At 53.1% G+C, this 69,217-nt stretch overlaps 3 protein-coding genes and 2 non-coding genes across 6 annotated transcripts in view; 2 read left to right on the forward strand and 3 right to left on the reverse strand.

Moving 5' to 3' along the window:
• Positions 1 to 5,921: 5,921 nt before the first annotated feature.
• On the reverse strand, positions 5,922 to 8,807 carry CHAC1 (ChaC glutathione specific gamma-glutamylcyclotransferase 1). The gene is made up of 4 exons (XM_049781713.1): positions 8,746 to 8,807; positions 8,377 to 8,713; positions 7,911 to 7,946; positions 5,922 to 6,986 (listed from the first exon to the last, which is right to left on the reverse strand). Exons 1-4 carry the CDS (start codon positions 8,805 to 8,807, stop codon positions 6,585 to 6,587), a joined length of 837 nt encoding a protein of 278 aa, XP_049637670.1. The 3' UTR covers positions 5,922 to 6,584.
• Positions 8,808 to 15,777: 6,970 nt separating this feature from the next.
• LOC126021706 (U6 spliceosomal RNA) lies at positions 15,778 to 15,879 on the forward strand. Its single transcript, XR_007500196.1, has one exon. It is a non-coding gene; the product is annotated as a U6 spliceosomal RNA (small nuclear RNA).
• A 7,256-nt stretch (positions 15,880 to 23,135) lies between these two features.
• LOC126021546 (U6 spliceosomal RNA) lies at positions 23,136 to 23,242 on the forward strand. The gene has a single exon (XR_007500053.1). It is a non-coding gene; the product is annotated as a U6 spliceosomal RNA (small nuclear RNA).
• A 7,656-nt stretch (positions 23,243 to 30,898) lies between these two features.
• On the reverse strand, positions 30,899 to 41,341 carry DLL4 (delta like canonical Notch ligand 4). The gene is made up of 12 exons (XM_049781714.1): positions 41,287 to 41,341; positions 40,457 to 40,683; positions 40,102 to 40,371; positions 39,071 to 39,128; positions 38,061 to 38,327; positions 37,447 to 37,507; positions 37,233 to 37,363; positions 35,344 to 35,513; positions 35,001 to 35,220; positions 32,895 to 33,606; positions 32,190 to 32,298; positions 30,899 to 31,706 (listed from the first exon to the last, which is right to left on the reverse strand). Exons 1-12 carry the CDS (start codon positions 41,339 to 41,341, stop codon positions 31,701 to 31,703), a joined length of 2,286 nt encoding a protein of 761 aa, XP_049637671.1. The 3' UTR covers positions 30,899 to 31,700.
• Positions 41,342 to 68,907: 27,566 nt separating this feature from the next.
• The window catches only part of VPS18 (VPS18 core subunit of CORVET and HOPS complexes), a 17,081-nt gene continuing 16,771 nt past the window's right edge, over positions 68,908 to 69,217 (reverse strand). For both annotated transcript variants that reach the window (XM_049781435.1, XM_049781436.1), the window contains one exon: positions 68,908 to 69,217. This exon is cut by the window's right edge and continues 742 nt beyond it. The gene's annotated coding sequence lies outside the window, so the exon portion shown is untranslated.

The following is a 69,217-nucleotide window of genomic DNA, read 5'->3' on the forward strand; positions in this document are numbered from 1 at the left end:
GCACAGCAGTGTTTGCCTTGCAAGCAGCCGATCCAGGACCAAAGGTGGTTGGTTTGAATCCTGGTGTCCCATATGGTCCCCCATGCCTGCCAGGAGCTATTTCTGAGCAGATAGCCAGGAGTAACCCCTGAGCACCACCAGGTGTAACCCAAAAACCAAAAAAAAAAAAAAAAAAAGTCCTCAAACGTCATTATTAACAGTTTTAATTATTTCTTCTGAACATGAATAGAACATTGAGTGAAGATCATGAACAGTTCTTCTGAACATGGCATCTTTTGCCTATTCCTTGCTGCCAGAGACTTGACAGTGCTTCTTCTCACAAATCTGAACCACATTTGACTTTCTTTTTTTTTTTTTTTTTTTTTTTTTGGTTTTTGGGCCACACCCTGTGACGCTCAGGGGTTACTCCTGGCTATGCACTCAGAAGTTGCTCCTGGCTTCCTGGGGGACCATATGGGACGCCGGGGGATCGAACCGAGGTCCGTCCTAGGATAGCGCAGGCAAGGCAGGCACCTTACCTCCAGCGCCACCGCCCGGCCCCCACATTTGACTTTCTAGAAAAAGCAGTTGAGACCCTCAGTATGGCTTGAAGATGATCATCATTAAGTCTAGACCTGTACTTTGACTTATTGAAGTTCAATGTGGGGAATAACTTTTCACACAAATATGTGCTCCCAAAAAGGCACATAGTGCACTTGAACATTCCAGATAGCTCAGGGAAGCTGGGGGGCGATTCTCTCAAAAATTGCCCATGCATGTCTGCTTTTCCACTAATCTCCATGAACTTGGCTTTGAGATCAGAGTTGCATTGCAGGTCAATGAGCTCCATTTGAAGCACAGGAGGGGCATCTTGCACATCAAAGGAAAAGGGATCCACAAAAAATTGGAAAGTGGCTTTGTGCTTTTTGAAGTCTGCAAATCTGTGATCAAATTCCTTCTCTAGCTTAAAAATATCATCAACATATTTCTCACCACTGAATGGTATGTCTGCATCCACAAGTTCCTAGCATGTTGGTAATGGCAAAGGTTTGAGAGATCTGGGATTTCCATAACACAAGTTTTGTGGAGAATGCTCTCACGCTGGCATAGGCAGCACTGATAAGCTGCCCTGGGCCTTGTAACATCTTGTTTAGTACATTCAGCTATGTGTGATGTCAACAAGAAAAGCTAAGTCCATGAGCCATTTGTGATCACTCAACTCAGAAACAGCATTCCCATCCTTCTCCATGAAGGCTTTCACTTCTTTCAACTTAAAAAAATCTTTTCAGGACATTTCCCCTGCTGAGCCAACCTACCTTGGTGAAATAGAGCACATCTCCATATTCTTACTCCATTTCCTCTAAAAAAGCACGGAACCTCCAGTGTTTTAAGCCCCTGGACCTGATTTGGTTGATGCATTTCACAACATCAGACATCACATTGTCACGCGGCAGGCATTTACTGCAAAGGGCCTGCTGATGGATAATGCAGTGAAGAGCAATGGCCTTCTCTACACCCTCCTCTTCAAGGTTTTTTTTTGAACAAGTGCCACCAGTCCATTTTCCTCCCTGTCATCGATGGCATTCCATCAGTTATTATTCCAACAAACCTCTTCCATGGCAAACCTGCATTCTCAATGGCATCACACAAATGCCGAAACATCTCATTAGCGGTGGTCTTGCCATGCATTGGAATTATTGTGAGCAGCTCCTCTGTCAATTCAAAATTGCAGTCAACACCACGGACATAAATTGTGAGCTGTGCAGTGTCTGTTATATCTGTGCCCTCGTCAAAAGCAACTGAGTATGCATCAAAACATTTGGCTTTCTCACACAGTTGATGATAAATGTCACTTGACATGTCAGAAATGCACTCTGCCACAGTGTTGGCAGAAAGGCTGATTTTGCTAAACTGACCTTTCTTATCCAGACAGATAATACTTGCAGCCTGTAACATGCATTTTTTTTTAACAAATTCTCCTTCTGTGAATGGTTTCCCTGCTTTAGCAATCATCTCACTAACTAGCTTCGACTGATGCAACATTCTCTTTGATTGCTTTCTTGAAGAAATCTTGTTGCCTCATTAGACATGCTTTAAGACTGGCAACCCGCTTGGCTCTCTCATTTCCTTGATATTTTGCACATTCCTCAGCATGTTTAGTTTAATAATGGCGTTTCAAGTTGTATTCCTTGTGCACTGCAACTTTTTCTGAGCATAAGACATGTGGGGATGCCCCTGTGCTCAACAAAGAAATACTGCGTCTCCCACTTTTTCTGAAATTGTCTGTGCTCGTCATCAATCTTTCTCTTTACTGCAGGCTTTGATGAAGTCATGATGAAGGCATGACAAAATATAATTCTGTAATAAATTTCTCTCCCTTAGGCCTCTGATAATGCAAGGGACAGCGGGCAGGAGCAGCGGAAATGACGTCTGCGCTAGGCGCAAAGTATTCGCGGTTATTCGCTTACCAAATATTCGCAATAAAAAATCGCATTAGTAAGAAAAAAATCGCATTAAACATTTGCACACCCCGAAAGGAACTGCGATATTTGAAGGCCGGCCGAGGGCCACAAAATGTTGTACTGAGGGCTGCAAACGGCCCGCAGGCCACGAGTTTGAGACCCCGATCTAGAGGATAGAGTACTATGCATAAAGTTCTAGGATCTCAGTGGTTCGAATCCCAGTATCCCATATGGTCCCCCGAGCCTGCCAGGAGCGATTTCTGAGTGTAGAGCCACGAGTAACCCCTGAGTGCTGCCAGGTGTGACCCAAAGACCAAAAAAAAAAAAAGTCTTAGGTTCAGTCTTCAACTGTACACAATCTCCTGAGCATCACAGATGTAGTCCCGGTTGCTACCAGTACCTCTGGGTAGGTTCCACCACCTAAAATACCCCCATAATATTAAGAGGTTCTTTGCCTTTTTATTCTCAACTCCTCAAAGTCTGCAATGGAGTTTTCCATGGGATGCCTGGAAGAAATTCAGAATTTCTGAATCTAGACTGAAATCAGAAGCAGATAAAATTCCAGATACCCTGTTTCAAATCTCTAGTGCTGAACATATGGTCCCTGATTGTCACTGGTGTGCCCCACCCCAAAACAACAAAAATATTAAGATGGGGTAAGGGAGGGGCCGGTGAGGTGGCGCTAGAGGTAAGGTGTCTGCCTTGCAAGCGCTAGCCAAGGAAGGACCGCGGTTCGATCCCCTGGCGTCCCATATGGTCCCAAGCCAGGGCCAATTTCTGAGTGTTTAGCCAGGAGTAACCCCTGAGCATCAAACGGGTGTGGCCCAAAATAACCAAAAAAAAAAAAAAAAAGATGGGGTAAGGAATAGTACCAGGCTTAAGCACTTGCCTGGAATACCAATAACTCCATTTTGAAGCCAGGAATAGTCCCTGAGCATCACTGGATGTGTTGGCCCATCCCTTGGCCCCCCACACACACAATGTTTAGTTTACTGTTTCACTTATCATGACTTTATGTTTAGTATTGTTTTGTTTTTGGGGGTTGATTGTTTTGGGGGCCATAGCTGGCAGTGATCAGAAGTTACTCCTGGCTTTGCACTCAGAAATTACTCCTGGCAGACTAGGGGGACCATATGGGATGCCAGAAATCAAACCCAGACTGGCTGCATTTAATGCCAACACTCTACCAGCTGTATTATCACTCTAGCCCATGAACTTAGTTTTGTTTTTGGAACCACAACCAGTGGTGCTCAAGAATTACTCCTGGATCTATACTTGGGGGTGACAATCAGGGGGACCTTGTGGTGTTGGAGACTGAACCTCACACAGGCTAAGCATGTGTTGTCCAGCTCATGACTTTATTTTCCCTATTTTAAACCTCTCCATTTTAAATGAGAACAAAGCAAGATAGTGTCAATAAGTATAAGCCAGGGGCCGGAGAGATAGCATGAAGGTAAGGCGTTTGCCTTTCATGCAGGAGGTCATCGGTTCGAATCCCGGCATCCCGTATGGTCCCCGTGCCTGTCAGAAGCAATTTCTGAGCCTGGAGCCAGGAATAACCCCTGAGCACTGCCGGGTGTGACCCAAAAACCACAAAAAATAAGGGGCTCGGAGAGATAGCACAGTGGCGTTTGCCTTGCAAGCAGCCGATCCAGGACCTAAGGTGGTTGGTTTGAATCCCAGTGTCCCATAAGGTCCCCTGTGCCTGCCAGGAGCTATTTCTGAGCAGACAGCCAGGAATATCCCCTGAGCACCACCAGGTGTGGCCCAAAAAAAACAAAACAAAAAAATAAGTATAAGCCAGATCTTGAGATCTTCAATAAATGTACAGATATAAAAGGGTCCAGAAGGGACTGGAGAGATAGTACAGGGTAGGGCGTTTGCCTTGCATGCAGTCTATCCAGGACAGATTCGAATCCCAGCATCCATATAGTCCCCCATGCCTGCCAGGAGCGATTTCCTAGCGCAGAGCAGGAGTAACCCCTGAGCACTGCTGGGTGTGGCCCAAAAAACAAAAATAAATGAAAGGGTCCAGAGACCCAAGGATGGGAGGTATCTGCTCCACATACTGTCTCCCCAGCTCTGCTGGTGGCTTCCTGCCTCTCCCATTGGCCAAAAAACCTGTGACCTCACACCCAACTCTCTCACACCTGCTCTGACATCTCCTCAGTGCTGGGCACACCACCCTCTCTGGTCATCCTCCCACATATCCAGCTATACCTTCTTAGTTCTTTGGGGGGGTTGGAACCACACCCATTGGTACTCTATTATCACTTCTGCTGATGCTTGAAGGACCATATGGGGTGCCAGGATTGACCCAAGATCAGTGGGAGGCAAGGCAAATGCCCTACCCACTGTACTATCTCCCCGGCCCTCCAGATACACCTTCCAGAGTTGCTAGATCTGGACACAAAGGGTCTCAGGAAATGGCCTAAGCACTGTTCTTTTCTCATTCCATACCCACGACTTCAAGGAGAGTCCAGAGATGAATGAATCCAAGACTGCCCTGCCCTGAGTGCCAGAACAGTAGAGTTTGCTGCCCCCGACATTGGCAGGGCCCCAGCATCACAGAGCTCCCCAGGCCAGCAAGCTACAATCCTGCCACCAGCCCTGTACCCTCCCCCATGTTGTCCCTGCCAGTCTGACTGGGCTCCCGGCCTGCTTGGGCACAAGCTGTTCCAGCCTCTGGTCACCAGACAGTCTGTGCCGCTCTGCACTGGGCCACAACCTTTCTTCCCAGAGGCCCTCCCTGAGAGCCCTGTGGCTAGGAGCATTTCTCTGTGCTGAGGGCCCTATTTGTCCACTATCTATGACTCCCGTGAGGACTCTCCCCTGCAGAGTATGGTGGTGATGCCTTGCATTGAGCAGCTTGATGAGGGCCATTAAATGGCTAGAGGACTCCTATTCCCCTGCAGCGGGGGGAGCTGTCCTGCTTCCCCCAGACTGTTTAACTGCCCTGCCACCCACTACCTCTTCCTGCGGTGTTGTCCTGACTGAGTTCCCAGAAGGGCCTGGCTAGATGCCCTAGTTCTCCCATCAGAGGCCAAGGCTCAAGGCTGCCAACATCCAGACACCTCAGAACTTATTTGGAGTTGACCCTGCTGGGGACATCAGAATAGTCCAGGGTACCAGCCTTAACTGCAGTAACGTGGACCACAGAGCAATCTATGAGTTTTGCCACTTTGGAATAAAGAAAAGATGGACTCCCCAGGGAGTCTTCCCAGCACCACTCTGGGTAATGTGTGCATGTGTAAGACATGAGTGGAGGGACATAAAAAACTCAATGAGCTGAACACAGGCCCCCATACTGTATGGCCCCAGAGCAAAGATTGAGGGAAGTAACTTCCTACCAACAAAAGACATGAGCTGTACCCACGGGGCTGAAGTCCCGCTTGTTCAGCCGCTCTTGCCCCAGGAGGAGGTTTCCAGGGTTTCATACCTCACCCCAACTCCAACTGAAGAAAGAACCACATTCCAGAATACAGATAATAAGGTGAGTTTATGAAGGATGATAGAGACATATTGGGAAGGAGCCAGGGCCAATAGTGACGAGCTTCCCAGAAACAGATCAACAGACAAGAGGGCACAGACAGAGGGGCTGACAAGATGGACAGAGAGACAAGAATAAAACAGAAAGGCTAAGAGGCCCAGAACCAGCTACAGAGACTGCAGATCCAGCTGGGCCCTGGAAACCTATGGAGAGAGAGAGAGGCCCTTTGCAGGTATATTCCAGAATTGGGGAGTGTTGGAGGCAGGAAGCCAAGAGGCAAAGGCTCTTGGAGGCTCCTGGGGGTGGTGAGAGCCTGGAGAGTGAAATTAGCAGCAGCATGGGGGGGGGGGGGGGAAATCCAGTCAAGCACCAGGCACCGAGGTGGGGTACTGCTTAGCAGGGCTCCTGTGTCCAGGGCAGGCCCCCCATCCTGCCCACCACACCAACATGGTGCAATAAATAGTTTCAAGTAGTCAGTGTGAGGCGAGAGACCAGAGGCTACAGACAGGCAGGCAGGGCCTTAGTGAGAGGAGTCGCTGCTGCCTGCCAGAGTCCACTACTGGACTCTGGCTAAGAGTCTGAAGTCGGTGTGCACTGAAGAAAGAATTGGGTCCCTATATCTGTGTGGGCACTTCCCACAGAAGTGCGGCCGCTTAGACCAATGCCAGAGCCTGCTCAGTGGGACAGAAACAAGGCAGCATGGTGCCCACAGCATCCACAATGGCCGCCAAGTGCTCGTCCTGGGCTTGAGGCCCACAAAGCTGCATGAAGTCTGCCAGGCGCAGCAAATACTCAAGATTGTGACCCGCGAAGCCGCGGCAAGCCAGGATTTGCGTAGCAATGGCCTCTTCAGGCGCGGGGCCAAGGTAACCAGGATTCTGTGGTGTGGCCACATAGGCCAAGGCCTTGAGAGGCTGCTCAGGGGTCTCTTGAGGGTAGAAGGTCACCTCCTTGGTATCGTAGCCTCCGAGCACTGCTTCTCGCACATTCAGGTACTTCAACGCCTCGTTCACCTGCTCCCCTCGGACCTGGTATGCCACACCCCAGGTGCAGCCCTAAGAGCAAACATAGTTTAGGGTTAGTGACAAAAGCTCTTGCTGACGTGTCCCAGGACTGTAATCTTTGAGGGGAAGGGACAGGGTTGATCAGCCCATCTAACATATATTAAAACAGACTAAGCCTTCTGGCCTAGAGCAGTGGTTGGCAAGCCGCGGCTCTTTATACTTTTTAATGCGGCTCTTCTATGTGCTGGGTGGCCGCTCCAGGAGTCAGGACTCTGCTCCTAGCCTCTGTCAGTGCGTGCCCTGTGTGGCTCTCAAAATAAATTTCAATCATGGTTTTGGCAAGATTTGGCTCAGTTGGAAAAAAGGTTGTCCACCACTGGCCTAGAGAGATAGTACAGAGGGTAGGGTGCTTGCATTGCATGCAGCAGACCTGGGTTCTTCTTTTGGGGGGGAAGAGGGGAGGGTCACACCCGGCTGTGCTCCGGGGTTACTCCTGGCTCTGTGCTCAGATGTCACTCCATATGGGATGCCCGGATTTGAATCACTGTCTGTCCTGGGTTGACAAACACCCTACCGCCGCTGTGCTATCTGTCTGGCCCAGACCCAGGTTCTGAGCCCCACCAGAAATGACCCCTGAACTCAGAGCCAGGGTAAGCTTTGAGTACTGCCAGGTGTGACCCATAAACAACAACAAAAAATCTAGACTGCATTAAGCCATTCACCTCCCATGCTCAGCTGGCTTGACTGAGCGGCCTAGCCTAGGGGAAGAACTGGGTACTCCCTGATGATAGTGGGGGGTCTTGAGAACCTACGACATCCCCCATAGGAGGCTAAGGCCTCCAACCTGATTCTAGAAATTCAAATTCAGCCAAGATTCCCCCAATATCTTGAGCCTGCTGGCTCAGTCAGTTGACACCCTCCTCCTCCTCCGCCTCCTCCTCTTCCAGGGGCTCCTCTCTGGCTGAATCCACTTACCTCATGATCTTCCAGGAGGGTCACCACTCGGCCAGGCTGGAAAAGAGAAAGAGAGAGAGGATTTGGAGAAAGGAAAGTCAAAAACAGCTCTCTGCCAGCCAGCCTCCCAGAAGAAATAAATGGTTTATCAACCGTGCTGGGCAAGGCTTCCCTCCCTCTCCATCAGGAGAAGGTCGGGGTATGGGGTTGGGGAAAACAAAAAACAAGTAGCAGGGGGTCCACCCGGGTTGCTAAGAGACCCGCGGATCATGCGACCCACTGGATCAACAGTGACCACACGGCGACCCAGTGGGTCACCCCGCGATCCCGGGGGCACAAGCCTGCGTTGAAGCCGCAAAGTACCAGCCGGGTGTACATCTGCACCCCGTGATCAGGAGGACGGGGACCCCCCAGTCTCCAGCCCTCTGTGCCGGGGATCCCCGGGCCCGGGATCCGGTGGTCCGGCGACCCGAGGCTGGCCGCTCACCATCTTGTCGCTGCCCCGATGGAACGTGTCTCCTTGCCAGAAGCGGCGGCTGTAGCCGCGCACGAAGCCCACGCGGCTGTCGCTGTAGGCGAAGTCGGGCCTCCACACCAGGGAGCCGTACCCGAAGATCCACAGCGCCTGGGGGTCCTGGGGCGACGGCGGCCCCGAGGGCGAGAGGGGCGGCGAGGCGGCCGCGGGGGCGGGCGGCGCGTCCTGGGACTCCCGCTTCATGGTGCCGGCCGGCCGGGCGGGCGGGCGACGGGCCGGGCAGCCGCCTCCGAGGCTGGGACCTACGCGGGGCCGGGCACCACCCACCTGACACACTCGGTCGCGCCAGCTGAGCGGCCTCCGCGCCGGCGCCCTTTATACCCTCCGGCCGCCAGGCCCCGCCCACGGCCGCCAGCTGCCGTGGGGAGAGGGCGGGGCGACATGCCTCCGGACCAATCGCCTGCTGGCTCTGCTACCGGTTTCCCCGGCGCCGCCCGCTCAGTGGCTGACGCCGGCCCCGCCCCTGCCCGCTGATTGGCTCGCTTCCCCGGCAGCCGAGCGACCTGCCTGACGCAATGTCTGCGGGGGAAAAGCTTCCTCAGCTGTAGCCTGCAGCAAGTGCGCCCCAGATTGCGTCAGGCGCTGAGCACGGGCGCTGGGCACTGGCGTGCGGGGTGCTGTCGGCAGCTCCACCTCGGTAACCCCGGACTGTGTGAACCGGGTAGTTGGGGCCCCAGCAGGTGCCTTTGCTGCATGCAGTCTTTTTCTTTTTAGCACAATTTTATTTATTTTGGTTTTTTGGGGGGTCACACCGACAGCGCTCAGGGGTTCCTCCTGGCAGGCCCCCAGCAGGTGCCTTTACTGCATGCAGTCTTTTTTCTTTTAAGCACAATTTTACTTATTTATTTATTTAGGCTAATTTTTTGGTATTTATTTTTTGGGGTTTTTTGGGGGGCTCACACCCGACAGCGCTCAGGGGTTCCTCCTGGCTCTACGCTCAGAAATCGCTGCTGGCAGGCTCGGGGGACCCTATGGGATGCCGGGATTCAAACCACCGTCCTTCCGCATGCAAGGCAAACGCCCTATTCCGTGCTATCTCTCCAGCCCTGCATGCAGTCTTGTCAGCCTGGCACCGACTCTAGGCCCGGGCAGGCCCCGTCTAAGCTTCAAGCTCTGGGAGGCCAGAAGAGGCCACAAGCTCCTCTGGAGCCACGGGCCTGGCCGAGCGCCCTCCGCCTTCCATTCCGCACCAGGGCTGGGCCTTGTCAACGCTTTTGTGGCCCGCCCACGTGAGCAAATGGAGAAACTGAGTCAGGGCTCAGTTCAGGCATGCTGCAGTGGCCATAGGGCTTGCAGGCCTCACGCGAGGGCCTGCGTGGAACCCCCCTCGGCCCCCAGCCTAGGTGCCCCAGAGGAGCAGGAGCAGAGCAGATCAGAGCGCTTGGAATGGCTGGGGGTCACTTTGGCCACTGCCTGAGGCAATGGTTTTAGTTTGGAGACATTTTTTTTGTTTTTTGGTCTTGGGGTCACACCCGATGGCCCTCAGGGGTTACTCCTGGCTCTGCGCTCAGAAATCGCCCCTGGCAGGCTCAGGGGACCATATGGGATTCGAGCCACGTCTGTCCTGGGTTGACTGCGTGCAAGGCAAACGCCCTCCCGCTGTGCTCTCTCTCTGGACCCCTAATTCGGAGACTTTTGCAGCTTTTGGTTGGGTTCATCCTAAGGCTCTGTGGTTGCAGACCGCTGCCCAGTGCAAAGAGGACCCCAGTGACGCCCCGAGAGCAAGGAGCAGCTACTAGACAACCGTTGCCTTTTCTTTTCACCTTTCTTCCCAGCCAGGGTTGCCCTCCTAGGCAGTAGTGAGTTGCCACTTAAAGGAAAACAGACTGGGAGAAAGGGGAGGGGCGCAAGAGGAAGGGAGTGCTGACCAGGACTTCCTGGTGAGTCCTATGGCAGTTTTGGAAAAGAGCAATATTGCTTTGTTCCTATTTTAAGAGATGTATTCATTTGTTTATTTTTGTAACCACGTTTGATTGTGCTCAGGGATCACTCCCGATAGTGCTTGGGGTCAGGAATCAAACCAGGCCAGCTTCTTGCAAGGCAAGCACCTACTAAACCATCTCCCCTTCCCTTTAATGTGTGTGTGTGTGTGTGTGTGTATTTGGGGGTGGCTAGGGGACGGGGGTGGGGGTTGGGCAACCCCACATATGCTCATGGCTTACTCCCCGGCTTTGCACTCAGGAATTATTCCTAGTGAGACCTGAGGTACCAGACACATATCTGCTACATGCAAGGTAAGTGCCCTACCTGCTGAACTATCCCTCTAGTCTAGCCCATCTAATTAAATATTGAAGCCAAAAATTAGCTGCACATTAAAGTAGCTTTCAGGGCTAGGAGGTAGTACAGTGGATAGGGCACTTGCCTTGTAAGAGGCCAACTCAGGTTCAATCCCCAGCATCCCATATGATCCTCTGAGCACCTAACCCTGCCAGGAGAAATTCCTGAGCATAGATTCAGAAGTAACCCCAGAACACCACTGAGAATGGCCCAAACAACAACAACATTTCTTTTTTTTTTTTTTTTTTTTTTGGTTTTTGGGTCACACCCGGCAGTGCTCAGGGGTTATTCCTGGCTCCAGGCTCAGAAATTGCTCCTGGCAGGCACAGGGGACCATATGGGGCGCCGGGATTCGAACCGATGACCTCCTGCATGAAAGGCAAACGCCTTACCTCCATGCTATCTCTCCGGCCCCAACAACAACATTTTTTAAAATTTTTTTAAACTTTATTTATTGATTGGTTGTTGGGCCACACCCAGTGGTGCTCAGGTATTATTCCTGGCTCTGCACTCAGAAATCACCCCTGGCTGGCTGGGGGACCATATGGGTGTCAGGACACAAACCAAGTCCCTCCCAGGTCAGCCGCATGCAAGGCAAACACCCTACTGCTGTGCTATCTCTCTGGCCCCATTTTTTTTGGGGGGGGGGTCACACCTGGAGATGCTCAGGGGTTACTCCTGACTCTGTGTTCAGAAATCGTTTCTGGCAGGCACGGGGGATCATATGGGATGCCAGGATTCAAACCACCATCTGTCCTGGATCGGCTGTGAGCAAGGCAAACATACTGCCTGTACTATCTCTACAGGCCCTACAACAAAAAAAATTTTGGGGGGGTTTTGGATCACACCCACTCAGGGGTTACTCCTAGCTCTATGCTCAGAAATCGCTCCTGGCAGGCTTGGGGGACCATATGGGATGCTGGGATTCGAACCACCGACCTTCTGGATGCAAGGCAAATGCCTTACCTCCATACTATCTCTCTGACCCCCTTACAACAATTTTTTTTAAAAAAGTAACCATTCCACAAGTACATATGTTCTAATATATATATATATATATATATATATATATATATATATATATATATATATTTGGTTTTTGGGCCACACCTGGCGGTACTCAGGGGTTACTCCTGGCTGTCTGCTCAGAAATAGGCTTGGGGGACCATATGGGACACTGGGATTCGAACCAACCACCTTTGGTCCTGGATTGGCTGCTTGCAAGGCAAATGCCACTGTGCTATCTCTCCAGTCCCTTAATATTATATTCTTCAGTAGGAATATTGCTCTATAGAGAGTGCACATGTATGTATAACTAGTTCTTAAAAAGTTATACATGAATATGTAAGAAAGAAAATCTGAGAAAATATACCTATATAGTATATATTGTAGAGTTGCTAGAACTTTCCATTTTATTTTTTTTTTTTTTTGGGGTTACACCCGGCAGTGCTCAGGGGTTACTCCTGGCTTCATGCTCAGAAATTGCTCCTGGCAGGCACGGGGGACCATATGGGACGCTGGGATTCGAACCGATGACCTCCTGCATGAAAGGCAAACGCCTTACCTCCATGCTATCTCTCCAGCCCCAGAACTTTCCATTTTAAATTTAAGGAATGGGAGGGCTGGAACAAAACAACAGGTAGGGTACTTGTTTTGCATGCAGCAGACCTATTTTTTGATCCTTGGCATCCCATATGGTCCCTTGAGCACTGCTAGAGGTATGGGCCAAAAGAAACAAAAGTAGAGGCTAGAGAAAGAGTACAGTAGAAGGACGTTTGTCTTACACACAGATTTTTGTTTTGTTTTGTTTTTTTGTTTGTTTGTTTGGTTGGTTTTTGGGCCACACCCGGTGACGCTCAGGGGTTACTCCTGGCTACGTGCTCAGAAGTCGCTCCTGGCTTGGGGGACCATATGGGATGCCGGGGGATCGAACCGCGGTCCATCCAAGGCTAGCGCAGGTAAGGCAGGCACCTTACCTCTAGCGCCACCACCCGGCCCCTTGTTTTGTTTTTTTGGGTCACCAACGACCTTCTGCTTGAAAGGCAAACACCTTACCTCCAAGCTATCTCTTCGGTCCCTTGCACACAGATTTTTGAGCGAAGAGCCAGGAATAACCACTGAGCGCTGACAGGTGTGGCCCAAAAAGCAAAGTAATAATAATAATAAAAATAAAATAAAAGAGAGGCCAGAGAGATAGCATGGAGGTAAGACATTTTTGCATACAGAAGGTCGGTGGTTCAAATCCTGGCATCCCATATGGTCCCCTGAGCCTGCCAGGAACAATTTCTAAGCATAGAGCCCAGAGTAACTCCTGAGTGTTGCTGGGTGTGACCCAAAAAAAAAAACAAAATAAGGGGCCGGGCAGTGGCGCTAGAGGTAAGGTGCCTGCCTTGCCTGCGCTAGCCTTGGATGGACTACGGTTCGATCCCCCAGCGTCCCATATGGTCCCCCAAGCCAGGAGCAACTTCTGAGCGCATAGCCAGGAGTAACCCCTGAGCATCAACGGGTGTGGCCCAAAAAAAAAAAAAAAAAAAAAGAGAGACTTAGGCATAGGTAGGCTATAAAGGATTTGCCTTATAAAAAAAAAAAGTAGGTCCAAAGCAATAGCACAGTGGATAGGGTGTTTGCCTTGCACTCGGCCAACATGAGTTCAATCCCTGGCATCACATATGCCATGTCTCCCGAGCACTGCCAGGAATGACTCATGAACACCACCAGGTGTGCTCCCAAAAACATGGTAAATAATAGCTCAAAAAAGCTGGCCCCTATGCTCTCTGTGCAAGAATTCTTTGGGGACCGGAGAGATAGCATGGAGGTAAGGTGTTTGCCTTGTATGCAGAAGGACGGTGGTTCAAATCCCGGCATCTCATATGGTTCCCTGAGCCTTCCAGGAGCGATTTCTGAGCATAGAGCCAGGAGTAAACCCTGAGCACCGCCTGGTGTGACCCAAAATAAGCAAAAAACAAAAACAAAAAAAGATTCTAAGTTTGATCAAAGCATCACATCCCCCCCGACCCCCAGGAAGCCACTCTGAGCACACTCTGAGCAGCCTCTGAGAATTTTGTGATCTGACCAAAATGTTTTTAGTGTAGGTTTTTTTTGTTTTGTTTTGTTTTGTTTTTTTGTTACTCCTGGCTATCTGCTCAGAAGTAGCTCCTGGCAGGCACGGGGGACCATATGGGACGCCGGGATTCGAACCAACCACCTTAGGTCCTGGGTCAGCTGCTTGCAAGGCAAGTGTAGATTTTAACTAGAAGCACAAGTTGCTTTTCCAATAGGACAAAATGATTGTTCCTGGACATTCCTTTCTCTTTCCCCACTCCTCATCTCCTTTCCCTTCCTGTCTCCCCTCCAATCACCTGGAATCATATGGCCCTCAAGAGCTGTGAGCTAGTAGGGTGGTTATCTGACCTTCACTTACATGTAGTAGGACGGGAGCCTGAAGACAGGTATGAACATTTTATTGGAAGAATCTGAGTTGGCACAAACAAACCTTTGAATAAGTTGCTTGGTGATATGAATCAAGAATTATAAAATGTCCCTGCCCTTTGACTCAGTACTTCCACTCCAGGAAACTATTCAATACAAGAGAGATCCATCTGCCATCAGAGTTTTCAAGGCGTTGTTATTACAGTTGAAACAAAAGAAAAACTATTCACATATCTCAAAATAGCCCAATATTTAAGTAAATTATGGCTAGTTCACTATATATAGGTATATATACATTTACATATATAAACATATTAAAAAGCACAACTGGGGATCAGAGCGATAGCACTGCAGTTAGGGTATTTGCCTTGCATATGACTGACCTGGGTTCAATCCCCAGCATCTCATATGGTCCTCAGAGCCTGCCAAGATGATTTCTAAGTGCAGAGCCAAGAGTAATGCCTGAGCACTGGTGGATGGATGTGTCCCAAAAATGAAACAAACAAAACAAACAAAAATCCCACATTTATCCAGCAATAAATTATTTGCTACATATATTTGAAATAGATTTAAAATTACATCTCTGCAGTCAATAGAAATAAACAAATACCTGCCTATACTTCACATGGAAACCTGTCTATGATATATAATTAAGTGAAAAAGCAGATTAACAGAGCTGGAGAGATGGTACAGGGGTTAAAGTGCTTGCCTTGCACTCAGTTGACCTGTTTGATCCCCAGGACCATATTTGGCCCCAAAGCACCTTCAGAATAAAGCCCTGAGAACTGCCAGGTGTGGCACAAAAACATATATAGTGATTTTTAAAGGTAGATTATAAAATTAACTGCTTTTGGGTGGGGTCTGCATTCCTAGCTCTGTACTCAGGAATCACTCCTGGCTTACACCCGGGACCATATGGGATGCTGGAAATTGAAACCAGGTCAGGCATGTGCAAGACAAAGGCCATACCCACTGTACTATTGCTCCGGCTCCTAAACTGTTTTCTTTGAAGCCAGAGTATCATATATAAAAAATATGTACTTTACCACTAAGTCACATGCTTAGCAACTTTTAAACTTAAAGATTGTGCTTTACATTTAAAAAAAAAAAAAAAAGATCTGAGGGCCGGGAAGGTGGCGCTAGAGGTAAGGTGCCTGCCTTGCAAGCGCTAGCCAAGGAAGGACCACGGTTAGATCCCCCGGCATCCCATATGGTCTCCCCAAGCCAGGGGCGATTTCTGAGCGCATAGCCAGGAGTAATCCCTGAGCATCAAATGGGTGTGGCCCCAAAACAAACAAACAAACAAAAAAAGATCTGGAAGTACAGTATTTAAATTTACTCAGCATGATAACTTCTGAATAGCAGGACTACACGAGATAACTTTCTTATTTATTCCTATTTAGATCATCTAAGATTTTTTAAGAATCTAAGCCATTTATACTGAGAAAGAAAGTTAAAAATTATAACCCATTTATGAAAACAATGTAGTAAAAATACCTGTGATTGCATAGTAAGACCTAAAAAATGCAAGATATGAGCAATCACATGAACTATGATTAAGACTATTAAAACAAGAAGATGCATGAGGAAACAGTCGGGGGTACCATATACTAATGACACATGTGTTGACCTTTAGAAATTATGACTGTGCTCACTTCGGCAGCACATATACTAAAATTGGAACAATACAGATATTAGCATGGCCCTTGCGCAAGGATGATGCAAATTCGTGAAGCCTTTCATATTTTTTATTTTTATTTATTTATTTTTTTTGGTTTTTGGGTCACATCCAGCAGCGCTCAGGGGTTACTCCTGGCTCCACGCTCAGAAATCGCTCCTGGGGGCCGGGAAGGTGGCGCTAGAGGTAAGGTGTCTGCCTTGCAAGCACTACCGTAGGACGGACCCGGTTCGATCCCTGGGTGTCCCATATGGACCTCCCAAGCCAGGGGCAATTTCTGAGCACATAGCCAGGAGTAACCCCTGAGCGTCCAATGGGTGTGGCCCAAAAAAAAAAAAAAAAAAGAAATCGCTCCTGGCAGCCTCGGGGGACCATATGGGATGCCAGGATTCGAACCAATGACTTTCTGCATGAAAGGCAAATGCCTTACCTCCATGCTATCTCTCTGGCCCATGTTCCATATTTAAAAAAAAATTATAATTGATTCTTCTATTTTCCAAGGCTAATGGAATATAATTTTAATTTATTTTATTTTGTTTTTGCTACTCAGGGATTGCTCCTTGCTAAGTGCTAGGGGGTCACTTCCAGTAGTGTTCAGGGAACCATGTGATGCTGGAAATAGAACCTGGACCTTCTGTATGTAAAGCAAAGACTCAACCCATCGATATCTCTCTCTGGCTCCAGAATGTAATTATTATAATTGTTGTTACTATATATTAATTAATACACCATAGAAAAATGCAAGTTTTAGCCAGAGTAATATTAGTGCATCAGGTAGAGTACTTGCTTGTATGCAGCCGACCTGAGTTGATCCTCGGTACCCCATATAATCCCAGCCAGGAGTGATCCCTTAGTGCAGAACTAGAAGTAAGCCCTGAGAACTGCTAAGTGTAGCCTTAAAGAAATTTTTTTTTAATTCTTCAAGAATGAAGGAGATAGGGGCCTGAGAGATAGGAGAGATAGCCTTGCAAGCAGGTTTTGCCTTGCAAGCAGCCAATCCAGGACCTAAGGTGATTGGTTTGAATCCCGGAGTCCCATATGGCCCTCCATGCCTGCCAGGAGCTATTTCTGAGCTGATAGACAGGAGTAATCCCTGAGCACCACCGGGTGTGGCCCAAAAACAACAATAACAACAAAAGAAAGAATGAAGGCGATAAATATGTCTTAATAACCAAATTGGAGGGGCCTGAATGATAGCACAGTGGGCAGGGTGTTTGCTGACCTGGGTTCAATCCTCAGCATCCCATGTGGTCCCTGAGTGCAAAGTCAGGAGTAACCCTGAGCACCACTGGGCGTGGACCAAAAACCAAAACCAAAACAAACAAACAAAAAGGACCAAATTGGGAGACAGTGTAGCTGGCAGGATGAGATAGTACAATTTTAATAATCAAATATGCCAAAGCCACGCCTGCTAACTCTATCACTCACAATCACTGTTTCCCTGATGCCCCTGCCTCATCATTGACCCTCTATGATTCCCTTTGGAGACAACAATCTGACCAAACTTTAAACTTCAGACTTTAGGACTATTAAAACAAGAAGATGCATGAGGAAACAGTTGGGGCACCTTATACTAGTGACACATGTGTTGGCTTATAGAAATTATGACTTGATTCTTATACTTTCCAAGGCCAATGAAATGTAATTTTGTGTGTATATGTTTTGGGGCCCCACCCAATGGCACTCAGGGGTTACTCCTGGCTCTGTGCTCAGAAATCACTCCTGGAAGGCTCAGGGGACCATATGAGATGCTGGGGATCAAACCCAGACCTGTCCTGGGTCGGCCACGTGCAAGGCAAACACCCTACCACTGTGCTATCACTCTGGGCCCTAATGAAATGTAATTTTAATTATTTTTAAAAACCCATCTGGTTTTTGGGCTGATATCACTAGGGCTTTTTGGAGTGAGTACAGGAACCCTCCCCCTGTATCATCCAGTAGGTCTGGCAGCTGAATTCATGCCCCTAAAATTCATAGTATCAGTAATAGTGCTAGGAATTTCTGGATAACTTTATTTTATTTTGTTTGTTTGTTTTTGGGTTTTGGGTCACACCCAGCAGTGCTCAGAGGTTACTCCTGGCTCTATACTCAGAAATCGCTTCTGGCAGGCTTGGGGGACCACATGGGATGCTGGGATTCGAACCACTGTCCTTCTGCATGCAAGGCAAATGCCCTACCTCCATGTTATCTCTCCTCCATGCTATTTCTCCGGCCCCTTATTTATTTATTTTTGTTTGGTTGGTTTTGGATCATACCCAGCAGCACCCAGGGATTACTCCTGACTCTGGACTCAGAAGTCGCTTCTTTTTTTTTTTTTTTTTTTTGGTTTTTAGGCCACACCCGGCGGTGCTCAGGGGTCACTCCTGGCTGTCTGCTCAGAAATAGCGCCTGGCAGTCATGGGGGACCATATGGGACACCGGGATTCGAAACAACCACCTTTGGTCCTGGATCGGCTGCTTGCAAGGCAAACGCCGCTGTGCTATCTCTCCGGGCCCTCAGAAGTCGCTTCTGGCAGGCACGGGGGACCTTATGGGATGCCGGGATTCAAATCACCATCCATCTTGGATCGGCTGCCTGCAGAGCAAATGCCCTACTTCTTTTTTTTTTTTTTTTTTTTTTTTTTTTTTGGTTTTTGGGCCACACCCTGTGATGCTCAGGGGTTACTCCTGGCTATGCGCTCAGAAGTTGCTCCTGGCAACATATGGGGACCATATGGGACGCCGGGGGATCGAACCGCGGTCCGTCCTAGGCTAGCGCAGGCAAGGCAGGCACCTTACCTCCAGCGCCACCGCCCGGCCCCAAATGCCCTACTTCTATGCTATCTCTCCGGCCCCACAACTTCATTTTATTGATGTTGTCATTCCTATAGGAACATGCCAGTAACAGAATGGACAGCAAACGAGCTTACTTTTCACAAATGCGCTTGCAACAGTAGTTTATTTATTTTTTTACTTCCTTCTCTTCCATTTTATTTATTTATTTATTTTTGGGTTTTGGGTCACACCCAGCAGCGCTCCAGGGGCCATTCCTGGCTCTAAGCTGAGAAATTGCTCCTGGCAGGCTCAGGGGATCACATGGGATGCTGGGATTCAAACCATCATCCTTCTGCATGCAAGGCAAATACCCCACCTCCATCTATCTCTCCGGCCTCTATTATTATTATTATTATTATTTTTTTTTTTTTTTTGGTTTTTGGGTCAAACCTGGCAGCGCTCGGGAGTTACTCCTGGCTCTATGTTCAAAAATCGCCCCTGGCAGGCTCGGGGGACCATATGGGATGCTGGAATTCGAACCACCATCCTTCTCATGCAAGGCAAACACCTTACCTCCATGCTATTTCTCTGGCCCCATGTTTTATTTTTAAATAACTTTGCTTTTATTTATTGGAAACAAATGAATTATGATCAACTATGTGATGTATTTTCTCTAAATACATTTTTAAATGAATCAGACATGACTTTTTTTGTTATGTTGTTTTTTTGGGCCATCCCATATTGTACGATCATTCCTGTGACCCCAATACTAAGCAGGCCAAAGAGATAGTACTACTGGTAAGGTGCTTGCCTTGTATGCAACCAAACCAGGTACAATCCCTGTCACTTCACAGGGGCCCCTGAGCCTGCCAAGAGTGATTCTTTGAGTACAGAGCCAAGAGTAAACTCTGAACATTACTGGGTGTGACTCAATAAAAAATAAAGTAATTAATGGGAGGGGGCAGAGAAATAGTACAGTAGGTAAGTCACTTGCCTTCCATGTGGCTGACTCAAGTTTGATTCCAGGCACCACATAGAGTTCTTGAGCCATAGGAGTAAACTGGAGTGAGTGATCCTTGAGCAGAGAGCCAAAAGTAAGTCCTGAGCACAATAACTGTAGCTCCAAACCAAAAGAAAAAAAAAATTAAAACAGTAAATGGGAGTCATGGAGTAGTTCAGCCATAGAACACTTGTAATGCATGCCTGAGGCCCTTGGTTGGATCCCCAGTACCACAATACAATGGTAATCAGTGGGTTTCTGGTGGCTAAAATAGCATTGTCACCTGGGGAACACTTGAATTTTTTGTTTGGGGCCACACCCAGCAAGACACAGGGCTTGCTCCTGGCTGTGTATTCAGGGTGTCACTCTTGGGGTGCTCAGGGAAATTTATGTAACGCTGAGGATCAAACTTAGGTCTGCTGTATGCAAGGCAAGTGCCTTAATCTCTGTGCTGTTTCTCTAGTTCCAGCTGGACAGCATCCCGGGGGGAGGAGGGGAGAGATGTAGGATGGAAGACTGGGGAAAAAGTGAGATTTAGCATTTTTGTTTGTTTGGGCCACACCTGGTGATGCTCAGGGGTTACTCCTGGTTATGCGTTCAGAAATCACTCCTGCCTCAGGGGACCATATGGGACGCCGGGGATCGAACTGAGGTCTGTTCACATGCTAGGCAAACGCCATACCACTGCACTATTGCTCCAGCCCCAGAGCTTTAGCATTTCTATCACTGAGTGGTGTGAGGAGTCAGGTGACTAGAAGTAGGTAGGAGAAGGACTCACACCTCATCATGCCTCTCTTTCCTCTTTCTAGGAACATATTCAAAGTGTCCATCCTTAGATCTCCAGTTGGACAGACTGAAGCTGAACAGACTTCCTATTCCCCCAATGAACGGCTCCCCAGTAGCCTGCTTTTGTTCCAGGAATAAGACCCTGGAACCCTTTTAGGAGCCTCCATTCAGTGCAGCTCCCCTGCCCCTGCTCTTACACCCTTCTGTGTATGAAACTGGGCTTCACACCACCACCACCACCACTTCAGATTTATCACAGAAACAATCACTGACCACCCCAACTTAGGAAGAGCTGGGCAGGTGATTAGACACACCTCTATCTATCTCAATTACCATCTTCGCCACTTTTTGAGGAAATATAACAGATGTTCTACAGACAAGGAGACTGGGCACAGAAAGATTAGTCACACACTTCCATGATACTCCTGTGAGGTGCAGATTTCACTTTGTCCACTAGACCAGAAGTAGTACAGTGGGTGAAGTGCTTGTTCTTCATGCTGCTGGTCCTGGTACCTCCAGAAGTGATCCCTGAGATCAACCTAGTGTTGCCCTTCTCCCCTCCATTTTGGAAGAGGAATCTCCACAAAAATTGGTTTAGGGTCTGAGCTGTCTTCCTGGGAATGTGTCTCACCTGTTTCTATTTACTGTTTTGTGATATTCCCAGCCTTCCCATTCCTTACTTAGCCTTCTGTAACTTAACTTCATCTCTCTCTCTTTTTTTCTCTCTCCACTCAAGCCCATTAAGTGCTCTCTCTCTCTTTCTCTCTCTCTCTCTCCCTCCCTCTCATATTTTAGGGGATACAACTAGCAGTTTTTAGGAACTATTTTTTTTTTTTTGGATTTTTGGGTCACACCTGGCAGCGCTCAGGGGTCCCTCCTGGCTCCATGCTCAGAAATTGCTCCTGGCAGGCTCGGGGGACCATATGGGATGCCAGGATTCGAACCACCATCCTTCTGCACGCAAGGCAAACGCCTTACCTCCATGACTATCTCTCCGGCCCCAATTTAGGAACTATTTTATTCTATTCTTTTTTTTAAGTTAGTATTTTAATTTAATTTAATTTTTGGGTTTTGGGCCACACCCAGCGACACTCTGGGGTTACTCCTGGCTCTGTGCTCAGAAATCACTCCTGGCAGGCATGGGGGACCATAAGGGATGCTGGGAATTGGACCTGGGTCTATCCTGGGTTGGCTGTGTGCAAGGCAAATGCCCTACTGATGTGCTTCTGCCTCTATTCTATTCTATTCTATTCTATTCTATTCTATTCTATTCTATTCTATTCTATTCTATTCTCAGGTTACTCCTGGTGGTTCTGAGGGGACCTTGTGGAGCTGAGAATGGATATACTTATCCAGTTGAGTTCTCTCACCCATCCTACTTCTATCTACTTCCCTCATGCTTGGACACTCCCAACAGTAAACCACTCCACTAGACTAGCTCTCTCTAACACTTGTAGTGACTGTGCCATCATTCTCCTAAAATGCCCCCTGGGTGGCATTATCTGATACCAGGTCCACAGATGTACCAGCTCATGAGTGATGGGGATGTATCACCTCCACCTGTGGAGAAGCATGTGATTCACACCTGATGCCCAGGGGCTGCTTCCTTTTCTGTACCTTTCCCAAATTAACTGTTCCTGATTGTTCCCTCCCATGGTCACCGCTCATTTCCTTGTCATCTGTCCTGCTCACTTCTCATTCCTGTCACTGCAATCAATTTCTAAGACTGGATGAGTTTCCTTGAAACTAGGGAAGGAAGGGTGTGATTTAAAAGCTATGGGCTCAAGCTCATTTATGAGCAATGTTGTGTGAAACCTTCAGATTATTGTAAATGAGAGAAATGACTCCCTCTAAAAGGAAGTGCATCCCAAGGTGAGTGACTTAAAATAATGTTGTAGATCACCTGACATCTGGCTATATGTGTTGGCCAAGTGTAAGGCAAATACCTTAGCCCTTGATTCTCTCTGACCCTATTTTTTGTGGTGTTTTCACTTTGTTTTGTTTCAGTACTAGGGTCTTATGCCTGGGAAGTTTGAACCCTCCCATTGAGCAACAACCTAGCCCACTCATTATTTTCACTTTAGACTTTTTATTTTACTCAAAATGGTACCACTGTTTTATCTGATTTATAAGAAACAAGTATTTGGTTTCAATAAAGTGGATTCTATTAAGGATGAAATCTGGGTAACTTGAATCTATTTTATAAGTAAACATTTTTGTTTAGTAAATTCTACTTTATAATGTATTGTTTAAGCTTATTATCTGGACTTTTTTGTACTCAAACATTGAATGTTTATTATTTTATTTTATTTTCCTTTTTCTTTTTTTTGATTTTTGTTTGTTTTGTTTGTTTGTTTGTTTGTCTGTTTTTGGGCCACACTCAGTGACGCTCAGGGGTTACTCCTGGCTCTGTGCTCAGAAATCACTCCGGCATCCCCATAGGTCTCCCAAGCCTGCCAGGAGTGATTTCTGAGCACAGAGCAGAAATAACCCATGAGCACCACCGGGTGTGGCCCAAAAAACCAAACAAACAAGCAAAAAAAAAACCAAATTGGGAGTCAGAGAAGAAGCTAACATCCATGTAATTCTGCACCCATAATGCCATGTCAAGACTGCATACTTGAATTGCTTTTTCCCTTTTTGCCTTTGCTTAGGAATTGCCCTAAAAAGTCTGTGCATGGCCTCATTCATATCCCATAGGCCAATGCTAAAAGCAGGAGATGACCTCAGATGGTGACATTTGCCTTTGTGCTGATCCTATATTTCAGCCCATCAAAACTCCTTCCTGTGCTCACTTAGGCAGCACATATACTAAAATTGGAACGATACAGAGAAGATTAGCATGGTCCCTGCGCAAGGATGACATGCAAATTCCTGAAGCGTTCCATATTAAAAAAAAAAAAAAAAAAAAAAAAAACAACCTCCTTTCTGATTCATAATGCCTCTGATTTTCTGGAGCAGAAAAAACCTCCTCTATTTCTTTGTCCATACCCAATAGTGTTCAGATATTATTTCTGCCTCAGTGGTCAGAAGTCGCTCCTGGCACTACCATGCAATGCCCAGGATTGAACTCAAGCTTCTCTCACTAAAAGCTATGCTCCAGCCCTGCCCCTGCCCCTTTATTTTTATTTTGGTTTTGGTTTTCAGGGTCACACCTGGCAGCGTTCATGGGTTACTCCTGGCTCTACGTTCAGAAATCGCTCCTGGCAGGCTCACGAGGCCATATGGGATGCCAGGATTCAAACCACTGTCCTTCTACATGCAAGGCAAATGCCCTACCTCCATGCTATCTTTCTGCCCCTATACCCCTTTATTTTTTTCAGGCTTCCTAACCTGGCTAACCTCAAATGCAGTGCAATTTGCAATCTAGTTCTGTACAGAGACTATAAGGAGGGTCTATAGAGAGTTCAAAGATTTGAACACATACTTTGCTAGTAGAAAGCCTGGGTTCTATTCCTGATCCACAATTCCCTGACGCACTTCCAAGAGCGCCAGAAATGACCCCAAGTACAAAACCAAGTATATCCCCTGAACAACACTGTTTGAGGCCCAAATACAAAAACAGAGGGGCCAAAGAGATAGTACAGTGGGTGGAGTGTTTACTTTACATGTGACCTACCCAGGTTCAATCCTCAGAAACCCATATATCTCCCAAGCCTCACCAGAATAATCCTCTGAGTGCAGAGCCAGGAGTAACCCCTGAGCATGGCCAGGTGCAGCCCCAAAACAAGCAAACAACAACAAAAAAAAACTCAGAAAAGTATAAAAGAATATAATCGGGGCTGGAGAGATAGCATGGAGGTAGGGCATTTGCCTTGCATGCAGAGGGAAGGTGGTTCGAATCCCAGCATCCCATATGGTCCCCCGGGAGCGATTTCTGAGCATAGAGCCAGGAGGAAGCCCTGAGCGCTGCAGAGTGTGACCCAAAAACCAAAATATATATATATATATAAAACCAAAACACAAACTATAACTAGAATAAAACTGCCTGCGTGGTGACAGAACATTGGGTTTTATTGGTCTCCAGAGTGGCTTCCTCTTCCCAACACTCACTCTGGCAGATACTAAATCTGTAGCCCCAAAATATCTTCAGGCCAAAGATGCTGTAAGCATTGACTGACTTTTACTTTTTGTTTTAGATCTCAATGAGAAGACTTGGGGGTGAGGGGACTACTCAGGCCCCAGATCCAAACTCGGGATTCCTGGATGCAAAGCCTGAATCTGAGCTATTTCTCCAATCCCTTGATGGTCTTTTTTGGGGGGAGGGAAGGGGAGAGTTGGGCCACAACCCGGCAGCACTCAGATTTATCCTGGCTCTGTGCTTAAAAATCATTCCTGGCAGGCTCAGGATAACATATGGAATGTCAGGGATAGAACTCGGGTCAGTTCCAGGTTGGCCACTTGCAAGGCAAATGTCCTACCTGCTGTGTTATGTCAGACCCCCAAAACTTTTTTTGTTTGTATTTTGGGCCACACGCAGCAGTGCTCAGGGGTTACTCCTGGTTCTGCACTCAGAAATCACTCCTGGCAGGCTTAGGAGGCCATATAGGATGCCGGGGTCAAACACAGATCGGTTGCATGCCAGGTAAATGCCCTACCCACTGCACTATCGCTCTGGTCTGCTATACCACCTGTCACACCTGAGTAACACTGATGGAGAGGAGTAGAAACTCAGTTGCATAAGATAACTGAGTAAGGGCCAGAGAGATAGCACAGCAGCAGGGCATTTGCTTTGCATGCAGCCGAACCAGGACAGACAGTGATTTGATTCTCAGCATCCCATATGGTTCCTCGAGTCTGTCAGGAGTGATTTCTGAGCACAGAGTCAGGAGTGGCCCCTGAGTGCCATCGGGTGTGACCCAAAAACCAAATAAAGAGGGCCAGGCGGTGGCGCTAAAGGTAAGGTGCCTGCCTTGCCTGCGCTAGCCTTGGATGGACCGCGGTTCGATCCCCCGGTGTCCCATATGGTCCCCCAAGCCAGGAGCAACTTCTGAACCCATAGCCAGGAGTAACCCCTGAGCGTTACCGGGTGTGGCCCAAAAACCAAAAAAAAAAAAAAAAAAAAAAAAAAACAAATAAAATAAACTAAATAAGTAAGTAAGCTATTTGGCTTCAAAGGGTGAGTCCTGAGGATAAAGCAATAATAAGCAGGTAGGGCACTTTCCTTGTACACAGTAGACCCAGGTTCTATACCTGGCACCCTATGTGGCCCCCTGACCAGGATTGATCTCTGAGCTCAAAATCAGGAGTAAATGCTAAACATTGCTGACCATGGCCCAAAACAATCCAAAAAGAAGGTAAGTACTGGGTTGGAGAGCTAGCTCAATAAGCTGAGTGCATGCTTTTTATATAAGAGCCTGGGTTTGATCCCCTGAGCACCATCAGAAGCAATCCCCGAGTGGTCAATACCTCCAGACCCCAAGGCCTTGAATTTTGTTTTGCGATTTGGGGCCATACCTGGCTGTCCTAAGAGCCCATCTGTGGTGCTGGAATTCAACCCAGTCCTGCCATGTACACAGCAAACACTATCTGCTATTCTGTTTTTTGGACCCCTTAAATTTTCATCAAAATTCCCAGGTCAAAGGATTTGACTAAGGGCCAAATACTAAAAGCAGGAAACAAAATGGCCCAAAGGGACAGCTCAATGTGTGGGAGCACATGCTTTGTATAGGAGGTATAACTAGGAGTGACCCCCACACCAAGCATTGAGCAGAGTGTAGCCCTTCAGATTACCCAAGAAAAGAACAAAAGAGGGGCCAGAATGATAGCACAGCGGGTAGGGTGTTTGCTTTGCAAGCAGCTGACCCCGGTTCCATCTCTAGCATCCCATATGGGCCTGCCCTGAGCCTGCTGGGACTAATTTATGAGTGCTGAACCAGGAATAACTCCTGGATGCTGCTGCCTGTGCCCCACCCCCAGAAAAGAAAAAAAGAAAAAAAAGAAAGGAAGGAAGGAAAGAAGGAAGAAAGGAGGAGGAGAAAGAAGAAAGAAAGAAAGAAAGAAAGAAAGAAAGAAAGAAAGAAAGAAAGAAAGAAAGAAAGAGAAGAAAGAAAGAAAGAAAGAAAAAGAAAGAAAGAAAAAGAAAAAAAAGAAAGAAAGAAAAGAAAGAAAGAAAGAGAGAAAGAAAGAAAGAAAGAAAGAAAAGAAAGAAAAAAAAACTATTAAAATCATTCATGCTAGGCACCACCTAGACTTAATATGTAACTTAATGGCAGTCTCAGTGTCTCCAAGGGAGGAATGTTATCATAAATGAATCAATATGGAATTCCCAGATCAGCAGAGTGAGGTGATTACACGAGATCCTGCACCCACCCTCTTTTGGGGCAGAAAAGTGGTCTTATCTGAGTCAATCTCTTTTGCACTAGCAAAAACTTTCCGAACCCTTTTACTGACCATAGAACCCTTCACTGTGTCCATCCTTCCTACCAGCTGGGAGGGACACTGTCCAACCTTGAAATCATTTGAAACGTTGAACGAGATGTCTACCCCTGCTGAAAGGGGAAGGGTCAGTGGGCCAAAAGAAGGCTTGGAGGCTGGTGGCTTTGCCATTTCCTAGGAAGCAAGCCACTGAGACCATGTGGAGACCAGAGTGAGATTACTGTCAGCGGAGGTGGAAAGGTGCAAAGGAGGGTAAGGGATTGTCTGGCTGAGCCTTCTCTGCCAAATGTTAAGAGGTATTGGGCTCGGATAAAGGCGCTGAGTCTTGAAAGCTTGGGGGGGGGGGTGTCCCACTTCCCTTACTCACTGGACTCGGAGTGAGGTGGTGGATGGTTCCACCTCCTAATACATACCTGGTGTCCTCTGCCACCAGCCCCCTATTCCCATGGGACAAGCATGGCACAGGTTGGTCAGAAAGTGAACCTACTGGGCCGGAGAGATAGCAGGAGATAAGGCATTTGCCTTGCATGCAGAAGGACGATGGTTCGAATCCCGGTGTCTCATATGGTCCCCCGTGCCTGCCAGGAGTGATTTCTGAGCGTAGAGCCAGGAAGGAGTAAGCCCTGAGCACTGCCAGGTGTGAACCCCCCCCCAAAAAAAGAAAGTGAACCTGCTGAGCACTGCACACCGGAGCCCATCTGGGGGTGGGAAAGTAGCACCAAGGAATGTCCCCCTATCTTTGGGGGTCTGGCTCCAGGAGGAAGCCAAGAAAACTGTCCTGGAGTTTTAGTCTTTTAAAGTTTATAAGTTTTTTTTTAAAAACTTCACTGATTGGTTTTGGGGCCACACCCAGCGGCGCTCAGGAGTCACTCCTGGCTCTGCACTCAGAAATCGCCCCTGGCAGGCTAAGGGACCATATGGGATGCTGGGATTCGAACCGGGTCCCTCCCGGGTTGGCTGCATGCAAGGCAAACGCCCTACTGCTGTGCGATCTCTCCGGCTCTCTACGTTTTATCATTATTGGAGCAGTAGGACAGAGGAGAGGTAGGGCGCTGGTTGCACCGTTGCAAGCGCTGGACACCAAAACTCCATCTCCGGCATCCCGTGTGGTTTCCTGAGCACTACGAGGAGCCAGGATGAACCCCTGAGCAGTACTAGTACTAGGTTGTCCCCCCACAGGACCACCCCCGCGGAGAAAGGGAAAAACTGCCCTTGGGTCCCTGCGGCAGCAGAGCGAGGCCCAGGCCACGTCCAGCCAGAGCCTTCGGGCCTCGGCGCGCAGCCCCGACGGCCGCGTAGCGCCCCCTGGCGCCCTGGCGCGGAAGTGCGGAGCGCGCCCCCTGGCGCCCGGCCGCGGCGGTGCTGCTCGCGCGGGGTTGCGACCGACGAGCGCGGCCTTCGGCGGCTTTTCCCCTTCCTGGCCCGGCCCGGCCCGGCCCGGGAAGCGAGCTGGGTCCGGAAGTCCGGCTGCGGCCCGGCCGAGCGGGCGGGGGGCCGGGGCCGGGGCCGCGGCGGCAGGTGGAGGGCGGCAGGTGGAGGAGGGCGGCCCCGAGCCCGCCCCCCGCGCGCAGCTGGGCCGCAGGGCCTGCAGGGAGCGTGCCGGGCGCCGCCGCCTCCGGGAAGGCCCCTGGGATCTCCCAGGCGCATCCTCTGCCCGCCTGCCGGGAGGGGACAGTCCTAGTTCCCCCGTGAATCACGCCCAAACATCCCCTTCCCGGAATGCCACGGCCACGGGAGGCCTGAGCCGCCCCGCAGAGCCTGCTGCGGCCCCAAGGGCCAAGGCTGGGAGCCGGCCCTGTCTGTCACCGGGTGGGTCCAGTGGCCACTGCAGCGCGGCTGATGGCGACGAGGGGCTCTGTCCTTGGGGCTGGAAAGATGTGCGGCGGGCGGGCATGGCCATGCCTCCTGGCACGGGGCCAGCCCGGTTCAAGCCCTGGCACCCATCTGTCAGTCTCCTATGGCACCCAGGAGTGACCCGTTGTGACTCCTGAGCGCAGAGCCCAGCAGTGACAACCGTTGGCATCTTGGGGGTGGCTCAAAACAAAAACAAAACCACCGTCCTCCCCCCCCCCCGCCCCCAGCAGCGCTCAGGAGTTCCTCCTGGCTCTGTGCTCAGAAATCGCTCCTGGCAGGCTCGGGGGACCCTATGGGATGCCGGGATTCGAACCACGGTCCTTCTGCACGCGAGGCAAACGCCCTACCTCCATCTATCTCTCCGGCCCATTCCTCCCCTCCTTCATACATCTTTCCCCTGTCAGATCCGGGTACTCCCCAACTCCCCCACCCCTGGTGTCTTCACCACCCCGCTGGCTGGACACAAGGAAGGAAAAGCCTGACTTGTGCACCAGCCATGCTGATCCTGCATGGACGTTTGCTGAGCTGTGGAAAGCACTTCATCTGAGGCGGGAGAGCTATTCTCTGGGCCTCCACCTCTACCCCTGGCCATACTCAGTATGGGGGTCTTGGGTTTATACGAGAGAAAGGGCTGGACTGTCAGAATGGCCTGGGAACCCAGGCCAGGGCAGAGCCAGGAGAGTTACCACGGTTACCTAACAACACCCCAGCTGGTGTCTGACACAGCTACAGGTTGGAGGTACTCAGATCCAGTGTAAGCATTCTGAGACTCAGAGCTAGTGGCATCAGGGGCCCCCAGCTTCTTGTTTAGGGGAGCAGAGCCGGTGGCTAGGTTTGGCTAGCCCCCCCCCCAGTAGAGGCTGATAACCCGTGCAACCCAGCACAGCCAGGAGGTGTGGACGTGCGGGCTGGCGGGTGTCCTACCTGTCCCCCACATGGGAGCCTCGTCATCTCGCCTCTGTGTCCCAGCCCAGTCCCCCTGCTCCCCCCTCGCCCTCCCGGGCCGGGGAGCTGCTTTCCTGTTTCATTTTGGGCAGGAAGAGTGAGGTCGTGTTGTTCTTCCCCCTGCTGCCGGCCCAGGCTGTGGGAACGGTTCCCTGAATGCTTTCCTGTTTGATACCCTGTGTATGCAGCATGGGGGACAGGCAGCAAGGTAGCAGGGCAGGGAGCGTGGGCGTGCAGGGGTGTGAGCAACCTCAGCTTCTTGCTTCCGTGTCCTGGCCTAGGCACCCGGGTCAGGGGTGCGTGTGTGCGTGTAGGGCAGGGAGCATGGGCGTGCAGGGATGTGAGCAACCACAGCTTCTTGCTTCCGTGTCTCTGGCCTAGGCACCCGGGTCAGAGGGGTGTGTGTGTGTGTGTGTGTGTGTGTGTGTGTGTGTGTGTGTGATGCATGCACGAGGAAAGGGAAGGGCAGGCAGCATGGTGGACACTTGGATGCTGCTGCTCCTGGAAGCCAGGCATCTATAAGACCCATTGTGCTTAACTGTGGACAGGTCGAGGACCTGGAGATTTGCTCAACTTTTTGTCAAGGGCAGTTTTTCACTGCAATTCTCCACGGCTCATGCTAGCGGCCGCTGAGAGAGGATTGTTGCACCTGAGGGACTGACCATGCTGCACCCTAGAGGTGAGCTAGGTGAGAAACTGAGATGGAAAACCCAGATTGCTGCAGCCTGGAAGAGAACAGGCCCTCTCCTCCTTCACAGCCACCCCAGTGCCTGACAGGGTCTAAGAGTAGGTGGAGCAAAGCCAATCCACACACAGCCCTGCAACGGCGGGAGGAAGAGTTCAGTTATCCTCACGGCTCATTTCCCAGCAGGAATATCCTTTAGAATAGGGAAAACAGGAAAACATTTCCCCTAATGCCCATATCTTTCAAACTGACTGGAGCGCCCCATAAGTTTTTCAGGATTGGAGAATGGAAAGGGAAATACTCTTGTAGATTCAGGTCAGGGCATATCCACCAAGAAATAGTGGGCAAATAAAGGAGGAGAGGTGAAGTCTGGCCTAGGCCAACCTGATGAGCCACACCCTAGTACATACAGAAGTCTTGCGGGGGGGGGGGGGTCCTGGCTGGGCACAAAGGGGGCTACACAAGAAGGGGAGTGAGAGAAGATTCCCACTTTGCCATCACAAAAACAGGACCCAAGAAGTAACAAACTCCTGTACACATCTGTTCCATATTATAAATACACATTATATACAAAATAATGTTATAAAATGTAGAAAGTCAGTGCTTCTGATTCTTAAATTATCGAAATACTAGACTCCAAAATAAACTACAAAAAATAAAAATAAAAACTCATATTATTGATTTCTGAAGATCGCTTCAAAGGTGGTCTGGACAGCCGGAGGCCTCAGGAGCAGGCCGGAGGGAGACACGTGCCTGTATGCTGAGTATGCTCAACACATCCCTCACACGCCCCACCTCTGGAATTTCAGCTAGAACTGCCCTGAGCTCCCTGGGTAGGCCTGGGGCGCCCGAAGTGGAGAGGCGCACTCACCTGTCTGCCCACAGGCCCTGCAAGGGGGCAGAGCCACTGCAACTGCCTCGTTCAGTAGTTGTGGGCACAGGCCTAAGTTCTCCTCCCCTTGGGACACACACCTCACCTGCAGGGCACCTCCTGCCCAAATCCTCTCTTGGGCTCCCAAGCCCACAGATGGCCCTGCCCTGACTGGCCTCCTCTCTCTTCTCTGATTTGAGCCCAGCTGTCACCACAGAGCCTGGGCCAAAGGCACTTTTAGAAACACAGATGCCAGTAGGGGCCATAGTCGGCTCCAGGCCCCCTGAGGCCACTAGCCTTCCCCCCAGGAAAACAGGTCAGAGCCACCCCCACCAGGAGCTGTGTGAAGGCCACTGCTGGCCAGGTCGAATCATTGGGGCATCTCGCTCCTGTCTGTTCCCCCGACTGGCACAGCTGCCAATCTGATGCCGGACCCGGAGGTGTGGAAGGACACTGCATCTCTTGGCAAGTTCAGTCTTTCCAGTTCATGCCCTTCCCTCTTCCTTCCAAGAGCAGCACGTTGCATATTGAGAAGTCCCATCCAGGATGCAATGTAAACAGTGCAGAAGGAAGGTCTAGGTGCTGGGCAATTCTGGGGTGTCCTGGGGAGACTCTTGCCTTATACCTGGGGAGCATGAAAAGAGCAGAGCAGCAGGTTACCTACCCTGCAGTCCACGGACAGACCCTCAGACTGCTTGGGGAAGCTCCGGAGAATCCTGGGAGAGGGCTGGCAGGAACAGGGCAATCCTTCCTACTGTCTGCTCAGCAGGAGAGGAATTGTGAGGTGGGCTAACCCCAGAAGCCAGTGGGAGGGCAAGAGGGGCACAAGGCGGCCACTTCTACCCACTAGCAGCTGGGAGGCAGCACCTGGGAGCTGGCTGGTTGCCATGGCCGCTCAGCCTGGCCCCAGCGCAGCAGGAAGAGCCTAGACCCGGCTCCTTGCGCAGCTCTGGTTTCACCTCCCAAGAGCATCAAGGCCAGCAGGTTGGCCTGAGAGCCCCAGAACCCCGCCTGTCAAGGAGGGGCTCAGACCCCCGCTTTAGGAGGGGCCTCTGCGGCCACATTCCCATCCCCCAGAGGCACCTGAGGAGCAGCCACCCACACTCACCTCCGTAGCAATGACACACTCGTTCCTCTCCTCTGATATCAAACACACAGACTGGTACATGGAATCCCTGGGGGAGCATATCGCTGATATCCGACACTCAGGCTTTTCACTGCTGGAACACAAGACAGGCTGGTGAGGGAGGGCTGGGGGTAGGCTGGGGTTCCGACCCAGACCCTGGAGCACCAAAGGACACTAGCTGAGGTGACTCTGAGACAGAGTCTGACAGTACCCTGGACTAGCCTGGGGATACTGACAAGAAAACCCCTCAAAGAGTGGCCACACCCTCCACATTACCAGAAGTTGGCTTACTGGGGCCTGGAAAAGCCAGCACTGCCGCAAAAGGCTGAGTTAACGAGGAAAAGATACAAAAGGTAAAAGTTCCAGAGACAAAATATAGACATTTGACATTTGTGAGTGAATGAATGAGAGGGGGAGACTAAGGATTCCCAGCAGAATGTAATCATCAGAGGCTCCTCCTGTCAGTAGCAAAACCCCAAATTCCCTTCAAAGTATCTGGGTGAACTAAAGAGATAGTACAACAGGTGAGGCACTGGCCTTGCACACAGCTCACCTGATTGAATTCCCAGCATCCCATCGAGTACTTGGGAGTGGTGCCAAACTCCCACCCATCCAAGAGAAGGCAGAAGGCTGGGCTGCTGGGAACAGGGCTGTCAGACAGACCCTGCGCCTCCAGCTGCTGCTCACCTGTGTAACCGCAGTGGTGCCTTCTCCCCTAAACTCTTCTCACTGTGGCTGAACTTTCCCAGCATGGTCCCACGGCCCAGGGGTCCTGGGGCCAGATTATAGTCCAAAGTATGGTTCTGCTGTTTGCCACAGTTGGACTTGTCCAGACCACAGTCCACTTCCAGCTCCTTCTTCTGGTTTGTGTTCTTGAGCTGGGCAGCGGGGATCAGGTTGTCCTTCTGGAAGTCCGACAGGTTGTTCATGGCCTCTCTGCTTCCGTCATCCAACTGTCGAAGCCGCAACTGCCGTACTGCCACGGCCACCATCCCGAGCAACACCAGCACGACCACCAGCCCCACGCCCAGGGAGACCGCCACCCAAGGGAAGCTGGACGGCAGGCTCATGGGGAACTCGCAGCGGCTGCCCACAAAGCCGTAGGGGCAGTTGCAGACAAAGTTGTCTGGGGAGAGGCCAGGATAGCAGGTGGCCCCGTTGAAGCAGGGTCCCGAAAGACAGGCATCCCCACTCAGGCTCCGGGCCTCGACTTCGCAGCGCTGGCCAGAGAAACCAGGAGGGCAGGTACACACTGGCCCATTCTCCAGGTCATGGCAAGTGCCTCCCTGGGCACAGGGGTTTCGGGCACAGTTGCCAATGGGCTGCTCACAGAGGGCGCCTGTGAATCCAGGACGGCATCGGCACATTTGGTTCAGCCCTCGAATCAGGCATTGGCCCCCTGTGGATGTGTATGGAGGGGTCACAAGTCAACATAAGACCTGGAAATCCCCCAGAGAAGCAGGTAGGAACCCCCTCCCAGGAAGGCGTTAAGGTCTAGCAGCCTTTGCAAACATAGCCCTGGAAGGCAGGTAGAGCCTGATGGCTCCCAAGGGCACCTTGAGTATTCAGAACAAGGCCAGTTCCTGGACCCCATGGGCCCATCTGGAAAATCACTGGCCTCCCCCAGAGTTCCACTCTAGGATCAGACAGATGGGGCTTGCTTCTCAACTGTCCCTTAGCTGGAGATATGGCTCTATTTCTTTCCTTTTTTGTTATTTAGGATTTTAACGGCCTCTCCTCTACAGGAGAGGAGTAGGTGTCAGATTGGACAAAGTGTAAAGATAGGAGAATGTACCCTGGAACAGGTTTAGACAGGATGAGGCACATACTCAAATAACCGCAGTGTCTATTTTATTTGTTTTTATCATCCCCACTATATACAGAAGACAGCATGTTTTTCTACTCCCTGCTGAAGGAACCGGAACTCCCAGGAGCTGACTGATGAGGAGAGCAGGCTCCATTCAGCCCTGCCATCCCACTCCCACTCTGGTGCCTGAGCTCACTCTTCTGCCCGGTGCTGCTACCTGCCTTACCCGCATCCCAGAGGCTCTCTGCATTTATACAACTTATACTGTGCCCAGCCTTGGAGCAAGGCAATCAAGTGGACCATGGTTTTTTGTTTGGGAGCCACACCTGGCTGTGCTCAGGGTTTTCTCTTGGTTCTGAGCTCATGGATCACTCCTAGTAGTGATCACGGAACCCTTTGGGATGCCAGGTAAGGAATCTGGGTATGCCCTATGCAAGGTAAACACCCTACCTACCTGTGGTATTATCACTCTAGCACCTAGAAGAAAGCCATATTGGTTTTTTTGGGTCACACCTGGAGGCACTCAGGGTTACTCCTGGCTCTGCGCTCAGAACTCATTCCTGGCAGGCTCAGAGGACCATATGTGATGCCGGGATTCAAGTCACCATCCATACTGGATCGACTGGTTGCAAGGCAAACGTCCTACCGCAGTGCTATCTCTCTGGCACTGAAGGCCATACTGGCCTCTCTTTCTCTAGGCCAGTATTTCTAGTGGAGGAGATCAAGGCTACCAAAACCAGGTCATGCCCACAGCCTGAATAAGAGAAGTAGCAACTCCATGGAATGCAACCATTTTCTCTCCCCAGGCCTGCACCCAAGGCTAACATGCTCCTCTCTGAAAGCTCTTCCCTGTCTAGAATAGGGGCTGGAGATGAGGGGTACATCTCAACCTGTCCTCGCTCACTCTCGCTCTTCCATCCTCCCTCATTCAAAGGCTCTCCTAGTCTTGGGCTGCTCTCCGAGTTTAGTGAGGCAGGAGAACTCACCATTGGCACATGGGTTGCTGGTACATCTGTCCACTTTCTTCTCACAGTTGGAGCCGGTGAAGTTGGGAGGGCATTCACAGACATAGCTGGCTTCCTGATTGCTCTCGCGGCAAGATCCCCCATTGAAGCAAGGCGAGTCAGCACAGCTCAAGGTGCTGTGTTCACAGTGTAGGCCATAGTAGCCAGGGGGACACAGGCAGCGGTAGCTGTCTTCCTGGTCCTGGAGAGAGATGGGGAGTCAGACTTGGGGGACAGGAGGCCTGGGGGGGGGTCTAAAGCCCATCTGTTCCTCCTCCAGCTGCCCAGGGCACACCTTGGCCAGACCCGCTTGCCAGGGCCTCACCTTGCAGCTGCCTCCATTGCGACAGGGGTTGCTATCACACTTGCTGAGCTCCAGTTCACAGTCCATGCCTGTGTACCCGGGGCGACAGGTGCAGGTGTAGCTTCTTTGCCCGCTGTTGGAGCATGTTGCCCCATTCTTGCATGGGGAGTGGTGGGTACAGTAGTTGAGATCTGTGGAGACAAGAGCAAAGCGGTTGAGCAGACGCAGAAAGTGGATTCCACCTCCAGGCACTTGTACGGCCAGCCCAAACCTGTGGGTATCCCAGAGATTTGACCTCCACATCATCCAGGTCCCAACCCAGCCACCCACTCCCCTTTCCCCTAGGAAATCCTGTCTGTCAGAACAGAAGACCCACACTGGACCCAGGCAAAGCTTTCGGTAGAAAACCCACAAGAGGGTACAGCCTACCAGGTAAGCTCACAGACACAGTCAGCCTGACAGAGTATTTGCTTGTTTGGTTTGGGGACCACACCCGGCAGTGCCTAGGGCTTACTCCTGGCTCAACACTCTTGGATTACTCCTGGTGAGGGCCAGGGACCATCTGGGATGTTGGAGATTAAATCAGGGTCAGCCACCAACAAGGCAAGCTAGGCCTTTGCTATCTCTAGCTTGAGCAGAATGGAGGGAAGAGTGGCGGGCCGGGCAAGGCCAGGTGCTGAGGAGGAAGTTGGAAAAGGGTGCGAGGAGGTGTGGCTGATAAGCCCAAAGGAGGTGGGCTTGTAGCAGCTGGAGATGGCAGAGTGGAGGTGAGAACCACCGTCAGGAGTAAGCGGGTAGTTTTCAAAGGGGAGGGATGTTAGGCGGGTATTTTGAAATATAAGTATTTGTTTTCTTATTTGGGAAGAACAGGGAGGGTGAGCCAGACAGAGCAAATACAGGGACTGTAAGGGCTGTTTGCATATGATGAGTATATCACTCGGCCACCTGGGAGAAATGTGAGGGAGAAGAGAGAACCAGGTGTGTGTGTGTGTGTGTGTGTGTGTGTGTGTGTGTGTGTGTGTGTGTGTGTGTGTGTGTGTGTGTGTGTGTGTGTGTGTGTAGAAGGAGACAGAAAGGAGAGAGATTACAGAGACAGAGAGACAGTGAGAGAGAGAGAGAAAGGGAAAGAGGGAGAGGGAGAGAATAAAAGAGAGAAGCACCAAGAACTGAGTAGGCACACAGGCTGAGTCCCAAGCCCCTTGTTGTCCCAAGGTTCTGAGTGGCACCCCAAGCCACCCCAGTCTACCCTCCAGACCCCCATGGTGACAGTAGCACCACTTGTGTCTGAAAGTGAAAGACACCTCGCCATGCTGGCCCACAGGATGGAGGAGAAAAGGCTCCTTTCCCAGGGCTAGGACAGGTGAGTCCCAAAGGATCCCCCAAACACCAGAAAGAAACTGTGTGAGCACAGGCAGGTAAGGGGAGACCAGGGAAGCAGTTTGTGCCCACCTGGAAAGTCGGTTAGATTTTACCGCCCAGAGGCCCAGTTTACCCGCAGCTTTGGGGCAGCCAGTAGGCACACCCCAGCAGGCAGCTGTTTCGGGGAGAGCTACTCAAACAGCACTGGTAGGTAGGCAAACACTGAGGGGTTAATAGGTAACTTTAAGGGAGAAAGAGGAACTAAGCCTGGTCTCCTCTCTTGGCTATGCTGGAATGCACACGTAAGCCCTCCTTCCAACTTGCTACCCTGCGAGTTTCTCCGGTCAGCCCACCACACAGTCAAGTCTTAGGAGACGGGACCCCTTCTCTGCTCCATCGAGACCAACTGCAAGACTCCTCACAAGTCCCAGGCTCCCTGAAAGATCACCTAAAACCAACCGTAGGGGTCACTAACTGAGTAGGGTCCTAGTACCTGTTCTGCTCCCGAGCCCTGCCCATCCCCTCTATCTCCTGTCTTGGCCGTGACTTACCTTGGTCACAGAACAGGCCTCCCCAGCCCTCATCACAGTTACATTCCCAAGGGATGCTGCAGGTGCCATGGCGACAGCCATTGTGGGGGATACATTCATCGCAGAGGCGACCCTGCCAGCCTGGGCGGCAGCTGCGGAACAAAAGAGAGGCTGAGGGTGAGGTGAGGTCCTGGCCGGGGGCTGGCTCCCCTCCCCACCTCCTGACCATACTCACATGCACTCGGCAGGCTTGCTGCAGTAGCCGTTCTGTTCATGACAGCCAGAAAGACAGACAGCTGAGGAGAGGAAACAGGGCAAGATGAGGCTGAGTGCCAAGGACTTTGAAACCCCATTCTCCTTTCTCCAGGCCCTGGGGGGACTTCCAGAAGATCCATGGATAGCTTTTGTTCTGTTTCATTTCTCTCGGACAGTTTCTGCTGTACTCAGGACTAGTCCTCCCTCTGTGCTTAGGAGTAACCTCTGGCATTGTTCATAGAACCATATGTGGTGCCAGGGCTCGAACCAGGGCCAGCAGTATGCAAGGCAAACACCTTACCCGCTGTATTTTTTTTTGTGGCCCTTCCCTATGTCTCTCAAAGGAAAAAGGCAAGCCCTGCTAGGAGACTCCGGGCAGCATGAACTTCAATAACAGTTTTTTCGTGGACGTTGCCATGAGGGGAGAAGCGTGTAAGAAGAGTGCTCTGTGCCCCAGGCCATCCTAAATGTCCCTGGGTGTCCCCCGAGGCCCAGCTCTTCAAGGAAGGCAGGCCGGGCGGGGCTCAGAGGATGCCATCATGGGGTACTGTACTCAAGGGCCCCCTCCAGGCAGGGAGGAGTGTGGCCGCTTACGATGATCGCAGTACTCCCCGGTCCAGCCGGGCAGGCAGGATAGGCTGCCATCTGGTTGGCACACGTAGTGGCCGAAGTGGTCATTGCGATTCTTGCACAGGCGGGAGCAGCTGTCCCCATAGTAGTTGTCACTGCAGATGACCCGGAAAGAGAACCGCAGCCTTGTGAAAGGGCTGGTCCGCTCGTCGGGCCGCCAGTTCTGGCCCACTGGGAGCGAGTCCCGGATGGAGATCGTGCTGATGAGAGTGTCTGCTGGTGGCGAGGCCTCTGAAGGGGCAGAGGTCAAGGAGGGGCAGAGGTCAAGGAGGGCAGCCGGGGTCAGCCCCTCTGGATCCCTCGCACCCGGCGCCCGGATGACCCCCACCTGCCAGCAAGCAGGCCCCGAAGAGCCCAAGGGTGCCCGGCTGCCTGTCCTGTGTGTGCCGTGCAGGGCCCTGATACCATTCAGAAAGGGACAATGGAAGGATGTGAAGATAGCCCAGCACTCTGAAGGCAGATAGGGAGGGGAAAGAGGAAAAGAGGTCAGAACGTTTGCAAAGAAGGGAAAAAGAGAGAGAGGGGAGAAGGCAGAGGACAGCCCTCCGGGCAAGGGCAAGGGTGGGCCCATTCAGGGGCTCTGCCTGCAGAGATAGGTAAGGCTTTTCTTTTTCCTTTTCAAAGTGAGAATTGTTGTGCTGCTGAAATATCCTTTTCCTCTGTGTCAGAACAACATCCCAAAGCCATTATTCCCTTTCCAAAGGAGCGGAATTCGCGAAAGGTGTAAAATACAGGAAGGGGCCCGTCAGCGGTGCTGGCAGCTCGGGCCTTTCTCACCGCCGTGCTCCCGCGTTCCCACGCCAAAAATAACCCGCAGGAAACGCAATTGTGCTCTGAATCCAGGCAGCGGGGCGGAATCGGAGCCAGCGGCCAGCGCGGGCGCAGCTCGGCCCAGCCGCGTCCAGCCGGCCCCCCGCCCGGCCCCCCGCCCCGAGCCCCTTAACCCTTTCCGCGCGGCGCCCCAGGCGGCTCACCTGGCTGCGGGTTGTCGCCCGGGGCGTGCCAAGCCTCGATGATGAGTGAGAAGGTGCCCTGGGAAGCGAAAGGAGGGGGAGAGAGACCCAGAGAGAGGGAGACACGGGGAGATGAGCCACATGGAGGGGTGAGCGAGAGGGAGGGGGTGTGCCTCGCGGCAGCCGGTTTCATTAATCTAATTGCAGGATCCAGTTACTGCGCCCGCCCCGGTCAACATAACGGCTCTGTGGACCTGCGGGTCTGGGGTCTGGGATCTGGGATCATCACGGCCCTGCGGATCTGGGATCTGGAGTCATAACGGCTCTGTGGACCTGCGGGTCTAGGATCTGGGGTCTTAATGGCTTTGGGGATCTGGGATCTGGAGTCTTAATGGCTCTGGGTATCTGGGATCATCACTGCTCTGTGGATCTGGGATCTGGAGTCATAATGGCTCTGTGGATCTGTGGGTTTGGGATCAGGGATCATAAAGGCTCTGTGTGCATCTGGGGTCTGGGATCATCACGGCTCCGTGGATCTGCGGATCTGGGATCTGGGGTCATAATGGCTCTGTGGATCTGGGGGTTTGGGATTTGGGATCCTAATCGCTCTGTGCATCTGGGATCTGGGGTCATAACGGTTCTGTGGATCTGGGAAGGCGAGAGGAGGGCCCGGGTGGGAGGAGTGCTGAGGGAGGACGGGGGGGGGGGGCAAAAGTGGGAGGTGATGCCCGTCGGTCCTGAGCCCCGGGAGGGGTGGACTCTGGCTGGTCACCTCCTTGAGAATGGAGAGGGGGGAGAGGAAAGCTCCGGAGAGCGCTCGCGCTTCGGGGCGGCTAGCGCTGGGGGGGGGGTGGTCGCGAGAGAATCGGGGCGTGGGGCGCCCCCGGGTCCCGGGGTGCCTCCTTCCTTCCTTCCTCCTTTCCTTCCTTCCTTCCTTCCTTCCTTCCTTCCTTCCTTCCTTCCTTCCTCCCTCCCTCCCCCCTCCCTCCCTCCTCGGGGCTGCCGCGACCTCCCTCTCCCTCCGTCCCGTCCCTCCCTCGGCCTGCACTCACCGGCCAGGTGAAGTTGAAGGGCAGCTGGAGCGGGTTGCGCGCCCCGCCGAGGCTGTCGTCGCCCACGGCGAAGGAGTTGGTGCCCAGCACGGGCGTGGAGGTGTTGCCGAAGGTGCAGGACCCCGGGGCCACCACGGTCTGGTAGTGCTTGAGGCACACGCGAAAGAAGGTCCGGCAGCCCGCCTCGCACGGCCGCCCGCTGGCCAGCACGCCGCGCTCGTTGGCGAACTCCAGCAGCTGCAGCTGGAAGACGGCCGAGCCGGGCGCGCGCTGTGCACGGGAGGGGAGAGGGAGGCGGTCAGCCGCGCGCGGACGGGCGGACGGCCGGGGGCGCGGGGGCGCGGAGGGGACGTACCTGCGGCCACAGAGCCGCCAGCAGCAAGAGCGCCCAGCCAGAGGCGCTCCGGGACGCGGCTGCCATCCCCCGGCGCGGGGCTCTGGACGCTTCGGCCGGGCCCGCAGGAACCGGCTCGCTCGCTTCGTCCCGCGCGTCCAGGGGTTCGAGTCGCGGCGCGGGCTGTCTCCCTGCCTCGCTCGCTCCGCTCCGCACGTAATCCAGGGGCGCTGTCCACGCCGAGGACCCTAATCCAGGGGCCGGTGCCCGGGTCCACGCTCTCGGCGGAGTTCCTGGCTGGCTCCTCCGGCCCGCGCCCGCCCCGAGCCGCTCCTGGAAGCAGCCTGCGCTCGCTCGCCCGGGCCTGCCCTATTTATGTCCTCGCGCCTGCCACTCAGGCCCCGCCGGCCACTCGCCCGCCCCTCCTCCCCGCAGCACGTCTCCGCCCCCCGGCCCGGCCCCGGGGTCCCCCCGCTCGGCTCGGCTCGGCTCGGCTCTGCGCAACGGGGCTCCCTCCGGAGAGGCTGGAAGGGAAGGGAAGGCAAGGCAAGGCGTCCACCCTGGCCCGGCGGGGGAAGATGGGCTGGGTGGGCGCTGGAACGCTGGAAAAGGAAAGAAATGGGGTGTGCGTGGGATCCCAGAGTCATTCCCAAAGGGGCGCAGGGCGCAGAACCCCACGGGCGCTCCCACGACCTCGCCCGCACCCTGCGAGGCACCTGCACCCCGCAGAGAAAACCGAAACAGCCCACCCGGGAAGGAAAAGCCCAGCGGCACCCACCCGAGCCGAGCCCCCTTCTTCCAGGAGCTTCGAGGGGAATCCTGGCTGGCTCTGGAGGTGAGCGCCCACCCACCCCCCGCGCGCAGGGAGCTTGGCGCCTGCGTTAAGCTCGCAGCGACCACCACCATCACCACTTCCACGAGGGCCAGGCCAGATGCCCAGCCCAGAGATGGGGGACCCCTCCCCCGCCACCCCTGGACACCTGCTGGGCTGGGCGGCTGCCTCCGCAGTGGCGGGAGCGTGTCCGACGCGTGCCCCTGCCGCCCACCCCACCCCACCCCACCCGGCGCGTGCCAGCCCCTAGACGCGCTCCTCCTGCTTGGGGAGAAGGCGTGGTGCCCCTGTTCCCCGAGGTTGGAGCTGGAGGCGCGTGTCCCCGTCCTCAGCTGTATGGAAATGAGGGTCTGGCCCGGCCTGCAGCGCGTCCCCACACCTGGGGTCAGCTGCAGCGCCCCACGCGTGCCCAGCGCCTTCCCCCAGCCCCAGGCCCGCGTCCCGTCGCTCCGTTTGGGGCCTGGGAGGAAAACTTGCCCGGCCCCAGAGGTGGCTGGAGCGGAGCGACAAGAACGTCCAGTCCACTCCAGGTGAAGGGCTGAGGCTGGGCGCCCCTGGGGATGACTCTGGGGGTGCAGGAGATGGAGGAAGGGGGGGGGTTAAGTGCATGGAGCCTCCCACCTGCATCCCGGGAGGAGGGAGCGCCGCTCTGGAGACTTTGCCCTGCTCCCCTCGGGGTGCCCCCACTTGTATGAGTGGCAGCAGTGCAGCTGCTTTCTCCCAGAACCCGGCTGGATCCCCAGAGGCCTCTGCTCCTTGGCTTGGAGAGGCCTGGGGAGCACGCGCTGAGCGCGCGGAGCGTGGCGGGGGTTCGGGGGAGCCGCTTCAGCTGTCAGCCGGGCCCCCTGCAAAGGCGGTGATCGGGTGATAAGATCGGCTGGGGGCAGCGGCGACTCGGTGTGAGCTCCCACCCCGGAGGCTGCTTGGGGGGAGAGGGGAGCTCGGCTTGGCGCCCAACAGCTGCCTACACCCAGTATACTTTGATATTGAGACGTATATGTACATATATATTTAAAAAAAAAACTGGGGAGCGGTTTTGGTGGGAGAATGAGAAGCAAGAGGTTGGAACCATGGTGGGGGCGGGGGGAGGTGAAGAGCCGAGTTCTGGGTTCCCCAACTCACGTCACCCCTCCCAGTCACCATCTGGCGTGAGCGAGCGGGTTGGCGTGGGGAACCGAGGTAGGGCGGAGGCCGGCAGATGGATCCAGGCTGTGCTCTGGAGTTAATGTAGGTTATGGGCAGAGGAGGAGGCCCTAACCCCTCCCAGCAGCCCTGACAAGTGTGTTCCCCATCCACTCTTCCCCAGGGCCCCTAGATCTTCACTGTCCCCCTCCCCCAGCTGGCATCTATCCTTACCTGTTTCTGTCTCCCTCTACTACCTGTCTTCTTCTTCTTCTTCTTCTTCTTCTTCTTCTTCTTCTTCTTCTTCTTCTTCTTCTTCTTCTTCTTCTTCTTCTTCTTCTTCTTCTTCTTCTTCTCCTTCTTCTTCTCCTCCTCCTCCTCCTCCTCCTCCTCCTCCTCCTCCTCCTCCTCCTCTTCTTCTTCTTCTTCTTCTGATTTTTGGGTCACACCCGGCAGCACTCAGGGGTTACTCCTGGCTTCATGCTCAGAAATCGCTCCTGGCAGGCTCTTCCTATCTTCATAGAAAGAAACCTGTTCAGGGCCCGGAGAGATAACACAGCGGCGTTTGCCTTGCAAGCAGCCGATCCAGGACCAAAGGTGGTTGGTTCGAATCCCGGTGTCCCATATGGTCCCCCGTGCCTGCCAGGAGCTATTTCTGAGCAGACAGCCAGGAGTAACCCCTGAGCACCGCCGGGTGTGGCCCAAAATCCAAAAAAAAAAAAAAAAAAAAAAAAAAAAAAAAAAAAGAAAGAAACCTGTTCCTAGCCTCGCCCAGAAGGCTGACATTCCCATAGATTTGGACCCATCTCTACCACCCTCCCCACCTATACACAACTCCATTATGTGGCAAATGGCCAGGGACCAAACAGAATCTTTGTTTAGAGTTTTTATTTATTTATTTATTTATTTATTCATTTATTTATTCATTTATTTATTTTTGCCTTTTGGGTCCCACCTGGCAGCACTCAGAAGTCGCTCCTGACAGGCTGGGGGAAACATGGAATGCCACGATTCGAACCGGGGTCTGTCCTATGTTGGCCGCATGCAAGGCAAACGCTCCCGCCCATTTAGTGTTTTTAAAGATACAAACTCCACGAAACCCCAAAGATGGAAAGCCCTAACCTGGGTGGGGAAGGGTTCAATTCTCACCATTAAAGGCAGCTTTCGAGGGGGCCTAGCCAGCAATGCTCTGGGGTTACTTTTGGCTCTGCACTCAGGAACTTCACTCCTGGCAGTGCTTAAGGGATAATAAAAGATGTGGGGATTCCAACCCAAGTTGGTGGCCATAGAAGGCAAGCACCTTACCCACGCTGCTCTCTCTACAGCCCCACTAAAAGCAGATTTGGAGAACTTGCTGCCAGGCATTCCTCTTGTATGTTCTGATGATTCAGGACCCCACCACAGCCGTAGACACCCACTAATGGAGCTACCTCTTTGCCTACTTTTGCTGAGCAGGTGAAAGTCCCTCCCTTAGCAGGAACCCAGAATAGGCAGCATGCACAGCTAGACTCCCCCCCCCCTTTCTATCTGCACTACTTGAGAAAAGATGGACCCAGCACAGGGTGGGGTTGTTCAGAGGAGGCAGGAAGCAGTGAGGATCTGGGATGCCCAAGCACAGTGGGGCTGGACGCCCAGGACAACTAAAGACCCCTTTCTTATGTAAACTGTCTTGGTAGACCCAGAATGGGAGTCTGGGCCTGAATGCAAAGTCAGGGGGAACTGGGCTCCCCAGGAATAACCAAAGGGCCACCCCTCACTGCATCTGGCACCCAGGGCACTGCTCCGTAGAGAAGTGTCTGCCATGTCCTCCATGGGCAGCACACAGTGCCCGCAGGTCCACCCCGCGCCAAAGTTATCTTCCAGTAGTACCTCTCGGCTGTTGGGGTGCAGTAGGGTCTGTCTACAAAGACCCTGGGGACATCTTTCTGGCTGGTAGACCACCACCCCATTTTCCCCAAGAGGTTTTGTTTTTGGCCCCTTCTCCCTCCTCCTCCTCCTCTTCCTCCCCCTTTTCTTCCTCCTCTTCCACTTCCTCCACCTCTCCTCCCTCCTCTCTCCTTCCTCCTCCTCCCTCTGGTCCTCTTCTTTCTCCTCCCCTCCTCCTGCTCCTCTTCCACCTCCTCCTCCTCCCTCCTCCTCCTTCTCCTCTTCTTTCTCCCCTCCTCCCTCCTTGCTCCTCCTTCCTTTTCCTCCTGCTCCTCTTCCTCCTCCCTCCCTCCCTCCTCCTCCTCCTTCCTCCCTCCTCTCTCCTTCCTCGTCCTCCCTCTGGTCCTCTTCTTCCTCCTCCCTCCCTCCCTCCTCCTCCTCCTTCCTCCCTCCTCTCTCCTTCCTCGTCCTCCCTCTGGTCCTCTTCTTCCTCCTCCCTCCCTCCCTCCTCCTCCTCCTTCCTCCCTCCTCTCTCCTTCCTCGTCCTCCCTCTGGTCCTCTTCTTTCTCCTCCCCCTCCTCCCTCCTCCCTCCTCCTCCGCCTGCTCCTCTCCTACCCCCGCAGGCCCCCAGCACAGCGTGTTAGGGGCCAACTGCGCGCGTGCCGTGCCAAGCCAGCCAGCCGGGCGGGCCGGGGCGGGGTGCCGGGCTGCGGTGGCTCGGGCGGGCGGGGACCCCGATGGGCAAACTGTTGCGGCCACATGGCCGCTGGTCCTGCATTCACATTGAAATGAGGCGGCGCGTGCCTCATCTGCCGCGGCCGCCGCTGCCACGCGTCGCCCGGCCTGCCCGCCCGCCGCGTGCCAACTGGGCCTGGAGGGGCTGGCAGCCGTCGCGTGGGGCGCCCAGGCCGGCGGGGCGGGGGCCGGGGGCGGGCCGGGGCCCCGCGCCGGGCTCCTCGGACCTTGGCCCCGCAGCGGCTGGGCGCGAGCGGGCCGAGGGGGGCCGGGATCGATGCCGCCGCTCCCCCAGATGCAGCCGGCCGCGCTGCTCCCCATCTGCCGCCGCTCGCACCTGCCGGTCAATAAATCGATTTTACAATTTAATGCAGCAGCTTCCCGCCCGCCCGCCGGGGACAGATGCCGCCGCAGAGCAGAGCCACCTCCGCCCTCGCCCCCCTCGCGGGCGCCAGCGGTGAGGCTAGGCCGGGGGTCCTCGCGCCCCTCCCCGGAGGCGAGGCCAACGGGGGAGATTCTCCTCTCTCCGCTCTCTGGCCCCGCAGCACCGGCCCAGACCCAAATTCGGGGCTTTGCCAGGGACAGAATGGCCTCTTCCCCTGGGGACACAGGGCTGGGGCTAGAAAAGGGGTGAGGGAAGAGGGGGGACTGGGCCCTGTGTGTGTAGGAGACACTTCACAGCTGAAGCAGGATGCCACTGCCTTCAGAAGGTTCCCCCCAACAGGAGCTGATGGCCCTGGGGGACCAAAGAGGGCAGTCTGTGGCCCCACTCCCTGCTCAGACTTGGGGGTTCTGCATGCCTGTGGCTTGGGGCACTTCCCAGCTACATGGTCTTGGGCTGGTTGAAATGACGGCCCTCCCTCTGCCAAGCGAAGAGAACCCTGACCAGTTTTGAGACTTGCAATGCCCAATGAGCGCCTTCATCTCTGGCCCCCCATCACCAGCTCTCAGCCAGGGACAGACCTCTGAGCACAGGGAAGTTCCAGGGGAATGAAGGAAAAGGGAGAGCCAAAGCCAGGAGTCCGGGTAGAGAGAGGGCCTGCAAAGGTTACTGACTGAAGGAAACATATGGGACCTTCCAAAACGAGGTTGGGGATGGGGAGATAGTTCAAAGGGCCGAAGCACATGGTCTGTACCACATGCTCCCCTAAGCCCCACTGGAAAGCATCTCCCAGCACGGACTTGGGAGGTCTCACTCCCCAGGACTGCCAAGTACGGCAAAGAGAAACAAAAAGCACAGCACGGGTCTCTGGTTTCAGCCAGGGATGTACCTCTTGCCAAGATGACAGGAACAGAGCCACATGAATCTCACATGGATATATGAATACTTGTGTTAGATGTATTTCCAAGCAACACTTTTGACTTTTGACCTGAAGACTCAGTTGAGAAGAAAGGTGCAGGCTTACAGAAAGCATTTTCCCACGGTCTGGTCTTCACCTCCAGGAGATGATCCTCTGGCCAAGATTAGTTCTCAAGCTGGCATCCTCCTGCTGCATGGAATGTTCCAGAGCAGAGATACCCTGAGCACCATCAGTTGCCACCAAACTTCCTTCCACCAAGATGACAGGAACACATACTTTGCATACATACCGTCTTCATTCTCAGCACCACGTGAATGTGACTACTTGTGCTAGAAATATTTCCAAGCAACACAACTCATGACCTGCAGAATCAGATGAGAAAAAAAGGTGAAGGCTTAGAGGAAGCATTTTCCCACGGTTTTAGCCACCAGGAGACGATCCTCTGGCTGAGTTTAGTTCTCAAGATGGCAGGCCCCCTGCTGCACGGATTGTTCCGGAGCAGAAGCATATAGGAGGACAGAAGTCAACTCTTAGCTGCTCGGTCACTGAAGTTCTCCCATTTCATCAAGCAAACACACAGGCTTGCCTGGACTGGGCAAATATCTCAAGAAAATAATGGGCACATGGGTGAGGCCCTGGAGCAGGAGTTAGAGAGTTTGCACCAGCGCCTCGGAGGACCAGGAAGTCCTGTTCCAGTCTTAGAAGCCTTGATGCCTGATCTCCCCTAGACCCTGGGGAGGACTCTCCTCCACTTTCCTCGCACATCAATATGGACCCACAGTGCCTGGAGCTGACAGCTGGTGTCTCCAGAACAGTTTTGGCTTGCAGAGACAATGGACTTAAAGGGGAGAAGCTGTGGCCCCTGACCTGAGAAGCTCCTTTCAGCAGTGTCGGAAGGAAGCTCTCCCCCAACCTCCTATGTGCAGATCAGGAGAGAGGAGAGGGTCAGGGCTCTCATTGGTGGAAACCTGGCTCAGTCTCAGCTCTGTTGGCCAAACCCAGGGAATGCCTGGAAAGCAAGGGCCGGGAGCCATGTAGAGGGTATTTCCAGCCCTAGAGGAGTCTGGGGTGTAGGGCAGCCTCCACAGCAACTTTCCCAGAGCCCCTGGCTTCCCCTTCCTTAGCTCCTTCCTGTCTCCTCCCCAGTGAGGGAGCAGGATAGCTCTGGAGGAGGGAGGGAAGGCTTAGAACACAGGCAGGAATACCTTCCAGGCATGTATGACCCATCAGGACACAGGGGAATAACAGGCAAATGCATTATTAAGATAGATGGAGCCCAAAGACAATATTAGGGCAACATATGCAGGACAAGGTGGGTGTGGGAACAGAGCCCAGATGAAAAGCTAAATCTTGGACCCAAGTTTTTTCCTCTTCATTCCATCCTCTCTGCTCTGCCAGGCCAGCTTCCCCTGTCCTCAGGCCCTCCACAGCATATAGCTCACTTGTCACTGAAACTTCTCTTTAAACTGACAGGTGAGGGCTGAAGAGATAGTGCGGAAGGTAGAATGTTTGCCTTACATGCAACAGACCTCACTTAGAATCCTGTATACTATATAGTGTTCTGGAAGCACCACCAGGGATCACCCCTGAGCATAGACAGGAATAACCCTTGAGGGGCCGGAGAGATAGCACAGCTGTAAGGCGTTTGTCTTGCACGTGGCCAACACAGGACAAACCCCGGTTAGAATCCTGGCATCCTATATGGTCCCCCCGAGCCTGCCAGGAGCTATTTCTGAGCACAGAGCCAGGAGTAACTCCTGAGCACTGTCAGGTTGTGACCCCCCCAAAAAAAAGGAATGACCCTTGAGCACTATCAGTTGTGGTCCAACACTGCCACCCCCCCAAAGAAACTGGCAGGTGGAATGTTCTCCCCAGCCTCCTCCTCCACTATCCACTCCCCTCTTCATTCTCTAGCTTCCCATCAACTTCCAAAACTAGTTTGGGGCCTTGTTTCCCTGACTGTGGGTGAACCTGAGCCTTAGGTGTCCCTGGCAATTCAATATTGCTAGGCCCTTGCTTGCCCTTCACCTCCCCCGACTTCGCAATAGCTTGTCTCCAAGAAGAAACTCTGACCTCTCATCATTTCCTCTGACAACCTCTGATCTCTGATCCCAGCTGCCACCCAGGACTTGAAGCTAGCCTGAGATAGGGGAAGGGGTCACACCTTCTTCCCCAGCACAGGAGACCCAGGAGCAGGATTGTGCAGATAGGCCCTGGTGCTTTGAGAAGGAAGGCTCAGGCCTTAAACAAGAAGCACTATGCATCATTCAATCCTCTCAACACAGAGAAAGAAAGCAACACTCCCCGAATGGGCAGCATAGCTCCTGGGAGATGGGAGGAAGATCTGGCTGACAAGGCAGATGCCAAGTGCAGAGGGTCCAACTGCCCAAGTAGGTGATGGGTCTTAGGCCAAAGATGGTGACCAGCTGTCTCTGGCGAGAAAGAAAGGAAACAGCTTCCCTTGTGGCAGGAAGGATTAAGGTTAGACATAGGGGAGAACTTCCTGAGTCTACCCTACCTCTCCCAGTTGTTAATCCAGGTTGAACTCTCCCCTGGAGATGATGAGAATTGCATATATAGATGCTTGCTAATGAGTAACTCGCCTTGTGTGTGGTCAGCAAAGCACTTCCAGCCCAGAGAGTTCTCTTGTCTCAAGATTGTGTGGGATCTGGGAGGCTCGGGAGCTCTCACCCCAGGATGTGTTTTGAATGCTGAGTTGTCACCATGAACCTGTGTTCTCAGGCCAGCACTTCCAGAAGAGCGATCCTGATGGAGCTGTCCAACTAACAAACCTTTGCAAAGGGGCAGGCTGGGCTTATGGTCTGAGAGATCGGGCTAGAGAGACAGTGCAGGATTCCAGGAGCTTGCCTGAAATGTCATGGAGCTGTTCCCCTGCTCAGCACCCCTGAATGTGAGAAACATCCCCCCCCTACCCCCATGCTTCAGAGCAATAGTATAGCAAGTAGGGTGCTTGCCTTGCACATGCCCAACTCTGGTTTGATCCCCAGCACCTCATATGGTTACCTAAGCCCCGTTTGGACTGATCCTGGAATACAGAATCCTGAACACAGGTGGTCTTCCCCCCTCCAACACACACACACACACACACACACACACACACACACCTGGGAGATTATGTAGAATTTCCAAAGCACTAATGAAAAGTTGGGATCTCCAGCCATGCAGGTCTCAGTAACAGCCTGATTAACTCCCTTCTTCTAGAAATAGGCTTCAACTCTCTCACCATCCTCGCACATTACTACTGGCCAATTATTGTGAACAATCCTAGGGGTGCAGCTAGTCTGCCCACACTACCGGTCTCCCCTCCTCTTCTAAGTGACTTGACCGCTTTCCCATCTTATCCCTCAATTACCGAGCTCTTCTCCCTGTAGGAGGAAGCTGAGGAAACCTGGAGTGAATACATCAAAAAACCAAAAAGAGTGTAGAGCAAAAGAGATAATACAGAGACTAAAGCATTTGTCAGTCGTGTGAATCTGGCAGTTACAATGGCTCAAATCCCAAAGCTTCATGTGATTCCCCATCCTACCTACAACAACACCAGGCATGGCCCCCCAAAACAGTAGTGGGGGCTGCAGTGATATAGCACAGCAGCAGGATATTTGCCTTGTATGTGCTAACCTAGGACCATGGTTCTATCTCCCGCATCCTATATGGTCCCCCAAGACAGGACCAATTTCTGAGCACATAGCCAGGAGTAACCCCTGAGTGGCCCAAAACAACAAACAAAAGGCACAGTAGAGAGGGGCAGAGCAATAGTACAGCAGAGAGGATGCTTGCCTTGCATACAGCCAACTCAGATTCAATCCCTGGCACCCTACATGGCCCCTAAGCCCCACAAGAATGACCCTTGAGCACAGCCAGGTGAAGTTATTAAAAAATAGGGGCCGGTGAGGTGGTGCTAGAGGTAAGGTGTCTGCCTTGCAAGCACTAGCTAAGGAAGGACTATGGTTCGATCCCCCAGCGTCCCATATGGTCCCCCCAAGCCAGGGGCAATTTCTGAGTGCTTAGCCAGGAGTAACCCCTGAGCATCAAACAGGTGTGACCCCCCCCAAAAAAAAAAGAAAAAAGAAATAGAGGAACCAGTTGGGGGAGCGATAACACAGTAGTAAGGCATTTGCCTTGCATGCAGCCAACACAGGACAGATGGTGGTTCGAATTCCGGCACCCCATATGGTCTCCCAAGCCTGCCCGGAGCAACTTCTGAGCACAGAGGCAGGAGTAACACCTAATGTTTTTGGGTGTGACCCAAAAGCCAAAATAAATAAATATAGAAAGTAAGGAAAAAGGTAAAAGATGTGTTCTTTGTGAGCATGCCTCTGCGCCTCGTGTTACTTTATTGGGACCTGTGTGTTTGTGACCCATGTACAGAGTTTATGTCCATTAGTCAATGAGATGTACGTGAGGTCTGCCTAGTGGTAGGCTGATGTCAGTGAGGCCCAAAGCAGCAGCAGATTCACTCCTGATGTGTGTGGGCTGTGGAGCAGAATTCAAACTTAGGGATGCAAGCCTCTGCAGGAGCAGGAGGCAGAGCCTGGGTGTATACCCAAACACCAAAGGAGGCTTTATGGAGAAGAGGGGTTGCATTGGAAGGAAGAGCAGAACTTTGACCATTGGCAGTGAGGGCTCTCTCCCACTTGAGGAAGTGGAAAGAGGAAAAGGGTTGTAGACACCACTGGAGCTGCTTTATTTGTTTGTTTACCCTGTCTCCATACTCAGGAACCATGGCTGGTGGGCTCAGGGGACCATATCTCATCCCGAGGACCAAACCCAGATCAGCAATGTGCAAGTCAATAACCCTGCTCACTCTATTATCACTCAGGCCCCTGGAGCTGCTCCATTTCAGGACTTGGACATGAAGTGAATTTGCTGTATCCTGGAAATGTGCCAAAGAGGCAAATTTGATTCAAAGACATTAGAGAAACTTGACTTGTCTATTTTTTTTTAAGCAGTTGTGTCCAGTACTATTGGGGGTGGGGCCTGAGGCGCTCCTAGTAGTGTATGTGGCGGAAGGTTCCTGGGATGAAACCTGGGGCCTCTCACATGCAAGACACCATTTGGGAACCTTTTGGGAGCACTAGCCCAAGCAGTACTGCGACTCCTATATTTATATTTTGTCCCCTTGGCTCTTGAGCAGACAAGGATTCCCAGATTCTACCCAGTAGTGATGGGCATAGTGATCAGGAGTAGGATATTGGGGCTGGAGAGATAGCACAGTGGTAGGGCGTTTGCCTTGTATGCAGCAGACCCAGGATGGATGGTGTTTCGAATCCCAGCATCCCATAGGGTCCCCTGAGCCTTCCAGGAGCAATTTCTGAATGCAGAGCCAGGAGTAACCCCTGAGCGTCACCAGGTGTGACCCAAAGAACCAAAACCTCAAGAAAAAAAAAAGGCAGTAGGGTATTGTGGAAGAAGCTGTAACTGTGGCTGGTGCCCAGGTTGCCCCACAGCCTGGTCTCCGCCTGTGACAATGGCAGCCTCCAGCTGATCCCCTGGACAGGTCTCCTGTCCAAGGCTGCTCTGTTTCCAGATAGAGCCCTGAGTCAGGTTTTCTTTAGTTTCTTGGTGAAAAGAGAGTAGAAACCACTTGATCCAACAGCTTTCCCACCTGGATTCTGCTTTCTCCTCCCAGCCTCCCAGGAGGCAGCCTAGGTTAGCCTAGAAGAAAATAATGGTTTGGCTTAATCATGGCTTCATCCAGCATCAGGCCTGAAACCCTCCAACATCCCAAGTCTAGAAGTTCCAGGGGCCAGAGAGATAGCATGGAGGTAAGGCGTTTGCCTTGCATGCAGAAGGATGGTGGTTCGAAGCCCAGCATCCCATATGGTCCCCCAAGCCTGCCGGGAGCAATTTCTGAGCTGAGCATAGAGCCAGGAGTAACCCCTGAGCGCTGCCGGGTGTGACCCAAAACCCAACAACAATAACAACAAAAATCATTATTTAAAAAAATAGGGCCCGGAGAGATAGCCCAGCGGCATTTGCCTTGCAAGCAGCCGATCCAGGACCAAAGGTGATTGGCTCGAATCCCGGTGTCCCACAAGGTCCCCCGTGCCTGCCAGGAGCTATTTCTGAGCAGACAGCCAGGAGTAACCCCTGAGCACCGCCGGGTGTGACCCAAAAACCAAAAATAAATAAATAAATAAATAAATAAATAAATAAATAAAAGTGCGTCCTCTCATTTATCCCCCCAAATCCTGCTGGGGTCAGTGTGGGTGGGTAGCATAGAAGGGTTCCCCCGGACTGAATTTCTAGGAGAGAATTTTGTAACAGGACCCTCGGATGGCCAGTGTGGGATGCCACCCACTTCGGCAAGTGCTGGTTGCTGTACCCTTGCACCTCCTGCTTGCTTGGCTCCTGGGGCTGGGGCAGGGGAAGCGTGAGAATTCTCCGTGAGTTCCCAGCGTGGCCCCGGGAGGTGGGGCAGCCAGGGTGAGGCCAGTCCCGGTCACCTCTTCTCAGCCTCACCGGGGAGGCCAGGCCGGGGTCAGTCTGTCTCAGGACTGTCCCTCCCCAGCTGAGATCATCGCTCTCTGGCCTCGGAGGCAGCCCCCACCTCCAACTGAGCTCACAGCCCTGGCCCGATGGGGGACATTGTTGTCTCCGGCCCCTCCCCTGGGCTCAATGAGCTGTTTGTTGGCATGTCCGGTGCGGGCAAGGGGAGGGCGGGCATAGGGCGCCCGCACACAATGGGGATTCCGTCCATTCTGAGTGGCTGCGGGAACCAGGCTGGCTTTGTCCCTAGGACCCTCATTCCCACCATTTAGAGGAGCCGGAACTGCAGGCGGAAGGCCCCGTGGAAGAACAACAATGTCGTCACCCTGTCTATGGGGGAGGGTGCTGCAGGCCTGGCCTCCTGGGGAGGACCCTGGGGACCTACCAAGCGAAGTGTCCAAGGGGCACTGGGTGCTGGGGACAGGACCCAGGACTGAACTCAAAAGGCAGGTGGGTTCCCCTCACCTGCACTATGACCATCCACCTACAGCCAAGCCAGCAGGCAAGAGAGAGAGCACAGCGGTAGGACATTTATTTGCCTTGCACACAGCCTACCCAGGACAGAGGGATGGTGGTTTGAATCCTGGCATCCCATATGGTCCCCTATACCTGCTGAGCAGAGATAGGAGTAACCCCTGAACACCGCCGGTAGTGACCCCAAAACAAAATAAAAAACAAACAAATAAATAAAGAGTGCTCACTGGCCCCCAACTGACTGTCAGCCCTGCCTTTGCAGTTACCCTCAGGTGCAGAGAGGCAAAGGATCTCCTGTTAGTCCACGGGGTACGGGGCCACTGAGGGCCACTGAGGGACAACTCAGCTGAAATCTAGGGCCAGGCCCGTTTCTGGGCCTCTCACCTGGCCGGCCTGCCTCATCAGAAGTGGCACTGGCCACGAAGACAAGTGTTTATGCTCCAGGCTGGGGGCTGGGTAGCGCGTCACTGCATTTCCCTCCTGCTTGGTGCTGCCTTGGTTCTCACAGTCTGGGCACTGGTGACATCACCAGCTTTTCCTCCTTGGCCCAATCTTTGCCCCTACCCCGCCCCCCCCCCCCATCCTGGGCCAGCCACACCATTCAGAGGCTCTTGCTTCCGGCCTGGGCACTTGTGAGCTGGTCCTCTTGGAGGGCACCAGAGTGCCAGGAAGTACCAGGTCAGTCCCTCGACCTCCCTGCCCTTGGTGCTGAGGGTAACTTGGTGAGAAGTGTGCTCACCACATCCACAGCCGCTTTCAAGGGGCTTTGGTCCCCATTGGGCAGCCTTCTCCTGAGTCGCTGGCCCTTTAAGGGTCTTGGGAAGCCAGAGAACAACAGGAAATCCAAACGGCCTCATTAGGCAGCTCCAGCTCAGCACAGTAATTAGTGCCCTGAAAACAAAACAAGGAAAAGCAGGTGGTGTTGCGCCCCCCCATCTCTGCTGCCCCCACCCCGCCTGTTAGTACCCAGAATGAGGCAGCTGCCATTGGAGCCCCTCCTTTTTAAGCCCCTGAGAACCTGCTGGCCCCCACCCCCACAGCCCGGGCCAAGGGTCAGAGCCTCAGCTTCTGGGGAGCAGGCCATGGCTCTACCCCGATGACTTACATGTCCCCCCAGTCAAACCACAGGGACCAACCCTGGGGCTTCCCCCTCCCCAGCCAGCCTGCCACATCCCAGGTATATTCCACCTGTTTGGAAAATGCATCCATGGGAGCTAGGAGTTCAACTTGGGGTTCCTCCGGAAAAAAGGAGATGGTTCCTGGGAATCCCTGGCCAAGAAGGTCCTTTAGGAGGAGGAGAAAGCCTAGTGGGTGGGCCTGCCCCTCCTGAGTTCCCAGAAAGATGTCACCCGTAGGAACTTCGCTAGATTTAGGGGCCTCGCAAGTTCTGCACTAGATAAAAGCTTGGCTGGGAATTCAAGAGGACCCCCAATTGAAAGAACTCACCGTGGACCACTGCTCATTTTTATGTCCTGCAGTGCCAGGGATCAAACCCAGGGCTTCACACATGCAAAACAAGTGCTTTACCGATGAGTCACACCCCCAGGTCCAAGTCCTTTTGCAATGCCAGAGATTGAACCCCTATCTAATGTTTGCAAGGGAAGCTCCCCATCACTGAGCCGCATCCCCACCACCTACATCATCCTATTTTCCCTCCCCAGTTTGAGGTACTTGAAACCTCTCCTGATCTCTGAAATATCTGCACACTATCCCTAATGACAGAAACTTGTTTGTTTGGATTTTGGGCCACACCTGGCTGCACTCAGGGGTTACTCTTGACTCTGCACTCAGAAATCACTCCTGCCAGGCTCGGGGGACCAGATAGGATGCTGGGAATCAAACCGGGATTCTTCCTGTGATGGCCTCGTGTAAGGCAAACGTCCTACTGCTGTGCTATGGCTCTGACCCTTGGTTTTGTTTTTGACCACACCCACTGATGCTCAGGGATTACTCTGCACTCAGATATCATTCTTTTTTTTTTTTTTTTTTTTTTTTTTTTGGTTTTTGGGCCACACCCGGTGACGCTCAGGGGTTACTCCTGGCTATGCGCTCAGAAGTCGCTCCTGGCTTGGGGGACCATATGGGACGCCGGGGGATCGAACCGCGGTCCGTCTCCTAGGCTAGCGCAGGTAAGGCAGGCACCTTACCTCGAGCGCCACCGCCCGGCCCCCAGATATCATTCTTAATAGGCTCAGGGTACCATATGAAGTGATGGGGACTGAACCTGGGTCTGCTGTGTGCAAGGCCAGTGCCCTGCCCACTGTTGTATCGCTTCGACCTCGTGTTTCAGAGAAACTCTTGTCCCAGAAATGTGCCCATCACTCCCTGCACAGTACAGGCAGGAGCTCTGTTCTAGGAGGGGCAGGGAACTTGGATTGTGGGTGCTGCCTTGGACATGAACGGTTGCATGTATGTTATGTATGACATGCTCCCCCTTTTCTCCATCTCGAGAAGACCTTTGAGAGTCTGTGGCTCTCCAATGTGACATCCCTCAAAGATCTAGCACCCCAATGATAGAAACACACAAAACCTTGCCAGGAGGCCTACAGAGATAGGTAGTACAGGGGTCAAGGCACTTGCTTTGCACGTGACTAATTCCAGTTTGATCCCCAGCATTGCATATGGAACCCTGAGCACTGTCTCGAGTGACCCCCTAAGACAGGAGTAAGCCAAGTATTGGTCCTGCACCCCTCTCCCACACAAACCAAAATTGAGCCGGAAATGGTCTTTGCCTTTGGTTTTTGGGTCACACCCGGCAGTTCTCAGGGGTTACTCCTGGCAGGCATGGGGACGATATGAGATGCCAGGATTCAAACCACCATCTCTCCTGGATCGGCTGTGTGCAAAGCAAACGCTCTACCACGGTGCTATCTCTCTGGCCCCTGGTCTCTGCCTTTGAAGAGTTCACTTTATAGGCTCAGTTTGGGGCACGACACCTGGTCACACTCTGGGTAAGGGGTGGGAAAGGCCCAGTGTCTGCACAGAGACATGACCACCTCAGAGGGTTTGGGTGTGTGGATCAGAGGCGTTGGGTCCTCCTTCCGACAGAGTCGCTGTGACTGTGGAGTCACCGGGAGCTGCAGCTGGTGGGAGAGCGGGACACTTAGAGGGGCAGGTTGAGCACACACCCCACATGCACTCAGCATGCACCACCCACCCACCGCAGGTTGGCCAGCCTGTGGCCAGTGAATGGGGCTGTAATTAAGCTGGGGGTAGGTTTCTGGTCACACTCCTGTTGGCTGAGAACAAAAGCCCCAGGCGTCATTGCCCAGGGGGAAGGAGCAGAAGGGGGGGGTGGACCCAGAACCTGCTAGTGGGCTGAGCAGCTGGCCTCCAGCTGGACAGGGAACTCTAGGCACCACTGGTGGCCCCCAGCTCAGTGGTCATTGTGGAGGGGTCTGGCCTGGAATGGAGGAGGCAGGATTCACGGCAGAACCAAGGGACTCTGCAAAAAAGGGAACCCAGAGCTCCTGGGTCCACAGAACAGGGGTGCTCAGCCCTCCTGTAGTCTTGGATGCAAGAAATGCGGGAGCTGCTCCCAGAGATACTGAGAAACCTGAATGGGGACGAGGTCCAGGAGACCCCAGGATTTTCTCTCAGCTCCCCAAGGACCCAATGAACAGCCAGGGTTGAGAAGGATCACAATTGGCGCTGCTCTTAAGCCCGGGGGCATCCCCTGTGGGGGGCATCCCCTGTGGGGAGTTCAGATGCCACACCCACTGGGCCCAGCATCACAGTTGCCCTAGGACCAGCGCAATGGGGGGCAGGGTCCCCTAGGCCAGCAGGTGGGGACGGTTGTAGCAGAACTTCACTCTGGGAGCCCCCAGTCAGTGGAAAGTCACCCTGGGAAGCAACTGTGGGCAGACTGGTTGAGACGCCCACAGGAGGGGTGTCTGAGGAGGGGGGGCAGGTTGCCAAGGTACCCCCAGCCTCAGAAGAGGGGCAGGGACTGGGCGGGAAGAGAGGTAGACGGGCACCTGAGCTTGGGGGTCTGACTGAGCCCTGAGGGAACATGCTCCGCTCCTGAATCATTTCCCGGATACAGCTACACAGCACAGACTTCAAGGTTTGGGGAGGGGGGGGAATCTTTTTTCCAAGTTCCTCGATCTGTCATCCCCCTCCCCCGCCGGCCGGATAGGCCTGGACCAGTCTCCTCTCTGGGCTCAGGCCGGCCCCCCAAGCTCGGCCTTCTCCACCGAGCCTGCTTGGACATTGTTTCCCGCCGCAGGAAGTCTCTGATGCCCTACGCTGAATTTTGTTTTCCTTGTTATCGGGACAACTAATATTTTTTCCTGTGTGGAAAAAAAAAAAAGAGAGAGAAAGATTTTCCCAAGCAGATTACAGCTTGGGGGGGGGCAGGGCAGGGCTCCCTAGGGCCTTTCTGCCCAGCCTGAAGTTCTGAATGAAAGAGGGTACTGGCACCCCGCAGGCCCTCCGAGTTGTGCAGAAAAGGCCTGACCCAGACTATCTCCTGGGGCTCCGCTCCAGATGCATTTGCCAAGGTCACGGAAAGGGGACTGGGGAGTGGGAGCTTCCCTGGCGTAGGGGTATACGAGCGACTGCCCCACTCTGGGAGGGCTGGGGCCACTTGGGTCCCCGTTCTGCCAAATGACTTTGTGCAATTCCCTGTGCCTTTGCTGGCATGTTCCACACACTAGTGAGGACACAGTGGAGAGCAGGTCCTTGAGGCAGGACTTCTGGGGACCAGGTGACAGGGCTAGCGGCAGGTGTCCTGGCACCGGCACCTGTGTGACTGTGAGGACCTCAGGAGCAGCAGACAGAATGCAGAGGCGAGTGTTGAGTGTGCCTCCTTTAAGAAGACACCCCTGCCCACACCAGGGCTGCCCCGGGTCTTAGATTGGGAAACTGGAGCATTATCACCACTTTATCAAGGTGGACTGTCTTTCTTCCCACTTTTACAAGGAGGGTAGGGAGGGGGCACAGTGGTGTGGAATACACCTTGTGTGTCGGAGGCCCTGACTAGCAGCCCCAGTGCTGGTCAAGCACCCCGATTCCCACAAGGGAATACTTCACCTCTGGAAGACAGTTGAACGGCTTCAAGTGCTTGCTGTGTGATCACTGCAATTCCAACTCCAGTGGTCTGAGAAGTTCCTGATGCCCCAGGGCCTGGGGATCCTGAGTGAGAGGAGGAAACACAAACAAAAACAGGGGTCAGAGCCATAGAACAGTGGGCCAGGTGCTTGGCTTGCATGCAGCCAACCCATGTTCAATACCCAGCATCCCATCTGGTCCCAAGACCCAGAATCACCAGGAGTGGTCCCTGAGTGCAGAGCCAGAAGTAAGCCCTGAGCACCGCTGGGTGGAGTCCAAAAACCAAAATAATAAACAAACAAATATAAAATAGGAGGGCTCAGGATGTGGTTGTTTGTGGTGTGATGGGTATCAAGAAAACCAAATTGAGTCACACATGGAGCCTTGCCACGCCCCTTGCCTGCCTGCCAGAGGTGGTTTGTTCTGCAGAGAGGCCAGTCTCTGTCAGTTGGGTTGTGTGTGGACTTGTCTGGGGCTGTATGCTCGGTGTTTGTGTGTGCTGGGCTTCACAGCAGCGTCAAGGACATGGGGGTGTGAGGACAGAGGAACGGGGATTTAGACTCCCTTCTTATTTCAGATTTTAATTAAGTTTGAATATCTGGCACGTGTTTTGAAAATAACATACCATCTCCAAGAATTCAAAATCAGAAAAGTGTCAAGCCCACTCTGGGGCCATTGGTGAGGGCTTTCAACGCCCATCTTGGAGATGGTTGGGACTTCAACCCAGAGCAGAGCATGCCCCTTCCTGGTGTGAGGCCCTGGGTTCATTCCCCAGCGCCTCTACAAGGGTCCCCGAGCTCTTGTGGGAACTAAAACAAAAAAGCCACAAGTCACAAACAATTCCAGGAGCAGATGCTGTGGGGAAGGGGCTGGGTTATCTGAGTGCAGGGCCATGGGGTCCAACCAGCCCCCTGGGTTCCCCGTAGAGTGGAACCTTCCTGGGGACCCATTCCCCATAGCCTCTCTTCTCCCTGCCCACCCTCTAGGCTCTAGGTGGGCTCTAGAAAATCAGGCTTCTAGACTTTCTAGGAGAGAGAGAGACAGAGAGAGTAGCTCTCAGCCCAGGCTGGTCTGGCTGGGGTCCCTGCAGTTACCCCTGTATGCTGTTCTCCCCCAGGAGAAAAGTCCCTGGCGGGAGGCGGCCCTCTGCCGGGAGACTGTTTCCTCAACCAGCCAAGGTAAAAAAGTGGGGGATTTCCAGCCCTGTCAGTGGGGCTGAATCCAGTACTGGGGGCTCCTCTCCTTTCTGGGGGCAGCCCAGATGGGGCTGAAGTCAGAAACTCCAGTCGGCCTGCTAGATGGCGAGGGCTATGGGACCAGCCAAGCCCACAAGCCTGCAGCGGTGGCTGTGCTGAGGGAATGAGCCAACACAGAAGCCCAGGACTGCACCTGCGGCTGGGGGGACCCAGCCCTGGAAGACCCCGACAGACTGCTGTTGGGGTGGGTGGGGCAGGGGCTATGCTGGAAATTCGGAGCCACGCTTACTCATGGGCCTGTGGAAATGAGTCAAATTGACAAATGCCCCTGCCGCACCCGAAGGCCTGATTCTGGTGCTACGGGGAACAGCAGGCCGAAAGTTCAACCCTTCATGTGCCCTGAAGGTTGCCTGGTTGGCAGCACTGGAAACTGGGAAACCCATGGGGGCCCTCTAAGGGCAAGAACCTCATTTACTGGGGGTGAAGGTGTGTGACGGATCAGTCCTGGTGGAGCCGGGGGAGCTGTATGTAGTGCTGGGTACCCACCTGGGGTGGCTACATGCAAGGCAAGCACTCAACTGCTGCACTATTTCTTACTTTTTCTTCCCACCCCACATCTTTATTTGTGGTTCTGGGCCACACCCAGAAATACTCAGGGGTTACTCTTGGCTCTGCACTCAGGAGTCACTCCTGTTTCCCTGTTTGGGGAACAATATTGGTGCTAGAATCAAACCCAAGTCAGCCATGTACAAAGCAAACTCCCTACCCACCATACCATTGCTCTGGCCCCAATCTCTCTTTACTTCTTACCCCGCATTTCCTGGAGGCTTGGCCCACAGCAAAGAAGTCACTGACTTCTTATACTGTAATGTGCAGGGCAGGGGTGTGTACAACCCTAGGGGATGAGTGTGGGAGGAATGGATAGTTGTGGGGAACTAGTGATTGTCCCAGCTCTGATGTTGCTCTACTGGGGCTCAGGTGTATGCTTAATAAAGTATTAGAGGGCTGGAGTGATAGCACAGCAGCGGGAAGGGTGCCTGTCTTGCATGTGAACTAACCCAAGCTTGATCCCTGGCATCCCATATGGTTCCCTAACTCACTAGCAGTCCCTAAGCATGACCAGGTGTGGCCAAAAACAAAACAAAACAAATAAGAGAAGACTGGAAGGGGGCCGGAGTGATAGCATCGTGGTAAGGTATATGCCTTGCATGTGGCCAATACAGGATGGATCCCGGTTTGAATCCCAGCATCCCATATGGTCCCCCAAGCCTGCCAGGAGTGATTTTTGAATGCAGAGCCAGGAGTAACTCCTGAGCACCGACAGGTGTGACCCAAAACACCCCCCCCCAAAAAAAAAGAAAGAAAAGATTAGAAGGACTACAAATGACTAGATATATCTAGGAGTTAGATAACTGAAGGGTAAAGCTTTCCACATAAAGCCCTGAGTTGCATCCCTAGCACCACAAAACCCTTAAGCAGAGGCAGGTATAATGCTGGTGATCCTTGAATATCACTGATTATGGCCACATCCCTTTCCCCCATACAACTGGGGATAGGCCCTATAAAAAGAACTTTATAAAAGATAAAGTTAGGTCTGAAGTGATATAACACAGAGGGGAGGGCATTTACCTTGCACATAGCTGACTCAGTTTGATCCCTGACTTCCTATATGGTCCCCTGAGCGTGCCAGGAGTGTTTTCTGAGAGAAGAGTCAGGAGTTACCCCTGTGCACAGCCGGGTGTGGCCCCAAACCCAAAATAAATAAAATAAAATAAAGAGAGCTAGAGCTAGACTCAGTGATAGAGCACCACACTTGCTTTGCAGGTGTGAGTCCATGAAAACTAAATAAAATAAAATTAAATAATAAAGATGTAAGAAATATCTAGTGGAGCCAGGGAAATAGTACAGTGGACAGGTCATTTGCCTTGCATACGTCCAATCTGGGTTCAATACCTGGCACCCCATATGGTCCCCCAATCCCACTAGTAACCCACCACAATAATCCCTGAAAGTAGAGACAAGCGTGATCCCTGCGCATCACAGGGTGTGGCCCCAAAAGAAAAAAAGTAGAGTTGCCTCTGGCCCAGCTTCATGGAAGTCGCCCCATATCTCAGACCTGGGCATTTTTTATTTTTTATTTTTTTTAGACCTGGGGCATTTAAGAAGCTTCATTTTGTGGCCTGGCTTATACATTTTCTGTGTGCCCATTTCTGTCACCTTGTGTGTCCACGCTCTCACATGTGGGCTTATGTGACTGAGGCGTGCCAAGCGAAGGAGCAGGCAGGGAAGCACTCAAGCCTGGTCCCTGAGCAGGAGAGACAGGCGGAGATGCCAACTTCTGGCATTCAGGCTGGCACTATATCGAAGAGATCTCGATCATCAAACAACCGACCCCCCTCTTCCTCTGAGCTGGCGACGGAGTCTCCACACCACAAATCACCCAGTGGAGGGAGACAGTGCCAGGCCTCCCTGGCTGAGATTTAATTCAGATCCTATGAAGGCTGATCAGAGTTTAGCTCCTGGGCCCTCTGCCTGCCCCTGCTCTATCCCGCTCCAAGCATCCGCTCCTGGGTTTCGCAACAAGATGGCAAAGCCGAGTCCATCTCAGACCTGGTGGAGCCAAGACCCTAGCACCTGAAGCCAGGCCCAGTCAGAAAGGGTCTGACTGGCCCTGGCTGGATCGGCCTGGCCTGGCCCTGGCAGCTGTTTACTGTAAACAGAAAGCTCCTGCGGAAGGAAGGAGGGGAGGGGTGGGGGACAGCAGCGGGGGCCTCAGCCCTGATCCATCAGGACCGGATCCTGGATCTCGGCCCCTCTGCAAGCTGGAGTAGACCCAAGGAAGGAAGGCCCAGACAGGGCCGCCTGAGAGGAGGCAGGATCCACCAGAGGCCTCCCAGCTCTGCCCTCTGAGGATGCACTCCCACCTCCTTCCGTCACTCAACTTTTATTAACAAAAACAACTGCTGTTAACTGAGCTTTGACAGCAAACCTGGCCACTGGCTCCCAAGCGTGTTTTCTTATTTAACCGGAACAATAACCAGGAGGCAGGTGGACACGAAGCCCTCATTTATAGCCCAGGAAATTGAGTCAGAAAAATCAAGATCATCTGGGGCTGAAGAGATAGTAAAGCGAGTAGGACATTGACTTGCATGCAGCCCAACCGGGTTTGATCCTTGGCATTCCAAATGGTTTTTCCTGGGACTGGAACAATGGGTAGAGCCTTGCACGTAGTCAACACAGGTTGGATCCCCAGCACCCCATCTGGTCTCCGAACCAAGCCAGGAGTGGTCACTGAGTGCAAAGCCAGGAGTAAACTCTGAACTCTGCCAGATAGGGCCTCCAAACAAACAAACAAATAAATACGTAGTCCCCTAGAGCCCCACCAGAAGTGGTTCTTGAGCATTTCCTGGTGTGACCTAAAAAAACAGAAAAAAAAAAAAAAGTACAAATCATTCGTCAAGGTCTCACAACTTGTTAAGGGACAGACAGAAAGACTAAGATAGGAAATATTTTTACTGAGACCAGTAAACGATAATTGGGCTGATGAAGTTTGGACCCCCTGGGCTGTTGGGGAAACTGAGACCCCCGCTACCAAGGGGATTTCCCAGACTTGACTTTATGGGGACAGAACAATGTTCTGTCTTTAACCACCAGACCACACAGCTTCTCCAGGGTTGGGACTGGGAAGGTCCAAAGAGAAACTCCCTTCCCAGCCCCTACCCCGACTGTGGACTCCTCAGCTAACAGGCCTTGCAGGTGGCCATGGGGTTCCTGGGGGGGTTTTCTGCCTTGCATATGATTTCCAGATTCTAGAGGATGAAAAGGAGCCCTAGGAGGCGGAAATGGGGGTTGTGCAATGACAAATTTAGACAAATTGCCTTAAAAAAAAAAAAAAGACCCAGAAAACCCTAAAAAATAAAAGTAAAAAATTCTGCTAGAAAACCAAAGGGAATTATCTGATTGTGAAACTGAATGTTGTGAGATGCTGCATGGGTCAGCCTAGAACTCTGGCAAGGGCTTCCCAATCGACAGCAAGGTGGATGCCAAGCTAACACCCGTGAAATCGTGGGCAACTCTGGACTTCACCTGGTGGGCCTACGAACCACAGTGGTTTGGGGCTGGCTGGGGTACCTGGGTGGGTGTCTGGGGCTCAGGAGGGAGGCATAGAGTCTTCAGAAAACCAGATTCCAAGGGTTTGGTTTGACATCACAGGTGCCCGGGCCTCAGGGAGGTAAGCATTGGTCTATACCAACAGCATATAAAAATAATGAGCTTAAGGATGTTTGGGGTACCTTTGAATCCCAGTCATCAAGGCAAATGGTGCAGAACTATAGGTAAGAAAGGACGACTGCCTGGAATTTGGGACTGTAACGGGGACCAGGGGGACTTCCTGAGATTCCCAGGGGAGTGCCAGCCAGCCAGCCAGCCAGCCAGCCAGCGGTCCAGGCAGACTGTTGTGCAAGCTCTGGGCTGACCCTTGAAGGCAGGCTGGCAGAGGACCTGTGGCTAGCTCAGCCCCCCGTGGCCTGGCTGACCCAATTCTGTAGCTCTCTCCAGGAGCACAGGCCCATCCCCAAGGGAGGGAGCCCACCCACTGCAGCTCAAGTTTCCCTTCCCAGTCTTACCCCAAACCGCTTTGTCCCTCGTTCCCAAGATCACCATTTTCTTAGAAATCCCAATAGCCATTTTAGGTAATGCTTGTTTTCCAAGTTCGCTCTGATCCTGATTCTCCAATCAGGGAACCAGGTCAAGGGTGTGTGCAGGAAGGGCCAAGAGAAGGCTCACAGGGTCGGTCAGGCAGAAGAAATGCCAAAGGTGGAGTGGCCTTGGCTGACTGAACACCTGACCTCTGAGGTGTTGCTGGACGGAGCTTCACTCAGCTTTTCAAGTTCTATCAGGCTCATTCCTCTCACAGGCTGGTTTATAGGCGAAGAGGGGAAGGCTCAAAGGGTGGGATGAAGTCAACAAGTGGGATCTAGCAGGACAGAGACTTCTAGAATCTGTTTTTTTTTTTTTTTTTTTCATTCACCCACCTGGCAATGCTCCAGGGGTTACTCGGGCTCTGCACTCATGAATCACTCCCGGTGATTCACTCAGGGGACCCTATGGGATGTTGGGGGATCAAACCCGGGTCAACCATGTGCTGGCCAAGGCAAGTGTCTGAACTGCTGTGCTATCACCCCAGCCTCACTTGTAGAATCTGAATCACTTCCCTGGTCCTTGGCTCTAGGCAGGCAGATGTGTCACACTAACAGCGAGGTGCTTGGGTCCATGCTAGCTGCCCGTTAGCACAGCATTCCCAGCCGATCCGGATTCACAGGGAAGGAAGTCGGAGCCAGTTGCTCATCTCCTCTCTTGGGTTGTCTGTGAGTCAGGGGCACATACAGGGACACGAGTATTGCATGTCTGAGATCCTGGGTCTGATACCCAGCTCTGCCTCCTCAGGCGTGGGGACCAGCAGCTGCTCAGTGATTGTCCAATTGGGCTCCTAGACATTTTAGTGTCTCAGAAAACGAGGCTGGCGTTCTCTAAGCGGGGAAGGATAATGCATAGATTGTCCCCACCTTGGCTTAGCATTTCGCTCTGATACAGGACCTCCAGACAGGGTTTTATTTAAACAAGGGACCACAGTGCTCCATGGCCTTTAGCTGAGGTCTCTGTCACTCTCTTCTGACCAAAAGGGTGACGGGAGAAATCTCTGTGAGGTGCTGGGCTGAACAGAGAGGATGGAAAATTGGGGAGGAAAGAGGTGGTGGTGGTGGAGCAGGGCCTGAAGATCTACCTGGCAGGAAGTTGGTCTGGGCTTAGAGCTGCCGAGGGAGAGAGCTCAGAGCCCCATGGCACCTGCTCCACACCTGGGAAGCCCAGACCTTTGGCCAAGGCAGCCTGGGCATCAGGACAGCACCAGCCCAGCCGCCAGGGGTTCATCACCAGCCCAGGGGCACCCTCACCTCCCGGTCCACTCCTGGTCACCTCTCCACACTGGAGATAAGAGGTGAACAACAGAGCGGCTGTGCCACCCACAGGGAGAGGAAGCATCTGGCTGAGCCCTGACTTGGGCCCCTTCTCTTGCCCAGGAGTCTCCCTAGGGAATGGGGCCCGAAGCTCACAAATACCCCCACCACCCATGAGGGGCTGTGGGCTGCCTAGGTCCCCCTTCTTTCCCCTGTCCACCAGGGCTTCTCGGGGAAGCCCTCATTCCCCCTCAACCTGCTGCAGGGCCTCGCCTCGCCCCCCCAGAAGCAAAGCTGCCAGCAGGAGCCTTTGTGGGGCTGCTCCCGTGTGGCACTGCCTGGGGTCCCCTCCATGGGGCAACAGATGGACCTATGGTCTCTGCAGAACAATGGTGGGGGAGGGGCCCTGGCATCGCCCGCCCCAAACAGGAAGTGCGGCAGGAGCTTCAAAGAACTGGCAGGGCCAAGGGGCCGAGAGCTGGAGCTGGTGCCAGGGCTGGCAGCGGCCTGAGAGGACTGCCAGCCTTGGGCTGCCCAGCCTGGGGGAAGGGGTGGGGGCTGCAGTAAAAGGCAGCTGGGGCAGGGGCAGAGGAGGCTTGGCACCCTCTATGCGGTGGCCACGGTCCCGGGGGCCAAGCAGAGGGAAATGGAGCCAGCTCCCAGCTGCACAAGGCCACACCAGGCGGCCCGTCGGGGCTGCAGGTTCTTTCCCAGGCCAGCAAGTGAGCACCCCAAAAGGGCAGGGCTGGCACCAAGCCTGCTGCCCACTCCCTGCTCCTGCTCCCAGCTGCTCTACTCAGAGCCTTTTCCTCTCCACTTCCTGTTCACACAGGGGGGGGCGGGAAGTGGAGGGAGGAAGTGGGGGGAGGCGTGTAGGGGGGACCCATTGAATAAAAGGAATTAACTGTTTCCCTCCTCTGACCTCTGGGAATTTCCGCCTGTGAAAGTGTCTCGAAGAATCTGCAGAGCTGGGGGAGAGGCCTGTGCCCCCCCTTTGTTGCTGCCCCCACAAGAGAGAGTGAGGCCACATAATCCCCACTGGGCCCCCTAACCTTTGTCTCCCTGGCACCAGGGGAGCAGGGAACGTGGGGAGTCCCCTCCAGAACTGCCTGGTCTCCGGGGTCCTGGCTGAAGTGGGGTCCCAGAGGATCGACCGCACACCCAGGCTCACCTAGCTGGGCCTGTGCTTTGGTGCCAGGGCCGGGGTCCTGGAGCGGGGGAGGCAGCTCAGATGCCCTCAGGCAGCTGGCCAGCCACCAGCCCACCTCTGGCGGCCACCCCCCCCAGCCCCCCTGCTGCCGGGGGGAACGGGTGGACAGCGCTCCCTAGTGCCCAGGGCTGCCTGGCCGGGCCCGCCGCCCCCAGGGCCCTCTCAAGGGCGGGCCGCAGGAAGCACCTGCTCCCCAGGACCGCGGCAGCCCTGCGTGTCCCCCAGGTGGCTTCCTTGTTTACAGGCCTCCTGCCCCGCGTCACAGCCTGTGGCCACTCCCCTGGTTTCCAGCGATGGCTCCAGAAGCAACTCATTCATCTTGGCCCATGCCCACGCAGCTGCTCCCCACACCCCACCCCTCGGGCCCTCCCCCCAGGCTTAGGGCCAAGGCCCGAGGCCTCTCTCCCCTCCATTCCAGGCATCTCAGAGCAGCGGCTTGGCTTCCCATGGCCCTGACTCAACGGAACCCCATTCGGTCAGTGCCAGGGAAGCTGGGGGCCTTTTTCCAGGAAAGAGGAAGCAGTCTGGGGCCAGATGGGCAAGGGCATCCCAGCTGCCTGAGCCAAGCCCACTGGGAGAGTGAGCAGTGGGGCGGTGTCTGTTTAACTCACAGTATTAGGGCTCCGTTCTGTGCAACAACAGAGGCCCAAACTGGGCAAAGTGAGAGCAGATAGTGTCAGGCTGGAGCTCACACCTGTGAGCCACCAGTGGACGCCAACTGGACATGCCTGGGTGTGGGCAGCAGGACTAGGATGCCTTTTCCCTACCAGACAGGGCCCCATGCCCCATCATTTACTCTCCCTCTTGATTCTGGGGAAGACAGAAAATCTGAGGCTCATTCACAGCCCACAGCTTCCATTCACTCCTAGAAGAAAAAGCCCACAAAAAAGCCTGTGTGTGGGCCGGAGTGACAGCATAGTGGTAGGGCGTTTGCCTTGCATGTGGCCAACCCAGGACTGACCAGGTTCGATCCCCGGCATTCCAGATGGTCCCCTGAGCCTGCCAGAAGCGATTTCTGAGCACAGAGCCAGGAGTAACCCCTGAATGCTGCTGGTGTGGCCCGAAAACCAAAACAGAAAAAAAAAAAAAAACCCAACAAAAACCAATAAAGCCTATGGCCCTAGTGCTAAGGTGTATGTTCCACAGAGCGACTCTGCATACTGGTGGTAGAGCAGTCAAGACTTGGACCAGGTGGAGGCTACAGGTCAGAGGGGAGCCTGGACACAAGCTATTTTCAGGAGCCTTCACTTGGTGTTTTGCTCCAGTCTGGACAGCTCATGGGTCACACCCATAGAGCCGGTCAGTGGACTGTGGACACCAGTCCAGAGAGCAAAGGGTGGCCCACGGATGCCACTCCAGACTCCAGTCACCACAGAAGCTGTGCGATCTGGAGGGCGGGCAGGTCAGAGGAGCTCAGGGGTGGGAAATGGTTCTGCCTTAGGCCATGGCTGTGGCATTCTCAGCTCCATGACAGAACACCTACATCACTAACAGTGGCTAGGCATTCTTAAAGCAGGGCAGATGCTGGGAATGCAGGGATCCAGGCTGGCACCAAGAAGGGCAAGCAGTTGCATACAGTACATGAGGATGAAGACAGGACAAACCATGGGTTTTGATTCCTGGCCAGGAGGCAGTTACTGGGGGGGGTGGGGGAGGACTGTAGGCAGGGGGAAATCTCAGGGACAAACAAGGAGGAAAGACTGAGGAAGCATTAGAGGAAAGAAAAAGTGGAGACACCACCCTCCCACCCAGACTCGGGAGTGTGCGGGATTGTGCAGGGAGCAGCGCCATCTGCTGGCCATAGAAAGTACTGCCCCTCTGTGATTCAAGGTGCTGAGTGATTTAAGATTTAAGGTGCCTGTGTTCAGAGTGAAGGGACAAGGAAGGGGAAGACCTCATTTCCTTCCCAGGTGAAAGACCAAGGACAAAAACCCCAAAGCCTGCAAGGAGGGGGCTCCCAATGGCTAGGATAGGTCACGCCCATGCCCAGTGCCACCAGGGTGGTGTGGTCTAATGCCCACCTCCCTCAGGCCCCCAAAGCTTCTCCTCTTGTGCCCCTGAGGCCATCTGCTCCAGGGCACCCCTCACATACTCCTGATACCCACCCAGGACGTGGGAGGGGCTGCCTTTTTGCTTCTGAGACACAGAAGCAGCCAGATGAAAGGGCTTCCTCCGAGAGAGAAGAAGCACTGAGTGAAAAGGAAGAACAAGGCTCGCACTCTTGAAGAAAACAGGATGTATGTTTCAAGATCAAAGCATAAGAGAGTGGCTAGGTGACGGGGTCCGAATCCCTGCTCTGGCAGACTCAGGCCCTCTCTGGGGAGGAGGCTGCTGGCCAGGGCCAAGTTACTCCATGCAGGGCTGCAAGGGCAGTAGAGGCCATAGCGGCTGGACGCATCAGAGCTGCCTCCTTGCGGGCATCTGAAATGCCAGGCCACTGCATCTGCAGATGAGCAGGCCCTGACTCGACTAGCTTCCCGGGAGGGAACAAGTGGCTGTGTCCACTATCTGCCCACCTGTCCGTGGGGA

Source organism: Suncus etruscus, chromosome 10 (genome assembly GCF_024139225.1).
Source record: "Suncus etruscus isolate mSunEtr1 chromosome 10, mSunEtr1.pri.cur, whole genome shotgun sequence".
Taxonomy (NCBI): Eukaryota; Metazoa; Chordata; class Mammalia; order Eulipotyphla; family Soricidae; genus Suncus; species Suncus etruscus.

What these genes read in the sequence shown, in the direction of transcription:
- CHAC1 (XM_049781713.1), bottom strand. Translation starts at nt 8,807, where the DNA reads ATGTCGCCCCGCCCTCTCCCCACGGCAGCTGGCGGCCGTGGGCGGGGC. An exon ending in ATCGGGGCAGCGACAAGATG is followed by an intron (nt 7,947 to 8,376) that starts GTGAGCGGCCAG and finishes TCTCTTTTCCAG; the next exon opens with CCTGGCCGAGTGGTGACCCT. An exon ending in CCCTCCTGGAAGATCATGAG is followed by an intron (nt 6,987 to 7,910) that starts GTAAGTGGATTC and finishes GTTTGCTCTTAG; the next exon opens with GGCTGCACCTGGGGTGTGGC.
- DLL4 (XM_049781714.1), bottom strand. Translation starts at nt 41,341, where the DNA reads ATGGTGGTGGTCGCTGCGAGCTTAACGCAGGCGCCAAGCTCCCTGCGC. An exon ending in AAGCTCCCTGCGCGCGGGGG is followed by an intron (nt 40,684 to 41,286) that starts GTGGGTGGGCGC and finishes CCCCTGGATTAG; the next exon opens with GGTCCTCGGCGTGGACAGCG. An exon ending in AGGCCTGTTCTGTGACCAAG is followed by an intron (nt 35,514 to 37,232) that starts GTAAGTCACGGC and finishes TTGTCTCCACAG; the next exon opens with ATCTCAACTACTGTACCCAC.